This window comes from Lynx rufus, unplaced genomic scaffold, assembly GCF_022079265.1.
Source record: "Lynx rufus isolate CCGP_SWC_20201006 ecotype Redwood Valley unplaced genomic scaffold, mLynRuf1.p SCAF_30, whole genome shotgun sequence".
Taxonomy (NCBI): Eukaryota; Metazoa; Chordata; class Mammalia; order Carnivora; family Felidae; genus Lynx; species Lynx rufus.
In genome coordinates this window covers 1,032,623-1,104,431 of record NW_025814846.1, presented here as the reverse complement: position 1 = coordinate 1,104,431, position 71,809 = coordinate 1,032,623, and the positions used below count along the sequence as shown (strand labels likewise).

The 71,809-nt window shown below is 41.3% G+C and overlaps 1 protein-coding gene and 1 pseudogene across 2 annotated transcripts; one reads left to right on the top strand and one right to left on the bottom strand.

Moving 5' to 3' along the window:
• Positions 1-21,943: 21,943 nt before the first annotated feature.
• Positions 21,944-25,754, bottom strand: LOC124521543 (suppressor of cytokine signaling 6-like; annotated as a pseudogene).
• Positions 25,755-26,235: 481 nt separating this feature from the next.
• OGT (O-linked N-acetylglucosamine (GlcNAc) transferase) lies at positions 26,236-62,966 on the top strand. Of its 2 annotated transcripts, none has more exons than XM_047092608.1 (22): positions 26,236-26,476; positions 29,316-29,466; positions 30,311-30,554; positions 36,934-37,002; positions 40,280-40,396; positions 41,582-41,661; positions 42,440-42,635; positions 42,888-43,028; positions 43,604-43,704; positions 43,869-44,022; positions 44,109-44,210; positions 44,401-44,580; positions 45,462-45,620; positions 46,544-46,633; positions 48,560-48,685; positions 49,512-49,682; positions 49,799-49,915; positions 50,006-50,176; positions 54,535-54,687; positions 56,346-56,598; positions 57,282-57,405; positions 60,703-62,966. In XM_047092608.1, the coding sequence occupies exons 1-22, from the start codon at positions 26,440-26,442 to the stop codon at positions 60,875-60,877; spliced, it is 3,111 nt and encodes a 1,036-aa protein (XP_046948564.1). In that variant the 5' UTR covers positions 26,236-26,439; the 3' UTR covers positions 60,878-62,966. The 2 variants fall into 2 exon arrangements, with proteins under 2 accessions (XP_046948564.1, XP_046948562.1); XM_047092606.1 differs by having other exon boundaries at positions 29,286-29,466.
• Positions 62,967-71,809: the final 8,843 nt, after the last annotated feature.

Here is a 71,809-nt window from a genome sequence, read left to right as displayed (position 1 = left end):
CGATGTTGGGTTCACAGGAACTCTGTACCATCTTGTCAGTTTTTCTGCAAATATAAAACTTCTCAAAAAAATAAAGTTTATCTGTGGAGATAATAAAAAGATCAGTGGTTTCCAGAGGTTCAGGGAGAGAAAGGAAGAGAGGTTGAATAAATAGAGCACAGGGGATTTTTTGAGCAATGAAAATATACTGTACAATAGTATAATCGTGGATAAATGTCATTACACATTTGTCAGGGCCCATAGAACGTGCAATATAAAGAGTGAGCTCTAATGTAAACTGTAGTCAGTAGACTGTAACAATGAATCAGTTTTGGTTCATTAATTTTAACAAATGTACCACACTATTGCAAGATGTTCCTAATTGGGAAAGCTGTGCATGTGTGAGTGGGAATGAGTAGAGGTGGAGAGAGTAGGTTGGATACATGGAACTCTATATAATATCTGCTTGATTATTCTGTAAATGTAAAACTGCATTAAAAGAACTAAGTCTGCTAAAATAAATGGACAAAGGGCTTGAATAGACATTTCTACAAAGAAGATATACAAATGACCAACAGATACTTGAAAGATGTTCAACATCACTAGTCATTAAGGAAATGCAAATCAAGCCCACAATGAGATACAACTTTATACCCACCAGAAAGGCTATATATATATATATATATAGTAAGAAAAATAACAAGTGTTGGCGAGGCTGTGGGGAAATTGGAACCCTTGTGTGTTGCTGGTAGGAATGTAAAATGGTGCAGGCACCATAGAAAACAGTTTGATGGTTCCTCAAAAAGTTAAAAGAAAATAGATTTACTGCATGATTCAGCAATTCCACTCCTAGGTATAAACCCCAAAGAATTGAAAACAGGTATTCAAACCAAAACTTGAACACACGTGTTCATAGCAGCACTATTCACAATTGCCAAAAGTGGAAACAATTCAAATGTCCATAAATGGATGAGTGGAATAAGATATATTACATCCGGGTGCCTGGGTGGCTCATTTGGTTGAGCATCTGGCTCTTGATTTTGACTCAAGTCATGATGCCAGGGTCATGGATTCGAGCCCTGCCTCGGGCTCTGTGCTAACAGCTCAGAGCCTGGAGCCTGCTTCTGATTCTGTGTCTCCCTCTCTCTCTGCCCCTCCCCCACTCGCGCGCACTTTCTCTCAAAAATAAACATTAAAAAATTTTTTTTCAATATATGAAATTTATTGTCAAATTGGTTTCCATACAACACCCAGTGCTCATCCCAAAAGGTGTCCTCCTCAATACCCATCACCCACCCTCCCCTCCCTCCCACCCCCCATCAACCCTCAGTTTGTTCTCAGTTTTTAAGAGTCTCTTATGCTTTGGCTGTCTTCCACTCTAACCTCTTTTTTTTTTTTTTTTCTTCCCCTTCCCCATGGGTTCCTGTTAAGTTTCTCAGGATCCACATAAGAGTGAAAACTGATGAATGGATAAATAAATTGTGGTTTACAAAAATTTTTTTAAATAGAGGGTAAACGGGTGGGGGGATGGGTTAATTAGGTGATGGGGATTAAGGAGCGCACTTGTCATGTTGAGCACTGGGTATTATATTTAAGTGATGAATCACTAAATTCTCCTGAAACTGTATGTTAACTAACTAGAATTTAAACAAAAATTTGAATCTTGCTATTTGCAATGATGTGGATGGAACTAGAGTATATAACAGTAAGCAAAATAAATTAGAAAAAGACAAATGTATGATTTCACTCACACATGGAATTTAAAAAATACACCAGATGAACATAGGGGAAGGGAAGGAAAAATTAGATAAAAAGAGAGAGGGAGGCAAACCATAAGAGACTCTTAAATGCAGAGAACAACTGAAGGTTGCTGGAAGGGAGGTGGGTGAGGGATGGACTAAATGGGTGATGGGCATTAAGGAGGGCACTTGTTGGGATGAGCACTGGCTGTCATATGTAAGTGATGAATCACTGGGCTCTAGTCCTGAAACCAATATTACACTGTATGTTAACTCATTTGAATTTAAATAAATTAATTAAGTACTCAAAAAAAAAAAAAAAGACCAATCAACCCTTAAAATGCTATCCCTGAGCTAAATGGGTAAGACCCTGATTGGCTGTTTGCATAAACAAAATGCAAACTGTTTGTCAAAAAAAACAAAACAAAACAAAACCGGGGTGCCCAGGTGGCTCAGTCGGTTGAGCATCTGACTTCGCTCAGGTCATGATCTCACAGTTGGTGAGTTCGAGCCATGCGTCGGGCTCTGTGCTGACAGCTCAGAGCCTGGAGCCTGCTTCGGATTCTGTGTCTCCCTCTCTGCTCCTCCCCTGCTCACACTCTGTCTCTCTCTCTCAAAAATAAATAAAGATTAAAAAAAAACAACTTGAAACAATAAATCAAGCCAGCAATCCACAAAATGCTAAGTATTTGCAATAGAAAATTATAATGATCATCTACATCACAATAATTACTCAGCTTGTAAGTCTACACTATGTCTTAATAAATTTTACTTTTTTTATTGTTTATTTTTTGAGAGAGAGAGAGAGAGAGAGAGGTCACGAGTGGGGGAGCAGGGAGAGAGGGAGACATACAATCCCAAGCGGGCTCTGCGCTGTCAGCACAAAGCCCGATGTGGGCCTCGAACTTGCCAACTGTGAGATCATGTCCTGAGCCAAAATCAAGAGTCGACACTTAACGGAGGGAGCCATCCCAGCACCCCTATGTCTTACCAAATTTTAAACTAAATTGAATGAACAGACTGTGGAATAAATTAAATTCAAAAAGAATTTTAAAAGGCTGTTGAGGAACCCCACAATTGTTGGAAAGGCTGAAGAACAAGGTTGGAGCTAAACTTTCAGGAATAATGCCCCAAACCATTGCACAAGTGGCCAAATGAGACAGGAACTACCCGACCCAGAGCACAGGAGGGAATTGCTACCCCTGCTGCTGCATTCTAGAAGGTCAACCTTAAAAACACTGGAAATTTCCTGATAGCAAACAAAATGGAAGCTCCACCTAGAGCCGGTTTCCTTCCGTTGCTCACTTCCGGGATCGGGGTCTCTGGCAGGTGTTTCTGATGGGAGGAGCCTAAGTTCACAGACTGTCCTATCTACAAGGGAGGCTGGCAGAAGAGTTCCGACTCTCACAGGAGGGAGGCAGAGCTCATGAGGTGGAAATTCTTCCATGTATAGAAAGGCGATTCAAATAATGAGGACAGTCACAAGTATGACCCAGATGGTACTGCTATCAACTAATGTAGAGCGTACAAGAGTGTCTCAGTGGGGATGAGGAGTTTCCACTGTGAACACGTGGAATGTGAGGCGTCTGTAGAACACTCAGATATAGATGTCCGGCAGGGGGTGAGATATTTGAAGTTCTTAGCATACAGGTAGCCGCTGAAACAAAATAAAATAGGATGGTCCAGAGAGCCTGTAGAGTAAGTTAAGACTGAAGAGAGGGTCCTGGTGTGGGAAATATAACTTCCCTGGGTTTCTAAGTGCTCCTGTAAAAAGCCTTAGCCACCCGAGACACAGGGTTGTATACAATATACAGACAGAAAGTATTTGCTTTCAAGGGCACCTGGGTGGCTCACTCGGTTAAGTGTCCAACTTCGGCTCTGGTCGTGATCTCAGTTTGTGAGTTCAAGCCTCACATACAGCTCAGGGCCTGGAGCCTGCTTTGGATTCTGTGTCTCCCTCTCTCTCTGCTCCTCCCCCCTCGTGCGTGCTCTCTCTCTCTCTCTCTCTGTCTCAAAAATAAACATTTTTTAAAAAATTTAAAGAAAATATTTGCTCTCACTTCTCTTAGACACATTTCACTTTTCACACGTCATGAGGATGATATCTTTAGCCATTTGTCTAGCTAACTGCTCTGAGCCAAATGGATAATAAAACTTCTCTTATCTCCCCAAGAGATTCAAATGGCTACAACCAGGATTAAGTCCCCTGCTGAAGCTCCCAAGGTGCCAGGAAGATGGGAGCAGTTTTTCCCTAGGTATTAACACTTCAAAAGGGATGAAGCCTAGACTGTGGAGCCATCTCTAGTCTGTAAAAACTGGAGATAACAAGGCTTATCGGGCCCTTGGAAAGACATCAACATTGTAAAACGCTAGTGTAAGATCCAGGATCCTTTACTTCCCCTCTCTGAGAAGCCAAGTTTTCTCTCTCAGAAGGGAGCAGGATGGCTGTCTCTCTCCTATATAGTGTATATATGTTTTCCATTGTTTTTAAATTTTACTTTAATTCCATGGCAGTTCACATGCAGCATTATATTCGTTTCAGGTGTACAATATAGTGACTCAGCAGTTCCATAGATTACTCAGTGCTCCTCAAGAGAAGTGTACTCCTGGGGAGCCTGGGTGGCTCAGTCAGTTGAGCGTCTGACTTTGGCTAGAGTCATGATCTCACAGTCCATGGGTTCGAGCCCCACATCAGGCTCTCTGCTGTCAGCCCAGAGCCCACTTCTGATTCTCTGTCCTCCTCTCTCTCTGCCCCTCCGCTGCTTTCTCTCTCTCTCTCTCAAAAATAACTTTTTAAAAATATATATATAAGTGTACTCCTGGGGTGCCTGGGTGGCTCAGTAAGTTAAGTGTCTGACTCTTGATTTCGGCTCAGGTCAGGATCTCAGGATCATGGGATTGAGCCCCGCATTGGGCTCCATGCTGGGTGTGAGCCTGCTTAAGAATCTCTCCCTCTCCCACTCACGCTCACTCTCTCTATCTAAAAAACAAAAACCAAAAAACTCTTTTTCCTGATCCAGGCTCCTCAGGATTCTTTAGCATTCATACTACAAGTACATAGGTATGCATGTAGGGTAACATCTCAGACCTTTCACAGCTCTTAACAAAACATTGGGGAACATTAACATTTAAGTGGTGGAAGGAGGAAGAGATAAAAATAAAAGAAAAAGAATAACCAGGAATGGTTAGAGAAGTAAAGAATAACCAGTACTGTGAATGAATTCAATGTGATGGAAACATAAGAACAAGAACATTTCAGGGAGGAGGCAATTAGCAGCAATGTCAAATGCACAGAGAAATCCAATAACATGAAGACTGAAAAGTAGCTATTGCCTTTCACAGTTTGGGGGTCATTGGTGAATTTTGCAAAAAGAAATTCCTTTTTTTTATCAAATCTTTTTTTTAAAGTTTTGTTTATTTTGAGATAGAGAGAATGTGAGTGGGGGAGGGACAGAGAGAGAGGCAGAGAGAGAGAGAGAGAGAGAATCTTAAGCAGGCTCTGCACTGTCAGACAGAGCCCAATGCAGGGCTCAAGCTCATGAACCATGAGATCACGACCTGAGCTAAAGTTGGATGCTTAACCGACTGAGCCACCCAGGCGCCCTGCCAAAAGAAATTTCAATGGAAACATTTTTCAGCAGGTCGAGGCATGAATGGATTTGAGGAAGCAGAGACAGCAAATGTAGACTACTAGTATTCAGAGAAGCTTAAGCTGAGAGAGTGAGAGAAATTGGCACCCCATGAAGTTTCAGGTCAAGGGATGGTTTTGTTCTGTTTCATTTCGTTTGCTTTGGTGTTTAATGAGAGACACCCACACATGTTTACAGCCGAGGGAAAGGAAGCACAGATTGAAATCAGAGAAAGAAGGGATAATTGATGGAGGAGGATTCTGAAGGAGATTGAAAAAAGATGGCACTTAGGGCACAGGGAGATGGGTGGACCCGGAACAGGGAGGTGAGATAGAGACAAGTTGGGTGTGAATGTAGTATTGTTTGCGTGAGATTCAGCTGAGGCTGAAGACCACGGATTTACAGTCGCACTAATTTGTACGGGTTGGCGCATTTTCTCCAGCAAGGTGAAAACACGCAGGTAAAGGAGCGGGAGAAGGGTGGGTTTTTTTTTTTTTAATTTTTAAATTTTTTAAAAATTTTATTTTAATTGCAGTGTTACATTAGTTTCAGGCGAACAATAAAGTGATTCAACAGTTCCATAAATTACTCAGTGCTCATCAAGATATGTATTTTTAATCCCTATCCCATCCCCTATTTTACCCATCCCCCCACCCCACTCCCCTCTGGTAACCATCTGTTCATTCTCTGTAGTTAAGAGTCTGTTTCTTAGTTTGTTAACTTTTTTCCCTTTGTTCGTTTGTTTTGTTTCTTAAATTCCACCCAGAGTGAGATCGTATGATATTTGTCTTTTTCTGACTTATTTCACTTAGCATTATATCCTCTATATCCATCCATGTTGTTGCAAATGGCAAGATTTTATTCTTTTTTATAGCTGGGTAATATTCCTGTGTGTGTGTGTGTGTGTGTGTGTGTGTGTGTATCACCTATTTTTTATCCATTCATCTATCAAATAGACACTTGGGCTGTTTCCATAATTTGGCTACAGTAAATATTGCTCCAGTAACCATAGGTGTGCATATATCCCCTAAATTAGTGTTTTTGTTTTGTTTCTTTTGTTTTCTAGTGTTTCTGTTTTCTTTCTTTTGTTTTCTTTGTTTTCTTTGTATCCAGTAATACGATTACTGGATCATATGATAATTCTATTTTTAATTTTTTTTATTTTTAACTTGTTTTATTTTTTATTTTTTTAAATTTACATCCAAATTAGTTAGCGTATAGTGAAACAATGATTTCAGGAGTAGATTCCTTAATGCCCCTCACTTACTTAGCCCATCCCCCCTCCCACAATCCCTCCAGCAACCCTCAGTTTGTTCTCCACATTTATGAGTCTCTTCTGTTTTGTCCCCTTCCCTGTTTTTATATTATTTTTGTTTCCCTTCCCTTATGTTCATCTGTTTTATCTCTTAAAGTCCTCATATGAGTGAAGTCATATGATTTTTGTCTTTCTCTGATTGACTAATTTCACTTAGCATAATACCCTCCAGTTCCATCCATGTAGTTGCAAATGGCAAGATTTCATTCTTTTTGGTTGCCAAGTAATACTCCGTTGTGTATATATACATATATATATATGTATATATATATATATATATGTATATATATATATATATATACATATATATATATATACCACATCTTCCTTATCCATTCACCCATCGATGGACATTTGGGCTCTTTCCATACTTTGGCTATTGTTGATAGTACTGCTATAGACATGGGGTGCATGTGTCCCTTCGAAACAGCACACCTGTATCCCTTGGATAAATGCCTAGTAGTGCAATTGCTGAGTTGTAGGGTAGTTCTATTTTTAGTTTTTTGAGGAACCTCCATACTCCATACTGGTGCAGAGTGACTGCACCAGCTTGCATTCCCAGAGGGTGGTTTTTAGTACTGACCCAAGGTGAGAAATTTGTGGGGATTGTGACCAAAATGGAATAGTGTAGGGATAAATGTTAGAGGTGAATAACTATGGGCCACAATAGAATTCAAGATGTGGTGTTTGGGTAGGGGTGGCTGAAGTGGCATGGGGAAGGTAATTGAGTCTAGGGACCAAGAAAGAAGCTGTTGGTCGTGTCATCTCCAGGGACAATGAGATCCCCTAGTATGAGCACCAGGAATTAGGGTGCAGAGGGAGATCATGGGTCAGGGGCCAATATCTTTACTTAAGGAAGGGAGAGTGAAGGATATGTAAGGATTGTCTAGGGGTGCCTGGGTGGCTGAGTCAGTTGAGTGTCCAACTTCAGCTCAGGTCATAATCTTATGGTTGGTTCGTGAGTTCAAGCCCCGCATTGGGCTCGCTGCTGTCAAGTACGGAGCTTGCTTCAGATCCTCTGTTCCCCGCCACCCTCTCAAAAATAAACATAAAAAAAAAGAATTGCCTAGCAGACTTGAATGGAGGGGAAGGCCAATCTAGATAGAGGGAAAAGATTGGGAAAAGGTGTGGCTGGAAATGTGGAACCGCCTGATGTTTTCAGGCAACTGAAGCCGGTATGAATGTGAGTACATGGAGATGGCAACAGATGAGGCTGGATTTGCAGGCCAAGCTGACATATGATGGACAGCCCTTGAGGCATTTTAGGCAGAATGTCGACTTAATCCCAATTTATGTTTTAGATTGTCTAAGGTGAAGCATGCAGGGGCTCCTGGGTGGCTCAATCAGTTAAGCGTCTGATTTCAGCTCAGGTCATGATCTCACAGTTCCTGAGTTCGAGCCCTACATCGTGCTCGGGATTCTCTTTCTGCCTCTCTCTCTACCCCTCCCCACTTGTTCTCTCTCTCTCTCTCTCTCAAAATAAATACATAAACTTAAAACAAATTAAGGTGAAGCAGGGAAAATTAGAATCAGGTAGGGGGGGAGTTAGAGACCAGTTAGAGGGCTATTGGAACTGTCTAGGGCAGTAGGGGAGTGGCACTGGCAACGGAGATAGAAGGTAAATTCCAGAGCTATTTTGATATCACACATGTGTTCTTGCAGCCCTACATCCTTCCACCTATTTTCAGTGTGTCATATGAAGCCTGGTAGGTTTATCCTTTCCGTTTGGGCTTTTATGGCCCAGCTCTCCACCCCAGAAGCAGCTGTCAGGACCTTTGAGAATGGGGTGTTTTTTTAAATGTTTATTTATTTTTGAGAAAGGGGGAGAGAGTGTGAGCAGGATAGGGGCAGAGAGAGAGGGAGACATAGGATCCACGAGGCAATGTGGGGCTGGAATTCATGAACCACAAGATCATGACCTGAGCTGAAGTCAGACCCTCAACCGACTGAGTCACCTAGATGCCCTGAGAATGGGATTTTTCGTTAATGTCTCCACCTTGCCCATCATATAGGGCAAGGGATACAATTATCAAAGGATTTTGGTCTCAGCTACTTTATTTTTCTTTACTTGCTTTTGCTTCCCTCTACCAAATCCTTCAAGTAATCTGAGGCAAGAATCTGATATCTTGAACATTAAGGGATTAGGCTGTTTTACTCTTTTTAATTGTTCTATTGCCTTAATGTACACATGTGACAAACTGAAGGGCTACATATGAAATTTATGAAATGCTATATATGAAAACTGAACTCAATATGTCTGACAGTCCCCAGTCAGCACTCCCTCTTTTTCCAGGGTTACTCTGCCATTTGCAATGGGCAGAATTCTATCATGGCCTCCAATCCTGGCCCCCTGGTGAATGCACACTGCCTCCTAGTTATTCAGTTGAAAACTAATCTAGGTGCTGCTGTTAAGGGATTGTGCAGATGTAATTAAGATCCCAAATCAGCTAACTTCAAGAAATAGATATTATCCTAAGTAAGCTGACCTAATCAGGCAAGCTGTTAAAAAGAATTGGGTTGGGGCAGGAGGTACCTGGGTGGCTCAGTCGGTTAAGTGTCTGACTGCAGTTCAGGTCATGGTCTCACAGTTCGTGGGCTCGAGTCCTGTGTCCCGTGTCGGGCTGTGTGCTGACTGCTCAGAGCCTGGAACTTGCTTTTAATTGACAGCTCAGAGTCTGGAACCTGCTTTTAATTTAAAAAATATTAAATCTTTTTTAATAGTTAAAAAACAAAGGATTGGGCTGGGGCACCCGGCTGGCTCAATTGGTAGCTCATGTGACTCTTGATCTTGGGGTTGTGAGTTTGAGCCACACAATGGGTATAGAGATTAATTAAAAATAAAATCTTAGGGGCGCTGGGGTGGCTTAGTCAGTTAAGCATCCAATTCTTAGTTTTTGCTCAGGTCATGATCTGGCGGTTCATGAGTTCGAGCCCTGTGTTGGGCTCTGCTCATGCAGAGCCTGCTTGGGATTCTCTCTCTCTCTCTCTCTCTACCCTTCTCTCACTCACGCACGCATATGAGCATGCTTTCTCTCTGTCTCAAAATAAATATATAAAAAAATCTAAAAAAAAGGATTCCTCAGAAAATATATCATTTAGTTTGTTTGTTTTGGTGCTTTAGAAAAATAGACTTATTTTGTATGCCATCTTCTGTAAGCTGCTTTTCACTTACGTGTTTTCCATTTTGGGACGATAGCATATATTATCTATCTATTCCCTGTCAGTGAATATTTCGGATTGGGGTTCTTTACAGTTGTTTCTTTCTGTTCAACACAGTTCAGCTCTAAACATCTTATGCATATTTTGGGTATAATTTATCCACCACTTATCCACCCTTATAGTATCACACAGAGTAGTTTCACTGCTCTAAAAGGCCTCTGTGCTCCACTTATTCATCCCTCCCTTCCCCCAATCCTTGGGAACCACTGATTTTTTTATTGACTCTATGGTTTTGCCGTTTTCAGAATGTGACTCAGTTGGAATCCTGCAGTACATAGCCTTTCCATACTGGTGCCTCTCACTTGGTAATATGCATTTCAGTTTCCTTCATGTCTTTTTCATATCCGCTGCCATGTAAGGAGCCTTCTGAAAACTGAGTGGTGAGTGGAAGTGCTCCAGGTCACTGGTTCCCGGTGACACTCGTGAGCCCCAGGGATGAAGAGTTCCTACAGTTTTCCTTGGAGACAAACAGGTTACCATGCAAGGAGTGAGAATGGAATTGGTATTGGGCTTTTTACTTTTTTATTTTTTAGTGGGCAACATGGCATTCTTGAAGGAGATCTATCTTCAGAGTTCTAAGAGAAAATGATGTTTTATCCAGAATCCCATCCTTGGTTAAACTATTTCTTTAAAAAAATTTTTTTTTACGTTTATTTATTTTTGAGACAGAGAGAGAGCATGAACAGGGGAGGGTCAGAGAGAGAGGGAGACACAGAATCTGAAACAGGCTCCAGGCTCTGAGCTGTCAGCACAGAGCCCGATGTGGGGCTCGAACTCACAAACCGCGAGATCATGACCTGAGCCAAAGTCAGACGCCCAACTGACTGAGCCACCCAGGCGCCCCTTGGTTAAACTATTTCTTGAAAGCAATCAGAAAATAAAGGCATTAATCAGAAATGCAAAAAAAAAAGGGGGGGGGAGGATTGGGCTCTTTGGTCACACAAAGACAAATATGGTGTAATTCCCATGGTGTGAGGTATCTAAAGCAGTCAAATTTCTAGAAACAGAAAGTAGAATGGTGGTTGCCAGGGGCTGAGGAAGTGGGGAAAGGAACATAGGGTTTCAGTATTGCAAGGTGAAAAAATTCTGGAGACCCATTGCACAACAATGTGAATATGTTTACCACTACTGAGCTGTACACTTGAAGTAGTTAAGATGGAGGCGCCTGGGTGGCTCAGTTGGTTGAGCGTCTGACTTCAGCTCAGGTCGTGATCTTGTGGTTCATGAGTTTGAGCCCCGCATCGGGCTCTGTGCTGACAGCTCAGAGCCTGGATCCTCCTTTGGATTCTGTGTCTCCCTCTCTCTCTGCCCCTCCCCCATTCACACTCTGTCTCTATCAAAAATGAATAAACTTTTAAAAAATTTTAAAAAAAGAGAGCAAGATGGTTGCCGGTTTCCTTAAATACTATTTGGAGTTCTATAATCATTTCCTGTGATACTCTGACCTTCTAAATTCTCAGATTATGCACCAGGTAAAAAGAGAACAGTGTTTCTTAGACAGACTGAGAGACAGAGACAGATAAATTTTCTAAATTCTTTCTGTAGCCTTCCTATTGTTTGTAAAAATGCACAATAGTTTCCAAATAAGCCTGACAATAGCTTGGGCCTTCATCATATTTTCTGATGAAACATTAGACAAAAACCAATTTGATCCATTTATTATGGTGAAGGGACACATTTTTTGTTTCCTTTCCTTTTTTTTTTGGCCTTGATCTCAGGTTTTTAGAAGCACATATTTAACAGTCAGGTACGGGTTTTTACATATGTCATTTAAGTTACCATTCAATAGAATCCAAAAATATATTCCAAATGTACTTAGGGTGAAATTTTATCTCTCTTTTTTTCTCTTCCATTTTTAACTAGACTGTTTCAGTACCATGTAAAGTTAACCTTTTGCATTATGTTGTGCTAGCTACATCAAATGACTCTTTATATACGAAAGCAGAAAATATCACAATGCCCCTTTCTGTTTATACACTTAATGAATTTCTTGGCAAATACTTTCATTTGTATCAACACACTCTCACAACCTAACAATTTCTTTTTTTAATTAATTTCATTTTTTTAAATTTATATCCAAATTAGCATATAGTGCAACAATGATTTCAGGAATAGATTCCTTAATACCCCTTACCCATTTAGCCCATCTCCCCTCCCACAACCCCTCCAGTAACCTCTGTTCTCCATATTTAAAAGTCTCTTATGGGGGCACCTGGGTGGCTCAGTCGGTTAAGCGGCCAACTTTGGCTCAGGTCATGATCTCGCAGTCCGTGAGTTTGAGCCCCGAGTCAGGCTCTGTGCTGACAGCTCAGAGCCTGGAGCCTGTTTCAGATTCTGTGTCTCCCTCTCTCTGACCCTCCCCCGTTCATGCTCTGTCTCTCTCTGTCTCAAAAATAAATAAACGTTAAAAATAAATAAAAAAATAAATAAAAGTCTCTTATGTTTTGTCCCCCTCCCTGTTTTTATATGATTTTTGTTTCCCTTCCCTTATGTTCATCTGTTTTTTCTCTTAAAGGCCTTATGTTCAACTGTTTTGTTTCTTAAAGTCCTCATATGAGTGAAGTCATATGATTTTTGTCTTACTCTAATTTTGTTTAGCATAATACCTTCTGGTTCCATCCACATAGTTGCAAATGGCAAGATTTCATTCTTTTTGATTGCTAAGTATTACTCCATTGTATATGTATATATATATACCACATCTTCTTTATCCATTCATCCATGGATGGACATTTGGGCTCTTTCTATATTTTGGCTATTGTTGATAGTGCTGCTATAAACATGGGGGTGCATATGTCCCTTCAAAACAGTACACCTGTACCCTTGGATAAATACCTAGTAGTGCAATTGCTGGGTCATAGGGTAGTTCTATTTTTGATTTTTTGAGGAACCTCCATACTGTTTTCAAGAGTGGCTGCACCAGCTTGCATTCCCACCAATAATGCAAAAGAGATCCTCTTTCCCCACATCCTTGCCAACATCTGTTGTTGCCCGAGTTGTTAATGTTAGCCATTCTGACAGGTGTAAGGTGGTATCTCATTGTGGTTGTTTTTTTTTTAATTTTTTTTTTAATTTTTTTTAACGTTTATTTTTGGGACAGAGAGAGAGCATGAATGGGGGAGGGGCAGAGAGAGAGGGAGACACAGAATCGGAAACAGGCTCCAGGCTCTGAGCCATCAGCCCAGAGCCTGACGCGGGGCTCGAACTCACGGACCGCGAGATCGTGACCTGGCTGAAGTCGGACGCTTAACCGACTGCGCCACCCAGGCGCCCCTCTCATTGTGGTTTTGATTTGTATTTCCCTGATGATGAGTGATGTTGAGCATTTTTTCATGTGTCGACAACCTAACAATTTCAGCTAGCATTATAACAGCATCTTTCTTAACAGTATTTTATATTTTACATATACAAAGGCACATAAAAAAATTGGTTTCCTCCCACAACTATATGGTCAACCAATCTTCGACAAAGCAGGAAAGAATATCCAATGGAGATCATCTCTTCAACAAATGGTACTGGGAAAACTGGACGGCGACATGCAGAAGAATGAACTTGAACCACTTTCTTACACGATGCACAAAAATAAATTCAAAATGGATGAAAGACCTAAAGGTGAGATAGGAAACCAAAATCCTAGAGGAGAAAACAGGCAGCAACCTCTTTGACCTCGGCTAGAGCAGTTTCTTATTAGACACCTCACCAAAGGCAAGGGAAGCAAAAGCAAACTTGAACTATTGGGACCTCATCAAGATAAAAAGCTTCTGCACAACAAAGAAAACAATCAGCAAAACTAAAAGGCAACGGACCAAATGAGAGAAGATATTTGCAAATGACATATCAGATAAAGGGCTTTAGTAACCAAAATCTATAAAGAACTTATCAAACTCAACACCCTCAAAAGACACAATCCAGTTAAGAAATGGGCGGAAGAGGGCCCCTGGGTGGCTCAGTCAGTTGAGCGTCTGACTTCGGCTTAGGTCATGATCTTGTGGTTCGTGAGTTCGAGCCCCGCATCGGGCTCTGTGCTGACAGCTCAGAGCCTGGAGTCTGCTTCAGATTCTGTGTCTTCCTATCTCTCTGCCCCACCCCTGCTTGTGCTCTGTCTCTCTCTGTCTTTCAAAAATGAATAAACATTAAAAAAAAAGAAACAAGCAGAAGACATGAACAGTTTTCCAAAGAAGACACCCAGATAACTAACAGACACATGAAGAGATGCTCAACATCGCGCATCATCAGGGAAATACAAATCAAATCTACAAGGAGATATCACTGCACACCTGTCCGAATGGCTAAAATTAACAACACAAGAAATAACAGGTGTTAGTGAGGATGCAGAGAAAGGGGAACCTTCTTACACTGTTAGTGGAAATGCAAACTGGTGCAGCCACTCTGGACAACAGTATGGAGGTTCCTCAAAAAACTAAAAATAGAACTACCCTATGATCCAGCAAATGCACTATTAGTTATTTACCCAAAATACAAAAATACAGATTTGAAAGGGTACATCCACCCCAATGTTTATAGCAGTATTATCAACAATAGCCAAACTATGGAGAGAGCCCAAATGTCCATCGACTGATGAATGTATAAAGAAGATATGGTATATAGGGGTGCCTGGGTGGCTCAGTCGGTTGAGTGTCTGACTCTTGATTTTGGCTCAGGTCATGATCCTAGGGTCATGGGATTGAGCCCTACATCAAGCTGTGCTCTGAGCATGGAGCCAGCTTGACATTCTCTCTCTCTCCCCCCCTCTGCCCCTCTCCCCCACTCATGCGCACACACTATCTCTCTCTAAAATAAAAATAAAAAAGATGTGGTATATATACACAATAGAATATTACTCATCCATCAAAAAGAATGAAATCTTGTCATTTGCAGTGATGTGGATGGAGCTAGAGTGTACTATGCTAAGCAAAATATGTCAATCGAGGAAAGACAAATACCATATGATTTCACTCATATGTGGAATTTAAGAAAAAACATGAACATATGGGAAGGGGTAGAAAGAGAAGATAGGGAAACACACCACAAGAGACTCTTAATGATAGAGAACAAAGTGAGGATTAATGGAGGAAGGGGGTGGGAAATGGGCTAGATGGGTCATGGCTATTAAGGAGGGCACTTGTGATGTGCACTGAGTGATGTATGTAAGTGATGAATCACTGAATTCTACTCCTGAAACCAATATTGTACTGTATGTTAACTTACTAAAATTAAAAAAAAAAATGGCTTCCTGAATAGAACAGTATTAACATTTGCCCTCCAAAACAACACAAAATAAAAAATTTTGAAAAATTTAGATAAAAAATAAAACATTCAGGTGAAAATCAGAAGAATAATTGTAATCTGATACTAAATAGCTAGATTTTGTGTACATGGTTATCACATGAGGAAAACCTGAGGAACAGGCTATGTACACATGATAAAATGGGGTTCAGGACAAGTCCCAAAAGTTTATGTATTATGATTTCACAAGTAATGCATGTATTTGCCTCTAGAAACATGGAGAAGTTATTTCAATAGTCATTATTAATATACAGTGGCTCTCTGACCATACCTGCCATCTATTATAGATGCACATGGACTTTTACCTCATCCTAGATGTATTTTAAGTTGTTTAAGGACCTGAATAAGTTCTTTTCTAAAGAAGGCATACAGATGGCTAACAGACAAATGAAAAGATGCTCAACATCACTCATCATCAGGGAAATACAAATCAAAACCACAATGAGATATCAGCTTATACCTGTCAGAATAGCTAATATTAACAACTCGGGCAACAACAGATGTTGGTGAGGATGCGGAGAAAGAGGATCTCTTTTCCATTGTTGGTGGGAATGTAAATTGGTGCAGCCATTCTGGAAAACAGTGTGGAGGTTCCTCAAAAGTTAAAATTGAAACACCATATGATCCAGTAATTCCACTACTCGGTATTTACTCAAAGAAAACAAAAACACTAATTTGAAAAGATGTATGCACCCCTATGTAACTTATTGCAACATTATTTACAATAGCCAAGATATGGAAGCAACCCACAGGTCCATTTTTTTTTAGGTCCATTTTTTTAAAATTAAAAAAATTAATTCCAGTATGGTTAATATACTGTTAACATACAGTGTTATGTTAATTTCAGGTGTACAGTATAATGATTCATCAATTTCACACATTAGCTAGTGCTCATCAAAACTGCCCTTCTTAATCCCCATCACCTATTTCACCCATTTCCCCCATTTCCCCTCTGGTAACCATCAGTTTGTTCTCTATACCAAGTGTCCATTGATAGATGAATGCATGAAGACGATATGATATATATATATATATATATATAATATATAAATGTTACTCAGCCATAAAAAAGGAGGTCTTGCCATTTGCTACAACATGGATGGATCTAGAGGGATTATGCTAAATGAAGTAAGTCAGAGAAAAATACTACATGATTTCACTTATATGTGGAATTTAAAAAGAAACAACGAACAAACCATGGGATGCCTGGGTGGATCAGTCAGTTAAACATCTGACTCTTGATTTTGGCTCAGGTCATGATCTCACAGTTGTGAGATTAAGCCCTATGTTGGGCTCTACTCTGGGCATGGAACCTGCTTAAGATTCTCTCTCCCTCTCCTTCTGCCCCTCCCCTACTTGTGCGTGCACTCTCTCTTTCTCTCTCTCTAAAATAATAAGTAAATAAATAAATAAATAAAAACAAAATAAATAAACAAACAAAAAAAGCAGAAACAGGGGCGCCTGGGTGACTCAGTTGGTTAAGCGTCCGACTTCAGCTCAGGTCATGATCTCACGGTCTGTGAGTTCAAGCCCCATGTCGGGCTCTGTGCTGACAGCTCGGAGCCTGGAGCCTGTTTCAGATTCTGTGTCTCCGTCTCTCTCTGACCTTCCCCCCCCCACCCCCCCGTTCATGCTCTGTCTCTCTCTGTCTCAAAAATAAATAAACGTTAAAAAATTTAAAAAAAAAAGCAGAAACAGACCCATAAATACAGAGAACAAACTGGTGGTTGCCAGAAGGGAGAGGGGATGGGAGAAGGAGTAAAAAGGGTGAAGGGGAGTGGGAGATACAGGTTTCCAGCTAAGGAATGAATAAATCATAAGGATGAGAAGTACAGCACAGGGTATATAGTCAGTGGTATTGTAATAGCATTGTATAGTGACAAGTGGTAGCTACACCTGTGGTGAGCATAGCATCATGTATAGTGTTGAATCCCTGTGTTGTACATCTGAAATTAATGTAACATTGTCAACTACACTTCAAAAATTGTTTAAAAATAAATAGTTTTGCAAAAGAGTAGTTTAAATGTCTTACATTAATTTTATAGCAACTTCACAGCTTCGTAATAATTCTTTTTTTTATTTTTTAAATATTTTTTTTGAGAGAGAGAGAAAGAGACAGCATGAGTGGGGAAGGGGCAGAGAGAAAGGGTGACACAGAATTTGAAGCAGGCTCCAGGCTCTGAGCTGTCAGCATAGAGCCCCATGAGGGGCTCGAACTCACAAACGTGAGATCATGACCTGAGCCGAAGTCAGATGCTTAACTGACTGAGCCATCCAGGTGCCCCATAATAATTCTTATTCCAAGCAGTTTTTACTGAAACCTTAAATTATATTACTACAATATTCAATATTCCATTTTACTACATGAAAATATATCAGAAAGTGAAAGAGAAGCCTCCATAACAAGGTACAATCAATGCTCTACCAAAGTTAATTAATTGCCTTTTCCCCTTTAAGTCAAAATACATAGTACCATGGCTTTGTGCCTTTCCTTGGTAATATCTCGATTCCGGCCTTAGAACACAAATGGAGAAAAAAGTGGGGATACAGATATGTTTGAATGACAAAGTCATGAGTTTGACTTAAGACTTTTACCCTTGTGTTCAAATGAGGATAGAGAAAATGAAGTGACAAAGAAAGAAACATCTTGAATTGTATCTTTCGTCTTAGAAACATTTCCCTTTAAGGCTGTGTAACTGGAAACATTTTCTGCACAAGGTAATCTCAAAACACTATATTATATCATTGCACAACGAATAAACAGTCCGCATTTCAAAATAACTAATAAATATTAGGAATAACCACCCCATGACTACTGAATCAGAGGTAGAATGATTAATAATTCCAAATTAATCAAGACTTAGCTAAATTAAAATTTTTTTTTTCAACATTTATTTATTTTTGGGACAGACAGAGACAGAGCATGAACGGGGGAGGGGCAGAGAGAGAGGGAGACACAGAATCGGAAACAGGCTCCAGGCTCTGAGCCATCAGCCCAGAGCCCGACGCGGGGCTCGAACTCCCGCACCGCGAGATCGTGACCTGGCTGAAGTCGGACGCTTAACCGACTGCGCCACCCAGGCGCCCCAAGACTTAGCTAAATTAAAAAGAAACTAACAAAAAACTTTTACTTTTTTAAATGTTTAAATTTATTTTTGAGAGAGAGAGACAGAGACAGAGGGCAAGCAGAGGAGATGCAGAGAGAGAGGGAGACACAGAATCCAAAGCAGGCTCCAGACTCTACACTGTCAGAATGCAACCCGACACAGGGCCCGAACCCACGAACTGTGAGATCATGACTTGAGCCAAAGTCGGACGCTTAACCTGTTGAGCCACCCAGGCACCCCAGAAAAAACTTTTGAAAAATGGCATGTATATGGTAGGCAATAAGACTTCCACATATCTGATATGGTCTTAACATTTTTTTTACATAATGCTTCACATTTTTCACACTTTTTGAACTAGAGTATTTGGTGGGGGCAGGGGTCAAATCTAGCACATATTCCTAGTGACTACATTAATGAAACCTATGAATCCATTTGCAAAACAATGTTTTCTTTGTATCTAAATCCATTAAAAACTTGATAAAAAGTTTAATGTTGTAAGAGAATCCAATCTATTTATGAAATTTAGTTGTGCAATCAAGTTCTACCCAAGAAAATGTTGACTAAGCTGAAGAAATTAGGAGAAAATGTTTGCCAAAGGAAAGTAACACAAAAATTGCTATGATTGGAATCAAACATCATGTAATATTTCTTTAATAACAGTTCTAGGGGTGCCTGTGTGGCTCAGTTGGTTAAGCATGTGACTTTGGCTCAGGCCATGATCCTGGTTCTTGGGTTCAAGCCCTGCGTTGGGCTCCATGCTGACAGGTCAGAGCCTGGAGCCTGCTTCGGATTCTGTGTCTCCCTCTCTCTCTGTCCCTCCCCCGCTTACAAACTCTCTCTCAAAAATAAATAAACATAAAAAATTAAAAAAAAACACACAACAGTTCTAGTTCCGTGGATCTGTATATGTTATGCCCATTTGTATCAGAGTTTAATGACTGAAAAGGCAACAATTTCTAAATTGGTGGCATACATTTCTTAAAGATTTTTAGAAACTTTTAAAAAAATGTTTATTTATTTTTTGAGAATGCAAGCTGGTGCAGCCACTCTGGAAAACAGTATGGAGATTCCTCAAAAAACTAAAAATAGAAGTACCCTATGACCCAGCAATTGCACTACTAGGCATTTATCCAAGGGATACAGGTGTGCTGTTTCGAAGGGACATATGCACCCCCATCTTTATAGCAGTACTATCAACAATAGCCAAAGTATGGAAAGAGCCCAAATGTCCATCGATGGGTGAATGGATAAGGAAGATGTAGTATATATATACAATGGAGTATTACTTGGCAATCAAAAAGAATGAAATCTTGCCATTTGCAACTACGTGGATGGAACTGGAGGGTATTACGCTAAGTGAAATTAGTCAGAGAAAGACAAAAATCATATGACTTCACTCATATGAGGACTTTAAGAGACAAAACAGATGAACATAAGGGAAGGGAAACAAAAATAATATAGAAACAGGGAGGGGGACAAAACAGAAGAGCCTCATAAATATGGAGAACAAACTGAGGGTTACTGGAGGGGTTGTGGGAGGGGGGATGGGCTAAATGGGTAAGGGGCACTAAGGAATCTACTCCTGAAATCATTGTTTCACTATATGCTAACTAATTGGGATGTAAATTAAAAAAAAAAATAAAAAAAATAAAACAAGTTAAAAAATAAATGTTTATTTATTTTTGAGAGAGAGAGAGAGAAGAGATATAATGAGTGGGGGAAGGGCAGAGAGAGGTGGAGACACAGAATCTGAAGCAGGCTCCAGGCTCTGAATTGTCAGCACAGAGCTGGACGTGGGGCTCAAACTCATAAAATGTGAGATCATGACCTGAGCCAAAGTCGGACACTTAACTGACTGAGCCTCCCAGGCGCCCCGCATTTCTTTAAGAGTTTTTAATGTAAGGTTATTTAAAAATATAAACCACTAGATGAAAATAAAGGCAACAGAAAAATTCAACTTTTCACAACTAAAAAATTAGCACAATCTTTTAAAAAAATTTTTAATGTTTATTTATTTTTGAGACAGAGAGAGACAGAGCATGAGTGGGGGAGGGGTGGAGAGAGAGGGAGACACAGAATCTGAAGCAGGCTCCAGGCTCCAAGCTGTCAGCACAGTGCCCAATGTGGGGCTTGAACTCAGGAACTGTGAGATCATGACCTGAGCTGAAGTCGGACGCTCAACCGACTGAGCCACCCAGGCGCCCCCCAAATTAGCACAATCTTAAAACTAATTGAGAGTAGGGGCACTTGGGTGGCTCAGTTGGTTGAGTGTCTGGCTTTGGCTCAGGTCATGATCTCATGGTTCCTGAGTTAGAGCCACACGTCAGGCTCTGTGCTGACACATGGAGCCTGTTTTGGATTCTGTCTCCCCCTCTCTCTGTTCCTCCCCTATTTGAGCTCTGTCTCTCTCAAAAATAAATAAATGTTAAAAAAATTTAATTTAAAAAATAATTGAGAAGAGAGTGTTGTCAATTCATAATTCTAAATCTTTCTAAAGTATGAGACTAAAAATCACTTTCAGGGGTGCCTGGGTGGCTCAGTCGGTTGGGTCAGGTCATGATCTCACGGTTTGTGAGTTCGAGCCCCCATTGGGCTCTGGGCTGATGGCGCAGAGCCTGGAGCCAGTTTCAGATTCTGTGTCTCTCTTTCTCTCTGCTCTCCCTCCCTTGCTCGTGTGCTCTCTCTCTCTCAGAAATAAATAAACATTAAAAAATTAAAAATATCATTTTCAGTGTATATGTAAATTCTACATTTTATCACATGGATACGTTTCTTTAACACTATCTTTTGAAAATAAGCCGTTAAAGGAGACAACGATTTTTATTCTAGAAGTTTTATTCAACTCTACTTTGGGTTGAATACACATGCAGTGTGCTGTCAATGCATAGAAATCACAGCAGATAGCAGCAAAGGATGGTGGGGGGTGGTGGATTAAGGAGAATCTGATAATTCACATTGTGATTTTTTTTCCTCATGGTGGAAGAGAATTCACTCTTTTTTCATTTTAGAGAGAGATAGCAAGTGCATGTGAGTGGGGGAGAGGAGTGGGGGGAGAGGGACAGAGAGCGGGGGACAGAGGGAGAGAGTCTTAAGCAGTCTCCACACCCAGCACGGAGCCTGATGCAGGACTCCATCCAAGATCTTCGGATCATGACCTGAGCCTAAATCAAGAGTCAGATGCTCAACAGAGTGAGCCACTCAGGCGCCCTCATACTTCACACTTTTAAAACTTCAAGACTTTTCTTTTTCTTTTTTTTAAATTTTTTTTAATGTTTATTTATTTCTGAGACAGAGAGAGACATAGCACGAGTTGGGGAGGGGCAGAGAGAGGGGGAGACACAGAATCAGAAGCAGGCTCCAGGCTCTGAGCTGTCAGCACAGAGCCGGACGCAAACTCACAAGCTGTGAGATCATGACCTGAGCCGAAGTCGCCCAACCGACTGAGCCACCCAGGCGTCCCCAAGACTTTTCTTTTTAAAGAATCCAAAATAAACACATGATAACTTGCTGACACTTCCCCGCCCCTAAACAAATTGATTACTCTTTGCACTGAAAACTGTAACAGTTGTAGCAGCAAAAGTTTTTAATAGCAATGAAAGTTTGCAAACTATATTTCAATCTTTTTCTTGAACTCAAAAAGTGCAAGATGTAGGGTTCTGCTAATGTTCATTAATGCTGTTCCTGTCCATAATCCTTCATTTTGTTGGCAAAGGCGGTTTTTGAATTAAGTCTATTTTGGTATACAGAAACATAACAAAATGAGGCAGGTATTGCAAAGAACGCACCTGCATGAATCACAACACCCAACTGGTCAGTTTGAAAAGGGTAAATGGCAGATTCAGGCAACGGAGGCCCTGAATAACGAAAAGCTCTATTTTCAGAGTCCCTGGTTGAATATTTATTTAGATCAGGAATTGTCCATCCACATCTGGTTGTTCACAAAAGCGAAACCGACTGTTTGAGTGCTCAATTCTAGCGTGATATGTTTCACCATGGGAGTGAAAGCTTGAGCTTAAAAGATAACAGTCATCAGAACTATCCAGAACAAGAAAAGCACCATCTGGCACATTTACTAGATTCCCTTCTGCCTCCCAGCATGTGACCAGTTCCCAGGACCCTCTTTAGTTCACAAGTTTTTTCAGCACCTCTGTCATTCTTGTCACAACCATAAGACCACTACTTTTCATTGACTCATAAACTCTTGCAACCCCAGGAGCAGAGTCAGGACATGAAATGATAGCACATACTGTTAGACACAAGGACATCTGTGCCAGTGAGTCCACTAAAGTTGCTTTGGATTTGATTATTCCACATTGGAGGTAGTAATGGTGAGCGTGGAGGGACATCGTCATGACTTACTCTTGGGCTCTGCAATGTGATGCCTATAGTGTCAGCAAGCCATTCACAGACTGATCCACAAAGATCTCTGGGGCAATGACTGTAGGCCCTGGTCTACCTGACTTCCATTTTCAGAGAAAGAGTTCCCTCCCACTTGAGAAGGAACTGCAGAAACTTCCATGGGAGAACTGATCAGACAACAGCTGGATGATCCTTCCAAAGGACACATCCCTTCACCTACAGGCACAGAACACCGAATGCAGTACTGAGGTGTAGGTCCATTAAGTACAGACACGTGTTCATTGAGGTGACGATGCAAATCTCCCTTCTGAGATTCTGAACTCTTTGGTGAATTCTTTTGTTCTTGGCACGCAGTTCCTTAGGTTGTGAAAATCTTTTCAAAGATCATTCATTCCATGCTGGATGAACCAAAGCTTTGACTCTTGCCTCCTGCATTTTGAAACACCTCTCTTCAGAGTTTGTGGGTCAAGAGGCCACCGGTGAGACTGTAGTGATGGTTGCCATCAAGAGAAGCAGACTTTATTGGTCTTTGAATCTTGTTTTTTTTTTATGTTTATTTTGAGAGAGAGTGTGTCTGAGTGAGAAAGGGAGAAGTATAGAGAAGGATAGAGACAGAGGATCCAAAGCGGGCTCTGTGCTGACAGCAGAGAGCCGGGTGCAGGGCTTGAACCCACGAGCGGTGAGATCATGACCTGAGCCGAAGCCGGACACTTAACGACTGAGCCACCCTGGCGCCCCTGAGCGCGCGCACATCTTTAAAGAGTATCAGTGCTGAGGAGAGGAAAAGGTATCCTCAATTGGCAGAGCTCCTAGAGTGTGTGCTCCCCTAGCCTTCCTGCTTTTGTTCTGCAGAAAGCAGCCTTTTAAATGTACCCATTAAGGTTTCACTCTTTGATCTATTTTTTTCCCCAACTTTTTCATCTGGACCGTTGATAATCACAGCTGTTCACATCTCCATCTTAGCGGCTACCAAATAAGGCATCGTGTTTTCCAAACTCCCTGGCTACTGATGGTTCTTGTACTACCGTGAAGTCCGTTTTCTCGTGGACTTTTATTCAGGTTCAAATATTTCTGGAAGGGTTTAAGACGGATTTTCTTCGTGGTGGCTAGTTTGCGGACCCCGAGGGATCAATCTCTCTCTCTGGAATGTTATCCCCGAACATCTGGAGAGCCCGCGGGTCGACATCCGTGTGTTTCTGCAGCTTCGTTGAACCTCTGGAGCCATTTTTCCGGCGGCAGCGGCGCGGCGGGAGGCGGCGGCCGCGGACAGAGCGTGACTCCCGCTCCCTCGCCCCGAGCTGGCGCGAGCGCGGAGAAACGGGTGCTCTTTGGAGCCGCTACATTTGTGGTCGTTTGCTACACGGTAACAAAAACCTAATGCGCCACTCGCGATGTTAGTGGGAAAACAAAGTTTTGCATTGGGGTGGAAGAAGCTGCTGGTTTATTTCAGATGATTCTGAATTTAGAATTGCGGCACATAAAAGGGAGAAAAAAAATCCACAGAAATCTGTGTGAAAGAGAATACACAAAAGCACCCTCTTCACTGCCCACGTCAGGCCTTCTTGGTCACCCTCCTCCAGCCTGAAGTGTCTATTCCCTCCCCCAGATATTTATAGACCTGAATGTAATTTATCACCTAAATAATACTCTTCTGTTTTATGCTCTAGTGGCTTTTTAGTGTCTACCTAACTGGGCTTCAAGTTCCTTGGGGGCAAGATCTGGTCTTGTTGATTTTTTGTGTTCCCCGCGGTGCCTGGCACAGAGACTCTAGTAAATTTACTGGACTGGCCAAAGACGGCATGTTTATCTATTGAGTAAATCCTTCAAACTAAACCTTCCAGGTGCTATGCCTGGAAGGTACCTGGAGGGGGTTCTTGAGAGTTCAGCTGGGTTTTTTCCCTATGGAACTACTGTGAGCCCCACCATCCAGCTTTCCACAGCAAGGAAATGTATCATAACATTCTCTGACTCTTCTCTCAGGGTAAGGAAACTCAGATCACAAGTATGGATAGGCCAAATAACCTACCTGACAGGGAACAGGACCTGGCATTGAACGACAAAAAGAATTTTACTTAATCAGCTAGCACCCACTGATCAGTAAGGCCTAAACATCTGCCAGTGGCATCTGAGAAGTCTGTTCTAAAAGTTGAAAAGCTGAGTTTATTCACCACAGGTGGGGCACTTGTAATGAGAGGGGGAGAAAAGGCTTTCCAGGTTAAATCAATTTGAGAGAAGAAAGTGGTACCCAATTTTCAGCAAGAGTTTGTGGAGTGAACTTTGTCTTTTTCATTGCATGTGACTCTTAATTATTGGATGTGATGGAAGAAATTCTCATATGAATTTTCTCTGTGCTCATATGCATAATTAACAGTTTGTGAGCTGTCTTGAAGAAACTGAAGCAGAACTGGAGGGCGTAGTTTTTTTTTTTATTTTAATGTAGTCAAATGACTAGGTAGTAGAAAGGTTTAAAAGAAATTTACTGACCTGTTTTCTTAGATCAAGAGTAACTTTGAAATAAAAGGCTCTGAGAGATCCACCTTGTTGCCTCCACGAGCTTATAATAATTTCTTGCTGATATGGCAAGGTACCTTAAATCCTTTGTGCAAGGAGATACAGATTAATACCTATGTTACAAAATATCTGAACAATGGACTTGAAACTACGGGGGGATCATAAGAGGTGATTTGTCCAAGGAAGTGGAGGCAGTTCAGACTCAATGTAGATGTGTGGTTTTAGGTAGATGGCAAGTGAATTCATCTGTCATTGTCGAGCTGCCTTGAGCTAAATGGAATCATCGATTGTTAGGATTTGCAAAGCTGTATGATGGAAATGAAGTCACAAGTCCGAAGGGAGTGAAGGATTTTGACGAATATGAATCATCTTTAACATTTTTATGGTTGCCTTTGGAATGCCAAGGCATTTGAAGCATTTGCCTCAATACCGTGGGCAGAACTACGCTGAACACCAAAACGATTTTGAAATTTCCGGCTATATGGCTAACATCTGAGATGTTTGGGTTCATTTGGCCCTATGAAAGTTATCAGTGTTTTTCATCGAAGTGCTTAAATCAGTGGCTGGAGTCAGAATTAAGACTTGTTCAAATCATAACCTTCTCCGCCATCGTTTCGAACAACAGTTCAGTCTGTGAAATATAAACATTTAAATTCACTTGCTCAGGTTGATCCATCAACCTTGTAACTATCGATTTTTACACGAATAAAGTTGACGAGATTTTTTTAGACGCCTCTGGCATTTACCTTAAAATCTACTCTCTTGGGTAGGTAATAGACTGTATAACTCCGGCAAAAATATTTTCGTTTTATAGACGGGTTTCTTTTTAAGCCTCCGCTTCGCTATTGAAAAACTTGGCCGCTTCTGCCCCAGACGGTGCCCTAACCACGAGTAAGGTTGACAGGGTTGCTCGCATGCGCTCTCGCCACAATCGTGTTTGTCGCAATGGGCCCGGGCGGAAGGTTACACAAGAGCTAGCGACATTGATTATAGTCATTTTGTCGGTTGCGCTGGTTACCGCGCTACCTCCGCGCTGGTACTTGATTGTAACAGAAAGTAGTTCCGGCCCGTGTTGTTTCAGCCGAGGAGCCGTCGCCGCCATTTCAAGACCGTGAGAGGTAGATGGCCAACCAGAGTTCTAAGGTTCGAAGCCTGTAACTGCTGCCGCCGCTTAAGCCTGCCAAAATACTGGTGTGTCTGCTGCCCTCTTACTTACTACCTCCAGAAACATTCTTGCCAGTAGTGGCGGCAGTAGGTCAACTACCCCCTTCTCGTTCTCCTTCAAGAAGCTCCAGATGGCGTCTTCCGTGGGCAACGTGGCCGACAGCACAGGTACCGGTGTCCGTTCTACCTTGGCAGAAGCCCCTTTGGGGTCTCGCGCCGTCGTCTACCTCTCGTCACTCCCTTCCTTTCCCCTAGCCATCCCCATCACATCGGCGGCATTGCTGAGCTTTTCGTCGTCTACCGGCATCTGTTCGGGTTTTCCGCTGTTCGCTCCTCAAACATTTCCTCTTTCTTGTTCGCTTTTTGCTTCCATTTTTTGCTTTTTTAATCCCATCAATTTTTTAGCTTCCTACTCTCTCGGGACGCTTCTACCACACGTGCGCGCTTAGAATGTCTCGGAATGGACAGCGTTGGAATCCCTGCCCTTTCCCTCTCCTTCGCAGCCCGTTTCCCCCCAAGTTCGGCCTATCGCCCCCCCTCCAGAACCGCCCCCCCACCCCAGCCCTTTCCCCCTAGCCGGATTTGGTTCTTTTCTGTCAGTCTAGGGCGGGGGTGCCATTCCGATGTAGTCATAGCCTCACTTTGCATCACCCGAGGACGAGCAAAAGCTCCTTGAGTGTGCTGTAAGTAACCTCGGAAGAGGGGATACTGAGCGGCGCCCCGCTGGGCAGCGCCTTTTTGGTGTTCCTTCGGTCGAGCGGCCCCGGCCTCGATTGGAAATTTCCAGGGGTTCCTTTGGCCACCGCCCGATTCCACCCGCTGCCCCCAGCCTGGATCTCCCACCCCGTCTTCCCTCCCCTCCCGCGGGGAACCACACCCTTTCCTTCGCGAGGTTGCCAGCCCTGCGGGCCACTTCCTATCCTTGGGGATAAACCGGCCCGGCGCTGGTGCTTTGGCGTTGACTACCCTGCCCGCCGAATTCCTGCTTTGTGTTACTTTCTCCCTGTATTCTTCCGCCGCCTCCTCTGGGTCTTCCATCCCCATTCTTTAGCTTGGTATCTCTATTCATAGGGTATGTTATTTTTTTTTAAGTTTTCATCCCTGCTTGAAGAGTTTGTAAAGCAACTGGAGTGTAGCTGCACAAGTGCAAGGCGGTTGCCCTTTTAGACCATTCAGTCGAGAGCATTCGGTACTAAAAATAAGAGAACCAAATTATAGGAGTGTCCTTCAGCTGCCTTTCCTTGTTGAGGCTATTTGGGGCGGAAGGGGGGGAACTGGGCTGTGGTTCTAAGGTTTCCCACGAAGTTATTTTGTTTTTTTCTCAGTTGAGATATGTCAAGGGTTTTATTATTTTTGGACATTCTGCAGCAAGTAGTAGGCGAATCTTCAGTTGTATCTTATCCATGAGATTGTAGGTAGTGGGGTTAATAATTAGTGGGTGTTCCCCTTCCAGGAATTCTGGAAGATTTAAGATTCTGTAGTAGCTTGGCCTTTTCTGTGTGTTATTTTATTTGAGGAAGTTGTCATTTCAGGTGTTAATATTAGCAGATAAGGGGCTTTGAAAAGTTGATAAAGTGATGTGTTAAGGAGCTAGGAAGTTCTAGAGACTGGTCTAAAGTGTAATTGATTCTCTAGCTTCTGTTTGGGGTAGAACCTCACCCAGGTTTGGATGCAAGTCGCTGCTCTGGTGTAGTGGTCACCTTTACATTCTGTCAGGAAATTTACTTTGCTTTCCTGAGTATACAGATAACTTGCCAGCTCTGATGGTTGGGGAGCTAGGCTGAAGTTTGAGCTTGTCCCTATGACCTTGGTAGAATTTAAGTAATTTGTACATCGTTTCCCATTCCAACCTCCTAATGAAAGTGCTATGGTCAAATTCCTAGTAATGTGTCATTGTTTAAGTGTTTACAATCGAGACTTAGGCAGTTTCTTGTTTTTCTCCCCTCTCTGGGCTTTAGCTGCACCCTTAGTCTTTATGTATCTGATTTAAGTCAGATGCAGCAAAATGCTTTTCATTTGTTATTCATTCTGTCGCATTTTATCCAGTGGTTATATACTTTAGCATTTCCCCATTCTTTTAAAAAACTGTTGCAGTTGTAGGCGACTGCTTGGTTTATGTAGGGTTGTTTGCAATGTCTTGATCCTTTAGTTGGTGTCAGAGCTCTTTGGAAAATACTAGTCTTAAACCAGTGTGGGTGGGATTTAGCTAATTTGGTTTCCATTGTGAATTTGGGGTAATAGAGGAGCGATATAATCGTGGGTCTTTATTTAAAATGTCTGATGACCCTTTTAAATATTTGGGCTCTTGAGAGACTAATTCATCTTGTTTATCAGCTGTTTTAAAAATAGCACCTTTACTTTCAGGGTTTTTCCCCCTCTTCTGGTTTCTAGTGTATCCCTTAATTGAATCAAGCAGTTAAGTTGTGAAATCTACAAAAACATCAATGTAATTTTAAGAGTTAAAAACACATCTGGTGTTGCTACTCAGGTTGAGAGTTACCAGTACTCCACCCCCCACCTCCCGCAAATCCAACCTAAAGCATGGGACAGAGTATTCTGTTTCCAGTAGGTTATTCTGACATCATTAAATCTTTGTGACTTTGCAAATCACGTTTTGTGTTTTGTTTCTGTATGTTAACTAAGGTGTAAGGAATAATGTGTAGTGAATCTTTAGATGCTACCTCTGATTTATAATTTAAAAGTACAAAGTATATTTGTTCATAAAATGTAATCTTATTTGGAAGTAAATGTTTCTAGTCTGGGAAAGAAAAGTTAATGCTGAATTCTAAAAATACCACTTCTGCACCTGATGTTAACTTGGGGGTATAAATAAAGTGCAGAACACTCTAGTGCTTTACATAGTTTCAAGCGTTTTCATCTTTGAGTTTAATATACCATATTTTTACATTTTTTTGTTTGCATTTCTAACTTTTTGTTTTCCCCCCTCCTTCCCTCAAATGTTTTGATGATTCTCCAGAACCAACGAAACGTATGCTTTCCTTCCAAGGGTTAGCTGAGTTGGCACATCGAGAATATCAGGCAGGAGATTTTGAGGCAGCTGAGAGACACTGCATGCAGCTCTGGAGACAAGAGCCAGACAATACTGGTGTGCTTTTATTACTTTCATCTATACACTTCCAGTGTCGAAGGCTGGACAGGTAGGAGATGGGGGGGGGGGTACCTGCTGGTGATTGCTGCCTCTGGGTGTTGAGCCTAAAAAATGATACTTAAATATTTGAACTGGAAATTTTTCCAGTACTGGGTTTCAACTGAGCCACCAACGCACATCCGCTCTTTTGCCCACTTGTGACATGCCCAGCTGCCAGTTTTTCTCCCTTTTGTGTGCTGGTTATATTGTCAGTATGGCTAGGGACCTTTTCTGGCTTTTTCCCCCCACCTACACCTGCTTTCTTTGTTCAGAAAATAAATTATTCTTAGTGTGCATCTGAGCATCCAGTCTCACCTTTGTAAGATGTGTCAGCTTGAGGAATGGAAATGCTCAGAAATGAGGGTGTATATTGCTGTGTTAGGAGATGCATATGTGGTTGAAGTTGCAAATGCACAAGTCATTATGATATGCTACTTTTAGCTAATCAGCTGAATTAATCAAAAGGGAGGAATCTGTGTTCTTATCCTTTTAATAGATTGCCATTCTGGCTTATTTAGACATTTAAAGATGTGTGTCATTATATGTTAAGAAATGGAAGATGAGATGAAAGTCCTGCACATAGCATTTTCATTCTTAGTGTTCATGGCTTCCTATGTGGCAGTTCGGTAATAAGACTTTAGTAGGAATTTTATCTCCTAAGAAAAAAGGATTCTGATTTGAAATTTGGAACTTTGATTTCCAAAAGTTTTCTTACTATACACTAGTTAAAAGACGATGTATTGTTACATAATTAGCAATAATAGCACAGGATCTTCAGAAACTGAGTTGCTTATGGGCCGTACCCTCTTGTGTAACATGCATACCCATGTGCCAACACTTTTCGCTTTTTCCAGATCTGCTCACTTTAGCACTCTGGCGATTAAACAGAACCCCCTTCTGGCAGAAGCCTATTCGAATTTGGGGAACGTGTACAAGGAAAGAGGGCAGTTGCAGGAAGCGATTGAGCATTACCGGCATGCATTGCGTCTCAAACCAGATTTCATCGATGGTTATATTAACCTGGCAGCTGCATTGGTAGCAGCAGGTGACATGGAAGGGGCAGTGCAAGCTTATGTCTCTGCTCTTCAGTACAATCCTGTGAGTAAAATTTTAATGGTTATTATTTTCCCTTTACAGAAGCCCAGAAAGAAACATAGCCTGCTACTTCAGACATTAAGTAGGCCTTTTCTTTTGCATGGAATAAAGAGTTTAGAAATGTTAGTTTACTTAAAATGGTGAAATTGCTTTGACCCAGTCTGCATTATGTTTTAAAAAATTCATTTTATCTAGCAAGTTACATTGAAATGTAAAAATTATCCTTCTTGAAAGGAACTCTACATCTATTTTTATGCCTGTAAAAGTACAGAACATTTGACATTGTTTCTTTGGGTTGTTTTGAATAAATTTGGATACATTCTGATAGGTATTTGTAACAGTTAATTGATTTTCAAGGAGTAGTGGATAAAGGGCCTTAATCTTTAATATAAAATAGTTAAGATGCCACTGTGCGGATCAGTGACATGGAAACTAGGTTGCAAAATTTCTTAGTGTCTTAATTCTTTTTCTTCTTTCAACATAATTAAGAGTGGTAGAATGGAGGTGGTAGTATCCAAAGCAGGTCTTTGATTAGTTCTTAAATTGTTTTGTCTAAACTGCAGATGTTTTCTGGCGAACAGGTGAGGCCCAGCTGGCAGATGTTACGTTCACACTGTATTAGGGTCTCTGAAAGAGTCATAAAAAAAAAAGTAAGACTTACCCTCAGAACTTTTAACGTAGTTGGGGAAAGAAGATAGATGCAAACTTAAGAGGTAATGATAGAGGGAGTGTAGGAATCCAGAAAAAATCAAGAATGTGTAACCAAGCTAAGTAGTCAACATTTAGCATTGCAGCAACTCTGGAAGTACTTAATAAGTAATTATGTTACGTGCCATTTGTTGAAGGGCTACTATGTCCTCAGACACTGTGCCAGTTGTTTCAGATGTTGATCTTAATGTTTACAATGGTCCTTTGAGGTAGATGGTATTATTGCAAATTTTACGAATTAAAAAAAAATAGGGGTAATGTAACTTTCTTGGGATCACACAGCTAGTAATGGTGAAGTAAGGTATTAAAACCTGAGCCTAAATGTCATTCTTTTTCTCCTGGTAACATTTTTTAAAAAATTCAAGTATAATTAACATACAGTTATTAGTTTCAGCTGTAAAGTGTAATGATTCAACAATTCTATACTCAGTGCTCATCACAATAAGTACTTTTTTGTAATGCTTATTTATTTTGGAGAGGGAGAGAGACAGAGACAGAGAGCGAGCAGGGGAGAGGCAGAGAGAGAGAGAGAGAGAGAAGGAGATACAGAATCCAAAGTAGGCTCCAGGCTCTGAGCTGTCAGCACAGAGTCCGATGCAGGGCTTGAACTCTGGAACTGTGAGATCATGACCTAAGTCGAAGGCGGATGCTTAACCGATTGAGCCACCCAGGCAGCGCCCCTAAGTTTTTTTTTTTTGGTTTTTTTTTTTTTTAATGTTTGAGAGAGAGGGCATGCATGTGGAAGCTGGGGAAGGGGCGGAGAGAGAGAGAGTCCCAAGCAGTCCTCCCACTAACAGTAGTCCCAAGAACCATGAGATCATGCGAGACCTGAGCTGAAATCAAGAGTTGGTCACCCAACTGACTGAGCCACCCAGGTGCCCCACAATAAGTATACGCTTAATCCCTTTCACCTATTCCTCCTCCTCTCTGGCAATCATCACTTTGTTCTCTATATTTAAGAGTCTGTTTTTTTGTCTCTTTTTTGTTTCTTTTAATTGAGCTTGAATATCTTGAAAGGAAACATAGAAGAGAGAAGAAATAAAAGATTAAAAAGGGAATGATGTGCCCAACGGGCACACAGCCCTTAAATACCATTTGAAAACCATTGATCATGTCCTGCTGTCTCTTTATCCCTATTTTACAGGTTAGGAAACTGCAGCTTAATTTTGTAGCTTGTGCAAAGATCTGAAATCGCTTTTTATCAAGACATCTTTTAATGATTATTTTTCCAGTTAATTTTGAGTTTAACATTAGTTATGTATGTATGTTAATTGCTTTTTGTATGGATACAGGGAAGTCTTCCAGCTACCCTTCTTGGAGGTAGCCAATGAAATTAATTTCTTAAGTATCTTTTCAGAGATACTCAATGCACACATATGTAAATCTGAGTGGCTGTTTATAATTTTTTCTTTAAAAAGTACAAAGTACTTTTTATAAATTGCAGTACTCTTTAGCTAGTTACAAAAAATTATGGGGAAACCCCCATAATTGGCCCCTGTTCTTGCCAGGGCTCAGAGTTCACTTGTGCACCTAGATGTCACAGTCAGTTCTTTCCCTTTATTTTTTTTTTTAATTTTTAACGTTTTTTTATTTATTTTTGAGACAGAGAGAGACAGAGCATGAACGGGGGAGGGGCAGAGAGAGAGGGAGACACAGAATTGGAAGCAGGCTCCAGGCTCTGAGCCATCAGCCCAGAGCCCGACGCGGGGCTCGAACCCACGGACCGCGAGATCGTGACCTGAGCCGAAGCCAGACGCTCAACCGACTGAGCCACCCAGGCGCCCCTCTTTCCCTTTATTAATCAGGGTTGGTTCTACCCTTCTTTTGTTGATTGAGTATAAGCTCACTTGTACCCTCTTACTTACATAGCTGTGGCCCCAAACATCTTGAACTCTGATTCCCCTTGGCTCAGGTTTCAAATTGTTTACATATGTAGCAGAGCAGTCTATCGCTGCTGACTATATACCAAATTGTAGGAGTATGATGAGAAGGGAAAACTACAGTGAGAGACAGAACCATGTTTTTTAGTATCTAACCTGTCCACATAAAGCTGGTTGTTGTGCCCTACCAAAGAAAGAAAAAAGTCCTAGAAAATAGAATACATCATGGGACTACTGCTTGAAGGCTTTGAACAGCTATTCATTCCCATCTGGTTCTGTGTTTCTACTTGTGGAAGGTGCTGCTTTATTTTTATTCCTTTACCAGTAAGAATGGAAAGAGGATTGTGCAAACTGCTTCTTTTCACCTAAATAGACTATAGCAGTCATGCTTTACCTTATTTCAGGATATCTAATCTTAGCTAGATTTCAGCTTACTCTTAAATGCCTTTGTCAATTCAGTACTGACAGAGAATCTTGAGTCTGTTCCTAAGTTGTGTCCTTGTTGGCAGTGCATTGTTGTCCTGAATCATAGATGTAGTTGGCATTCTATGAAAAATAGTTAAAATCAGGTTATTTTGGTTTTGCAGCAGTGAAAAGGTAAAATGTTATGATGGTATTCTTGGGAACCTGTTTTTGGCAGCGTTTATCTTTTTCAGTTAGTGATAGAAGTTATTCTGTGACTTGATTATAGAAATTTTAAGATCTAGAGCTGTTTCATATTTTGACATTTTGAATTGTCTTCTGTGATGTCGGTTTAATAAGTTAACTGAAATTTTAGTCCATTGTATTTGAAGGTCCTCTGCAGCTGGTAATCTTCTACATGATGGCTCACCAGAGTTCCAGCAGTCTCTTTTATGAATTACGTATAAAATTGTCCTTTGTAAAATGGCTATAACCTTGAGTTGCTCTAAGGAGTGTTGTTTCTGGGTTTGTTAGTTGTTGAAATGTTGCTTTGGCTTTGATTGTGGATGCAGAACACTGAGAGCTCCTGGCATCCTGACCATCACGTTACTGTCACGTTGTTACTGTTATGAGCTTCACTTAACGCAGATAAACTGTATAAAACCATATCTTTCTATCTCACTCTGCTTTTTATTGTGTTTGCTGTGCAAATGTTACATTTAAATATTTGAGTGCTTATTGTGTGTGCAGTGCTTTATTAACAATTGGGGGTGATATGTGCTGGGGAGAAAAAGTTGAGGATTATAACATGAGATAGAACCTGACCCATAAAGGGAAAAAGGGCGTAAGTTCCTTGGATGATTACTGTTAGAGAGTATTAATCAGCAGAAGATTTTCTTGAGTGGGTGCTTATAACCTAAGCATTCTGTAGGAAGGTAAATAGCAAGAAGACTTCCTTGGCTGAAGTGGTGAGTCAAGTAGTAACAAGAAGTGAGTGTAGTAGAGGAGAGTCAATTTGAAGATTTAGAAAGAATAGAGAGGCTGAGGAGTTTAAATTTAATTTGAGAGGCGATTGAGAACTACTGTAGGTTTTTATCAACCTGATTTTACTTCGTGTGTATGTGTATATATAGATGTTGTGGGTAGGGGTGGGGGCTGTAGGAGGAAAGGCAGGAAATACTATTTTAGGAGGGCTGGTTATACAGGAAATTCTTACTCATTTTAAAGTAGTTTTAGGTTTTGAACTTTTGGGGGAATAATGGTACCCTTGAATTTCCTAGAAATCTGTTGTGTGTAAAGGTTTGGATTTCCAAATGGGAGAATTGGATTTCAGTATTATACTATATTTAATATGAAATATTTTAACCTTTTTCTAAAATTGCCTTGTTGATTATCTTATTATCTTGAAGATAGTCTATTTTTAACTGTGGGCATTGTGTTAACTTGATTTAGTATGCTGTAGTGGATCAAGATGATATCACTAAATATAAGTAGATACTGTCAGGACTTGGATGGCATCCATCCAAGAGTTTATAGAAACTAGAGGGTAGGGGTGCCTGGGTGGCTCAGTTGGTTAAGTGTCTATCTTAGGCTCAGGTCCTGATCTCATTGTTTGAGAGTTCAAGCCCCGCATTAGGCTGAGCACTGACAGCACAGAGCCTGCTTCGAATCCTCTGTTTCCCTCTCTCTCTCTGCCCTTCCCCTGCTTGCTCCCTTTCTCAAAAATAAACATTAAAAAAAACCCTAGAGGGTAAAAGTTGCCCAATATCGTTGGCTAAAATGAATTGCTCATTCCAGTCACTGTTGGAGATTTATTGCAAGATTTTTGATTCTTATGGCAGAAAAGTTATAGGAATTGGTAAATGTCCAAAGATCTAGAACTACAATAATCGGGTGTAGCAGTAGCTAGTATGAACAGATTGGATTGTTCAGTTATGGTTGGCCAAAACAGAAGGGTAGCCTTAAAGTTTAGGAAAAAAATTATACAAGTAGATAACGTTATAGAATTCATTACTTCTGAGAGTATAAATAGGGTTAAAAATGCTTAGACTCATTAGAGGAGGATAAATTTGTAATAAGATTGATGATACCTGTGATTTTTTTTCTTTTTTGAAGATTAGTATTAGCCTTTTGTACTTGAGGTCGTGGGAGACTGTCACTCTCTCCCAAAACGCCAGTCATTGCTTGATGGACTGGACACATCAGGTAGATCATGGAACTGACCCAGTATGGTCAACCATAAAGGTGTTCCCTGGCAGCCTGTTCTTTGCTGGCTGACTTTTGGTTCACTTGATGGATGATAACATACATTCACAAAGGCTGTTTAACAGTAAAATTGATCACCGGATTCTGGAAACCATATACAGTTGTTCATAGAGTAATATATATGATGATACTTTGGCACAATTGGCAAAAATTCACTTACTGGGACTTAATTTAAGGCTCTTTTACCCATGCAACAGTTTGGAATGATAAGCTTACTCCCTATTGCCATTGTCTGTGCTTGTTGACTGATAGATTTGAATAACAAAGGCAAACAAGGACAAAAATTTAAGCTCACTGTTCTGATGAGTCTTTTTACTGATGAAGGGACTGGTGAGTCAGATGACTAGCAACACAGTTGCGCTGCTAATAAAAAGCAGAGTCAACTGCTTTTCATTATTCACCCACTCAACTCTAATGGCACTTAATACTAATGAGTAATCTAGTGGCAGGTGCCAGGATTGAAGCTTTGGTTGGATGGTAATCCTTCTGTCTAATACTGAAATGAAGTCAAGGCTTCTAAATATGCCTGACAGCCTAAGGGTAGGTTTGCTGATAGCCAGTCACAGCTAAATACTTTTTTTCACCATGGAAAATTTTTGGCCCTTGATAGTGGAGTGATTCATCATAACCTTTGAACAAATATTTAATGCTTTTTTTTCCTTTCTTTTTAAGGTGACTGATATTTAGGGAGAGGAGAAGCTATAGTAAGGCCCATGGTCTTTTATCTTAAACTGGTGGGATCAAATGTATTTCCAAATTCGGGATTTTTAGGATTTTAGAAAGATGGTGATATCTGTATAAAACTCCCAGGTAGGTCTGGAGCAGCACCTTCTAGTAAGACACATTTATATTTCTGCAGCAAAAGGTGTGAATAGTCACACTAAGTGAGATCGGTAAATTTTATACATAGCTTCGCACCAGTTCTGGTTAGGTTTAATCATCAAATAAGTTTTTTGGGAACTTTTTGGAATTTGGAATTGAGAATGAGGGATTGTGGTTCTCTACTTTCATTTATCAAGCAGAGTCTTCAGTTTACAGAAGAAAATGGCAGGGAGTTAGATGCATAAAAGTAATTTCAAGGTATTTTTGATTGACAGTATAATTAATGAATATCTCTTGGTTTCTAGGATTTGTACTGTGTTCGCAGTGACCTGGGGAACCTGCTCAAAGCCCTGGGTCGCTTGGAAGAAGCCAAGGTAGGTGTTTGATAGAACACATTTAAACATCAGTGTTATGAAAACTTGTACTTTTTGCCAAGTCTTCAACTCTTCATTGAGCTATCTCCAAAAAACAGTCCTACGAAACTGAGGAAAACTGTCGGCATGAATCACCTCAGACTAGAGCAGGGCCAGGCTTTGGCGTTTCTGTTCTAAATCTGGGGGTAAAGCAAGAACCTGAACATTTTGGAGCCTTTCTGCTGAGCTAGATCATCTTTATAACAATGGGCTCCGTCATGATCTTATGTGGGAATAAGTAACATTCCTTCAAATCTGAGGCTTGCCTGCTGGTGGCAAGCAGAGCGCCTGTGATTTGGCTCAAGACTCCTATATGATGCAGGTGCCATTGAAAATGCTGCTCTTCTAAGTCCTTTGTGGCTTGTAAGTGGAGAAGAATTTCATCCAAATGTTACCCTGTAATACTGGCATTTAAAATTCTTATTTAACCTTCCTCCCTTCATCTTCCTTACCCTTTTTACAGTGGAAGAAAGGCTGTTAAAATGATTGCAAATTAATAATTGGAACGTCCTGCCCCCTCTTGTCCCCACTCCCTCCCTAAGTTCCTTTTTCCTCTTTTCCAACCCTAGTTGTCTACCTTCTTTTCTTCCTTACTTCCTTCTTTTATTCCTCCCCACCCTACCTCCTTAAAAAAAAGCAGAAGGACAAAGCTGGTTTGTTTGGGAAATGGACTGATCGAAAGAAAACTTGCCAAAGTGGAAAGGTGGCTTTTAGCATTCTGTGTTTCCAAATAATGAATTTGAACATCAGGTTGGGTTATTAAAGCTTTTGGTATAATTGTAAATTAAATTTCCAAATGAAATTGTCTTGTTACAAGCCACCTTACGCAACCGCGCTGCAGGGGTGAGGAGTGGGGAGAAACCAGAATGCTTCTGAAACTCCCACCTGTTGCTCTGAGCCCCACGCGCATGCTAATGCGTGGAGTGTATGCGCAGCGTAGCTGTCTGTTTGCTTCATCAGGGAGGGAGAAGGCTTTTCAGCACCATCTAATGTTAAAAGGCACTAGTTTTAAGTGCATAGCTCATAAATTCTGCTGACACTTTGGATTAACCTTTATGTAGGTTTCCAGCTAATGAATTGTAATGGATTTCAATCTTAGTTGATAAATCTAATTGGTAATTTATAGAACAAATATTGAATAAGCTCCTATTAATTGTCACCCCACCAAGCGGACAGCTAACATGAATTGCACTTCACTGCAGCTTTAGAGATCGGTTTAGGCTGAGACATTGCGCCTGCCTTAGGTTGCTGACTTCTTTATTTCAGAGCTCTGGAGACACCTAGTTTGAAAAATGTTTATTCTGTTTTTGTGAGAACTTAGTGAACAAGAACATACTCTTGAGTGAAATGCAATGTATTTCTTTTGTAATCAGTGCATTTGAAAATTCAAGCCAGCATATTCCTACTAGATGGAAGCAAAATTAAGTTGTCTTTGTAGAAAATGAAGAGCCTTTCTTCCAGCAAAAATCCCTGCTGTATGCAATAGCCCTGATTAACCCTCTCCCTTCTGCATGTTTCCCATATTACAGACTTGAGACTGTCCTCATTCCCATATGTAATAGACATCCAAAGAATTTCAATTGCTTTGTTGAACTTTTACTAATGATCTTGTTTTTATTTTCTCTCTTGTTTTTGGTTTTTCACCATTGATATTGTATTTAGAAGGTTTCAGGTGGGTGAAACCTCCTATTCCATGCGTAAGGTGCCTCGCTGAAGGGAGCTCGAGGCCTGGATCTAGGGCAGACACACACCTCCTCCTCTTCCAGCAAGGAACGCACCGAAAAGTCACATGATGAGAAATATGGTAACGGGTTTGTAACTGCCACAGCAAAACAATTTGCCTCCATGCCTGAATCTTCTGTCTTGTGGCTTCAGAAACAGCTTAAAATAATTTTATTTACAAGCAAGTTATGTAAGAGAATGTTTTATACTATAGCCACAATTCTGTCAAAGATAAGTAAAAGTTAATTGATATTAAAAATTATTAGAGATAATTTACTAGTAAAAGCTTCTAACTCTTCTTGTTGTTCATTTTTTTCCTTTTTTCTTCTTTGTTTGGATTGCAGCATTCTGCTCTTCTGATGATGCGCTGTGACCCTGCAGTAGCGCAAAGGCTGCGCAGCGTTAACGCGCAATGCGTGCAAATGAGCCCCTGTGAACGGTTGACTAGATGAGTAATCTGATTGACTGGCTCCCTCAGTCCTATTGTGTAGCCTTTTTGGATAAAATTGGGTTTTAATATACCTCCAGTCCAACTAATCTCATTAAACAAATATTCTCTATGGGCCTGTCTAGTAGATTAATGGATCTGGTTGGCCGTTTGCTGCGTCTAGGGGTGTTCTCTGTAGCGCAGCAGTTCGCAGCGATTGCGCAATGCGATGCTGTTAGGTCGCGCAAGCGATGTTTGCGCTCGCATTACAGGGACCTCAACCTAGGTGCAATCCTGTCATATGAGGTTTCAGCTTCAGTCCCCCTTGGGAGACAGGGGCATTGCGAGAATGTAACTTAGAGCCTGACCTTCTCATACCTGACATGGCAGAAAAACCCTTTTCTCCTCAGTAATATAGTTTTGACGTTAGCGAGGAGCGTTGTTGTTTAGAGCAGCATTTCCCAAAATGTATTTTGTGGTATTCTAAAAATGTCTAATGAAAGAGTTCCATGGTCAACTAAGTTGAGGGAATCCTGTATAAACAAACGGATTTAAGAAGTTCTGTAGCAAAGAAACTGGGTTTCTTTTCTCCTAATTTACTTGATCATGGAATCCTTTTTTTCAGTGATACCCGTTAACATTTTGTAGAACACACTTTGGGAAACTGGTGAAGGAGGTGGGGTGGGGTGGGAAAACTTGGCTTTAAGTGGCACTCTCTAGATCGTACTTGAAAACCTAGCAAAAGCCCTTAGGTGTTCAGATAAGAGGAGTCCAACATAGAGTCTTAAGGCAACTGACTTCCCAGATGAGTCCCAGTATGAGGGTCGGTCGTTGGTTGGCAGAACTGAACATGGTGGTTTGCACTTGGGTTCTGGTGGCGCAGGCGCAGGAGCAGCCAGCTGTGGCAGCGCATTAGTTTTGGCGCAAGCGAGCCTATGCTGCAGGGTCACTTTTGGCTGGTCAGAGAAGGAATAATGATATCACCTTCTTCCCCCCACCCCAATCTTTTTTTTTCCCCTTTACAAATTTTCCCTTTTCCCTTTACCTCCTTCCCCTCCCATCTTCTTTCATTAACCCCCCCCCCCCAAGGCATGTTATTTGAAAGCAATTGAGACGCAACCGAACTTTGCAGTAGCTTGGAGTAATCTTGGCTGTGTTTTCAATGCACAAGGGGAGATTTGGCTTGCAATTCATCACTTTGAAAAGGTTAGTTATTAAATTAATAATTGGTACTTAGGAAGTGCTTATGTGTGCGGGCTGTTTTTATTTAGAGCTAAATAATAGGCCTTTACATGATCAGTCACATAATATCCTTGTTTCTCTGACCGTATTTAAGGCATTTGCTGGATGGTATATGATATGGCAGTTTCCAGTTTTGCATTGAAAATGTAGTAATTAAAAATCCATTTTTTAAATGGGCAACTTTAAAAAAGCAGGGTTTCTTGGTCAAAAGGCTGATTCTAGCTGGGGGTAGGAAATGTACAGAATTCATCTGGAATGCCCTCTTGTACCAGAAAGCATGGAAGCTTTGGTATTACTTTGATTATGTCTAAAGGACTCAGGAGGCAACTGGAAGAGGCTCACACTGGATAAAGATGGGACTTGAACATTAGGAATATTATAACGGAAATATATTGAAACTTCTCATGTGTTTCAATCCATGAGTTTATAAATATACTAAAAAGAAATTCAGTGGTCACCTTTGGAAGATCAGGAGCAATTCATTTTGAAAACTGGTTAAAGAGGGAAGAATAAAGCATTTATCTTCCTCCTGTATGAACTGGACCTCAGGGTAACCCAGTAGTTGGATAGGGGGAAGTTTCTTATTTATAGAAGTGTTCCAGCTAGTAAATGAAAAAGGAATGATAGAATCAGAGTATCACCATTAATAGATTTAGACATTTATTAATGGCAAAAAAGACACAACCAGACAGTATGTACTTTTTTTTTTTTGAAGATTTTATTTCTAAGTGATTTCCACACATAATGTGGGGCTCAAACCCATGACCCCGAGATCAAAAGTCACGTGTTCTGCCGACTGAGCCAGCCAGGCGCCCCTAGAAGAGTTAGCCTTATTAATTTTGAATAAAATAGGGCCAACCGTTAGAAGTATTTAGCTCATTAAAATTGGAATGGACCCAATTAAAAATGTTTCCCTTCAGGACCCATTTTGCTGTCACATTACATGAGCAGTTACTTTGATAACCTTGAGATTTGTGAATAATGAGAGGGTACTGAAATGACTGGGTTTTATTTTCAGTGAAAGAAATAAGATTTAATTATATTAGAAAATGTAATTGGAGGCCTAAAATTATCTCAGAATAAAAACTTGTAATTGGAAAGTTTATCTGAAATCCTAACTTGATCTAATAGCTGCCTTGTAATTTTTAGGCTGTCACTCTTGACCCCAATTTTCTGGATGCTTATATCAACTTAGGAAATGTCTTGAAAGAGGCACGGATTTTTGACCGGTGAGAGAATGTTCTATCTGATAAATTTTCTTGAGTCTTTGTTGCATTGACACCTGAGACTTGGGACTAAAATTATGGCCGCGGTCCATTCAAACACATTTTCCTTTTCTAGTATATTGCTCTTCCCTCATCATGTCTGATGTATTACCTCTTATTTATAGGCATTGTTGCCTGACTTTTCATTGTTGGCTTTTCTCAAAGCCATTATCTTTCTAAGAATTTAGTTGACCTTTCTCTTATTGTAAACTGTTGAAATGGTCATTATTTATTTATTATTTTTTATTTTGGGGGGGAAGAGAGAGAGAGAGAGAGTGTATGTGCATGAGCAGAGGAGGGGCAGAGAAAGGGGGAGAGAGAAAATCCCAAGCAGGCTCCTGCGCTGTCTGTGCAGAGCTTGATCTCTTAGTTCACGTGATCATGACCTGAGCCGAAATCAAGAGTTGGATGCTTTACTGACTGAGCCACCCAGGCGCCCCAAAATGGTTAGCTTTTAGACTAAATTATTTCTTTGATTCACAAAGCTAAGTAAATCCTGACTTTTGACTTGTTTTTGTTGTCAGGAGAGAGCTTATTTCTTATGTGGAGATAGAAAATTTTTCAGTGTAAAAATGTATTTTATTAGGGTGAATTTTGAGTTGAGGTTAAGTATAGTGTGAATTATAATTGATATGCTTTGGTACAGTATTATAACATGAGTTAATTGTAGCAAAGCAGCCATTGAAAGTTAGTTGCATTATGTGTGTGTGGTTTTTTTTTATTTTTCATTTTTTATTTTCAGAGCTGTGGCAGCTTACCTTCGAGCCCTCAGCTTGAGTCCAAATCACGCAGTGGTGCACGGCAACCTGGCTTGTGTATACTATGAGCAAGGCCTGATAGATCTGGCGATAGACACCTACAGGCGAGCTATTGAACTGCAACCACATTTCCCTGACGCTTACTGCAACTTAGCCAATGCTCTCAAAGAGAAGGGCAGTGTAAGGACATTTATTCAGTCTATTTCTTTGTTACTTGATAGGATTAAAGAGTTGTTTTTGTGCGTATTGTTATTAAGTATTGAGGTGGTCAGTAGTTTCACTTTGGAGTTTTGGTTGAGAGAATAGCAAAAATGACCTATTTTCTAGAATATTATCAGCCCCTCAGCTTAACCAAGCAGTTGTTAGAATAACATCAGTGGTGGCTCTGTGATTCCTTTGTGGACGTTTTGAATAATTTGTTTTGTTTTCTAGGTTGCTGAAGCAGAAGATTGTTATAATACAGCTCTCCGGTTATGTCCTACCCATGCAGACTCTCTGAATAACCTAGCCAATATCAAACGAGAACAGGGAAACATTGAAGAGGCAGTTCGCTTATATCGTAAAGCATTGGAAGTATGTTCAGGGTGGTGTGGATGGATATTTTGTCTGATAATAGAGGAAAAGCAGTTAAAGTTAGCCACTTCGTCCATCTCTTTTGTAAAAATTGTGGTTGAACCATTCATGAAGCTAGTAATTGAGTAGCTACGGTTTGAGTGAAGTCTTGTGTAACATTCAAGAAAGACTCTACATTGAGTTCATGATTTTATGAATAGATAAGATCACAAAAAAGTTAAACAGTAAGTTACAGTTCAAGAGAGGTTGCCAATAAGTATAATTTTAGTGCCTGATAGCTGTAGTGGTGGTTGGTGGGTGTGGTAGGAGTTTAAAAGAGATTTCAGAAGAGAGAGATGCTGGAGTAATCAGCATAAACTAGGATGAGGAGAGGTCTATCTCATCGTGGTTTGAAACAAGGAGAGATCTAAAATGAAGAGGTAGAATTTGAGCTACTTGGCTTTGAAGAAAACAGATTTAGAGAAAGGTAGACAGAACTTTAGGGATATAAAGGTATTTGGGCAAAGTTCTTATTGTGGTAAGTTACTACTGCTGTTGTAGAAGTTTTTAAACCTCGGGTATCATCTTGACTATAGGTCTTCCCAGAGTTTGCTGCTGCCCATTCGAATTTAGCAAGTGTACTGCAGCAGCAGGGAAAGCTTCAGGAAGCTCTGATGCACTATAAGGAGGCTATTCGGTAAGACGCTCACCGTCATGTTGTTATCATTTCCTCTCACGTTTTAAAATGTTTGGCATTTGGCACATTTGGCTTGTGTTAAGATGACTTTTAATAACAGACTACATTCAGGGGGGTTAAAAGTTTTTGTGCTAGATCAATAAAATGTTTGTTTTCTTCTTTAGAATTAGTCCCACCTTTGCTGATGCCTACTCTAACATGGGAAACACTCTGAAGGAGATGCAGGATGTTCAGGGCGCCCTGCAGTGTTACACTCGTGCCATTCAGATTAACCCTGCATTTGCAGATGCGCACAGCAATTTGGCTTCCATTCATAAGGTACTACTGTTTGTTATGTGTGCATCTAAGCACCTAATGTTTAATATTAGGACAATTTTTAACCATCCCTCTGTATTTATTTCCAGGATTCAGGAAATATTCCAGAAGCAATAGCTTCTTACCGAACTGCTCTGAAACTTAAGCCTGATTTTCCTGATGCTTATTGTAACTTGGCTCATTGCCTGCAGGTAAAGAATAACAGGCCAGTAATTGGCTTTCATGTTGCAGTCACTTTTTAATTGTTATGTGCCATATTAGTCCAAGCCTGGCTGGAGACCCTGTTCTTTAAAGGGTTATCTGAAATTAGTCCAAAGACACATAAACTGTTAAGTCTTGAATAGGGTTTTCTGGATAATAATGTCTTTTTGCCTCCTCTAGATTGTCTGTGATTGGACAGACTATGATGAGCGAATGAAGAAGTTGGTCAGTATTGTGGCTGACCAGCTAGAGAAGAATAGGTTGCCTTCTGTGCATCCTCATCATAGTATGCTATATCCTCTTTCTCATGGCTTCAGGAAGGCTATTGCTGAGAGGCATGGAAACCTCTGCTTGGATAAGGTGCAAATGTTTTAAGTTTTTTTGTTGCAAAGTAAAATACAGATAGAGAAAATGATGTGGATCAAATGTATATGGTTTAATGAGTTACCATAAGGTGAATACCACCCAAGTTGAGAAGTGAGACTTTGGCAGCCACCGCAGAAGCCCTTTCCATTGTGTCTGTCTTGATCATAACCCCTTCCATCCCATAAGGCAGAATCCTAACAATAGATGGATAACGTCTTCTTACAGTTCGAAAATCATAATGTTTAATACAGTGTTTAGTATTTGATATTCCATTTTGAGAATTAGAGCACTAGTTTGTCAAAGGTGGGAGTTTACTCAACAGAATAGATTGGAGTGCTAGATGTAATTCTGTATTTTAAAGGTACTTCCCGGGGTGTCTGGGTGGCTCAGTCAGTTAGGCGTGCGACTTTGACTCGGGTCATGATTCCATGATTTGTGGGTTCTAGCCCTGCATCAGGCTCTGTGTGAGCAGCTCAGAGCCTGGAGCCTACTTCAGATTCTGTATCTCCCTCTCTTGTGCTTGCTCACTCTCCCTCAAGAATAAATAAAACATTAAAAATAATTTTTTAAAAAAGTGCTTCCCTACAGAATTTTCTAAAACGCAGGGTTTGTCATGCTCTGTCCACACTGCCTCCTTTCTCCAAGTTTTAGATTTTGCTCATGCTCTTTCATAGGCCTCAGGAACATGATAGAGTATGAAGCATATTACACAAACTGCTAAGATTGTATTGAACTGGCTATATGAATTAAATGAAGTATTCTGGGGAAACCATTCCCAGTAGGTGTGAAGTATAGGTTTGTTTTGCTTTTAATCAATTTTCCTAGGTTTATGTATAGATTCAACTTGACTAACAAGCATTGGTTTCCATTGGTAGATTAATGTCCTTCATAAACCACCATATGAACATCCAAAAGACTTGAAGCTCAGTGATGGTCGACTGCGTGTAGGCTATGTGAGTTCTGACTTTGGGAATCATCCTACTTCTCATCTTATGCAGTCTATTCCAGGCATGCACAATCCGGACAAATTTGAGGTAAGACTAGTGTTTGTCTAGAGACACCATTTGTTTCATTAAACAAAACCTCATTTGTGGCTTTACCATCACCATTAGGTGTTAAGCCTAGTGTCTTTTTTTTTTTTTTTTAATGTTTTATTTATTTTTGAGACAGAGACAGTGCATGAGCAGGGGAGGGCTAGAGAGAGAGGGAGACACAGAATCCTAAGCAGGTTCCAGGCTCTGAGCTGTCAGCACAGAGCCTGAGGCGGGGCTTGAACTCACCGTGAGATCATGACCTGAGCCGAAGTCCCAGGCTTAACAACTGAGCCACCCAGGCGCCCAAGCCTAGTGTCTTTTTGAAAGATTTGAGCCGAAGTTTTTACTCACTTTTAATGTTTTAATTGAAATACAGATGGCATACAACATAGTGCATAAGTTTCAGGTGTATGACATAGCAGTTTCACAATTATATGTTCTGAAATGCTCACCACAATGAGCATAGTTGCTGTCTGTTACCATGCAGAGTTATTAAATATTATTGACTGTTCCCTCTGTACTTTTCATCTCTGTGACTCATTTTATAGCTGGAAGTTGCACCTTTTAATCCCCCTCACCTATTTTACCCATCCTCTTCATCACCCTCCCTTCTGGCAACCACTAGTTCTCTGTATTTATGAATCTCTGGTTTTTGTTTGCTCACTTGTTTTTTAGATTCCATATATAAGTGAAATCATATGGTATTTGTGTTTTCCTGTCTGACTTATTTCACTCAGCATAATATTCTCTAGGTCCATTTATGTTATGAATAGCAAGATTTCATTTTTTTATGGTAATGTCCCATTGTATGTATGCATGTGTTTACACATACACTCTCCACATATTCTTCATTCATCTGTTGATGGACACTTCCATATCTCATTGAGCCAAGGTTTTTAAATATACCGTATGCTGCCTTTCAGGTATTCTGTTACGCCCTAAGCCCAGATGATGGCACAAACTTCAGAGTGAAAGTTATGGCAGAAGCCAATCATTTCATCGATCTTTCTCAGGTAGGTGAAACTCCTACACTTCAAACTTAATTTTGAACAAATAGTGAATAAAACTATTGGCATATAGCTTGTATTTTTTGTGACAGATATTTTTAACATCAGCTACTACAAATGGGCAATTGCTTTGCTCTTATTTGCTTAGTCATTTACATTTATAATCAGCATGGATTTTGCTGATGTTGCAAATGAAATAGAAATGTGGTCTATCTGTGCTTGGACATAAAACTCTTCTAGGGATTAAGCCAGGTCTTATGACAGTAGATACTTAATATTAACTGAATAAATTGACCAAAATGGTGGCTTGGAAGAGGAATACATAGGTTATTTAAGGAAAATAGATGAACTATGGTTCATCTATCTTTGTGGGCCTTTGCCTTTGGTTATCTTTATTTCCATACTTTATTGCTATTTCTAGGAGCATAAATTTTATGTTAAATTAAGAATGAGGAGTGCCTGGGTGGCTGAGTTGGTAAAATGTTTGACTCTCGATGTTGGCTCTGGTCATGTGAGTTTGTGACATTGAGCCCCATGTCCGGCTCTGTGCTGACAACCAGGAGCCCGCTTGAGATTCTCTCTTCCTCTCTCTCCCTGCCCCTCCCCTGCTTGTGCACACAGGGTCTCAAATAAATATTTAAAAAAAGATTGAAACCTGTGGAGGAATTAATTTGCTGAGTCTTGAGTTTTTTATTCAGACTCTGTTGGCCGCTTTGGTGACTAATAGAGATATGCATTGTAGAATATATCTAGTAATTCACGTATGAGTCATTGATACCCAGCAGAAGGGTTTTGAGATTCTTGTCATTTAAATAATATGTACTAACATCTTTGGCAGTGTAGCTGTTGCTATGGGACCAAGAAGCATACTGCCTTCCACTTCTGAGATGTTCAGGAGCTCACTGCTTATTGACTGAAGTCTAAACTCTTCAGCATGGCCTTCACAGTCTTTCTGAGTCTGAGCACAACCTTGTTGGCCAATACTTTTCACCCACCATTTCCCCTCATGTATACCCTGTACCAAATAGCAATAGCAAATAGCACCAAATAGCAGTGATCTACACACTATTTTTCTTAATCTACCATGCACTTGACTCTGATTAATTCATACTTTTCTCGTGTCGAGATTCTATTCTGTCCAACTGCCTCAAACTCCTTCCCATCTTTGAAGAAAGACCCATTTCAAATGCCAGCTCCTCTATGAAGCCTTGTTATTCATACGTTCAGTCTAGAAGTAAACTCTCCTTCCTGTATTCTGTATTCCTTCCTGTATTCTGTTTCTGTAATGTTTTGGGCCCATTTTAAGGGCACTTAACCACATTTTTACCCTGCATTAATGTAACTTGTGTTGTTCTGTTTTGCATCTATGACTCTGAATTTTATTTGATGCCATTAAGACGAATTGAATTAGTTTGAGGGGCTCCTGGGTGGTTCAGTTAAGCATTTGACTCTTTATTTTTTATTTTTTTAACGTTTATTTTTGAGAGAGAGAGCATGAGTGGGGGAGGGGCAGAGAGAGAGGGAGCCACAGACTCTGAAGCAGGCTCCAGGCTCTGAGCTGTCAGCACAGAGCCCGACGCAGGGCTCAAACCCACAAGCCGGTAGATCATGACCTGAGCTGAAGTCAGACGCTTAACCGACTGAGCCACCCAGGCGTCCCAAGCATTTGACTCTTGATTTCGACTCAGGTCATGATCTCACAGTTGTGAGATCTGTCTTGAGATCAAGCCCTGCATCAAGCTCTGCTAGGTGTGGAGCCTGCTTAAGGTTCATTTTCTCTCTCTCTCTCTCTCTCTCTCTCTCTCTCTCCTCCCTCCCCCCCCCCCCACTCCTGCTTTCCCGCTCATGCTCCTGTGCTTGCTCTCAAAGAAAAATAAAACTAATTGAATTAGTTTGAGATTATACATAGTGAGTTCTTTTTTTATTCCGTAGATTCCCTGCAATGGAAAAGCTGCTGATCGCATCCATCAGGATGGTATACACATCCTCGTAAATATGAATGGTTATACCAAGGGTGCTCGAAATGAACTCTTTGCTCTCAGGCCTGCTCCTATTCAGGTAAAGAAGTTCATGATAATTGCTCACAATGTTTATTGAACTAAAAAGACAGTGATGTGGGTCGTCCTCCGCCCCTGTTTTTCTGGCATTTGAAACATTTGAAATGTTGAATTTGAAAAGCAAACATTCTTATGCTTGACATAAGAATAAAAGTGTAGGGGCTTGAGTGTCCGACTCTTAATTTTGGCTCAGGTTGTGATCCTAGGGTCATGGGATCAAGCCATGTGTCAGGCTCCATGCTGAGCATGGAGCCTGCTTGAGATTTTCATGTATTCTCATTCTCTCTCTCTCTCTCTCTCTCTCTCCCCCCCCCTCCCCCCCCTCTCCCTCTCTCCCTCTCTCTCCCCCTCCCTCTCTCTCCCCCTCCCTCCCTCCCTCTCTCTCCCCCTCCCCCTCCCTTCCCCCTCCTCCTCCTCCCTCCCCCTCCCTTCTCCCCTCTCCTCCTCCCTCCCCCTCCCTTCTCCCCTCTCCTCCTCTTCTCCCCCTATTTCCCCTCTTCCTGTGCCCCTTTACCCTGCTTGCACTTTCTCTAAAATAAAATGAACAAAGAATAGTTCTTGAAATGCACAGGGACAAAGAATTCTGAGTGTAGAATACAATGCCCACAGGTACATGTGTATGGAAACCTGCAATTCATACTTGGGTACAAACGGTTCTGTCTTGTAAATCGGAAAAAACATTTTAGCACTTACAAGGTTAGACTAAAATATTACTTGATTCCTCTTGGCTAAAGAAGTCATCCCTCCTTGTTTGTTTCTTTACCTATTTAATTTAGGACTCCTATGGAAGGTTTTTAGTTTTTGGCCTAATTTTTTCTTTCTTTTAGGCAATGTGGCTGGGATACCCTGGGACTAGTGGTGCGCTTTTCATGGATTATATCATCACTGATCAGGAAACTTCTCCAGCTGAAGTTGCTGAGCAGTATTCCGAGAAACTGGCTTATATGCCACATACATTCTTTATTGGTGATCATGCCAATATGTTCCCTCACTTGAAGGTAGGTAGAAAAACAGTGCTATGTGGGAATTGCAAAGAACTGTAGTCATTTATTTCCTTGCTATTGTCTCTATGCATCCTAAAAGATATGTGTCTCAAACTTTTTTTTTTGATTAGAAAAAAGCAGTCATCGATTTTAAGTCCAATGGGCACATTTATGACAATCGGATTGTTCTGAATGGCATCGACCTCAAAGCATTTCTTGATAGTCTGCCAGATGTGAAAATTGTCAAGGTCAGAACCTGGTCAATATTGTCATTGAAACAAAGTTATCTGCATTTGGGATCTTTTCCCTAATGATACGTTTTGTTGTTTTTCTTAAAGATGAAATGTCCTGATGGAGGAGACAATGGGGACAGCAGTAATACAGCTCTTAATATGCCTGTTATTCCTATGAATACTATTGCAGAAGCAGTTATTGAAATGATTAACAGAGGGCAAATCCAGATAACAATTAATGGATTCAGTATTAGCAATGGACTAGCAACTACCCAGGTGAGAAGAGACAAATAGAATGTAACGTGTACCACCAACTATTCATTTGTCTCCTTTAAATCTCATAACTCCAGGAGGTATAAGCATCATTATCCCTGTTTTATAGGAGAGGAAATAAAAGTTCAGTGGAAATTGGTATCTTCTATAGCTTTGTCTTATTTTAAATGTCTGTTGGATTCAGCCAGCTGGTCACTTAATGAGGGTCTACTGTATTAACAGTATCTTACTGTTTCCTATCTGTGGCTTTCCTCTTAAAAATGGTGAACTATCTGTAGACTTCATACAATTTCTTCTGTAACTCAATCTTTCCCTAGTTAAATCTCTCTACTTTTTAAGACTTTCAGTTCAGGCAGCTTCTCCAGGAATCTATTCCTGTCCTTATCATTAATCTCACCTTTCCCGTTCCATTGGTACCTGTCTGTTCTGTTTCTTTAATGTTTGGGTTATATTTTTACATGCAGCACAACATGTTATTATTCCCTGTGTTTGTATTTATTCTCCACTGAGTTTAATTACTTTAGGGCCCATGTCTTAGCCACAGTAATGTAGTATTTGTTCAATAAATATATATTGCATGTTTGAATAAGTGAATAGGTAGCGCTGTCAAGATATTAGAAGGCAAGGAGTTAACAGTTTTACTGGTGTAACATTTCATACCAAGGGTGCTCAAAATGAGCTCTTTACTCTCAGGCCAGCTCCTGTTAAGATAAAGGAATTAATATTGGGCTAAACCGACAGGGGTGTGTTTTTTCTTACTCTCTGGTTACCTGTCCTTTGGAGCAATAGGACAGACCTGTTTGACTCAAGAAAAACGTGTGTATGTATGTATGTGTGTATATACATATATACATATATATACATATACGTATATATGCATACATACATACGTATGTGTATATATACATATGTATATACATATGTATGTATGTATATATGTATATACATACACATATATGTATGTGTATATATGTATGTGTGTATATATATACATATAGTTCTTGACATTCACAGGGACAAAGAATTTTGAGTGTAGAGCACAATGCCCAAATGTATGAAATGTCCATACACACCTGGAATAGTTACATAATGGAAGATAGTACCCAGATGTGTGGGAATTAGAAGATTATAAATGTGTACATACTTAGAAATAGTGGCGATCAATGTGAGGAGACACAGTAGAGATCATTTGGAGGAATGATTTAAATTTAGCCTTCAAGGGTGGGTGTGATTTAGAAAAGGACATTTCATTTATTTTTTTTATTTATTTTTTTTTAATTTTTTTTTTTTCAACGTTTATTTATTTTTGGGACAGAGAGAGACAGAGCATGAACGGGGGAGGGGCAGAGAGAGAGAGGGAGACACAGAGGGAAACAGGCTCCAGGCTCTGAGCCATCAGCCCAGAGCCTGACGCGGGGCTCGAACTCCCGGACCGCGAGATCGTGACCTGGCTGAAGTCGGACGCTTAACCGACTGCGCCACCCAGGCGCCCCGGACATTTCATTTATTAAAGTGAGCAAAAACTTGCTTGTGAATTAATAGGGTTTTGAAAAGAACTTTTTGGCTTGAGTGGTAAGTTTCAAGGTGTAGTCCTCACTGCTCCCAATTAAGATAATGCTGTAACGTTTTTCTTTCTTTTTTTAACTTAATATGTCATGGATATTTTCTCATACTTGAAATGACATGACTTTCAAGGATTATACTTTTTGGCATCTTAAGGAATCTTTATTAATTAAAAAATGCCAGACTATGCTGACTTTCTAAAAATTTTTATTTTTTAATTTAAACCCAAGTTAACATATAATGTAATAATGGTTTCAGGAGTAGAATTTAGTGTTTCATCACTTACATATAACACCCAGTGCTCATTCCCCCTCCCACACACACAGCACCCCTCCAGCAACCCTGTTCTCTGTATGTAAGACTTTCTTGGGGTACCTGGGTGGCTCAGTCATTTACGCATCTGACTCTTGATGTCAGCTCAGGTCATGATCTCATGGTTCGTGGGATTGAGCCCCATATCGAGCTCTGCTGATGGCACAGAGCCTGCTTGGGATTTTTTCTTCACCTCTCTCTCAAAATAAATAAACTTAAAACAAAAAAAGAGTCTCTTGGGGCGCCTGGGTGGCGCAGTCGGTTAAGCGTCCGACTTCAGCCAGGTCACGATCTCGTGGTCCGTGAGTTCGAGCCCCGCGTCAGGCTCTGGGCGGATGGCTCGGAGCCTGGAGCCTGTTTCCGATTCTGTGTCTCCCTCTCTCTCTGCCCCTCCCCCGTTCATGCTCTTGTCTCTCTCTCTCCCAAAAAAAAAAAAAAAAAAAAAAAGTCTCTTATGGTTTGCCTCCCTCTCTGTTTTTATCTTATTTTCCTTCCTTTCCCCTATGTTCATCTGTTTGGTTTCTTAAATTCCATGTATGAGTGAAATCATAATGATATTTACCTTCTGACTTCATTTAGCATAATAAATGCATCCTAGTTCTATCCATGTTGTGGCAAATGGCAAGATTTCATTCCTTTTGATCGCTGAATAATATTCCTTGGTATGTATACATATGCCATATCGTCTTTATCCATTCATCAGTTGATGGACATTTGGGCTCTTTTCATAATTTGGATATTGTTGATAGCGCTGCTATAAACATTGGGGTGCATGTGGCCCTTCAATTCAGCATTTTTGTATCCTTTGGATAAATACCTAGTAGTACTATTATTGAGTCATAGGGTGGCTCTATTTTTAGTTTTTTTGAGGAACCTCCATACTGTTTTCCAAGTGGCTCTACCAGTTTGTATTCCCACCAGAAGTGCAAAAGTGTTTTCTCCAGATCCTTGCCAACATCTTTTGTTTCTTGAGTCGTTAATGTTAGTCACTCTGACAGGTGTGAGGTGGTATTTTCTTGTGGATTTGATTTGTATTTCCCTGATGATGAGTGAGGTTGAGCATCTTTTCATGTGTCTGTTAGCCACCTGGATGTCTTTGGAGAAGTGTTCATGTCTTGTGCCCATTTCTTCACAGGATTATTTGTTTTTTGGGTGTTGAGGTTGGCAAGTTCTTTATAGCTTTTTGGACACTAACCCTTTATCAGATATGTTATTTGCAAATATCTTCTCCCATTCAGTCAGTTGCCTTTTAGTTTTGCTGATTGTTTCCTTCACTGTGCAGAAGCTTTTTATCTTGAGGTCCCAGTAGTTCATGTTTGCTTTCGTTTCCCTTGCCTCCAGAGACATGTCAAATGAGAAGTTGCTGCAGCCATGGTCAAAGAGGTTTTTTGCCTGTTTTCTCCATAGGATTTTGATGGTTTCCTGTCTCACATTTAGGTCTTTCATCCATTTTGAGTTTATTTTTTGTGTATGGTGTATGAAAGTGGTTTAGGTTCATTCTTCTGCATGTTGCCATCCAGTTTTCCCAGCACCATTTGCTGAAGAGACTGTCTTTATTCCATTGGGTACTCTTTCCTGCTTTGTTGAAGATTAGCTGACCACACTTTTGTGGGTCCATTTCTGGGTTCCCTATTCTGTTCCATTGATCTATGTGTCTGTTTTTGTGCCAGCACCATACTGTCTTGATGATTACAGCTTTGTAATACAGCTTGAAGTCCAGAATTGTGATGCCTCCAACTTTGGTTTTCTTTTTCAACATTGCTTTGGCCATTCAGGGTCTTTTCTGGTTCCATACACATTTTAGAATTGTTTGTTCTACCTCTGTGAAGAATGCTGGTATTATTTTGGCAAGGATTGCATTGAATGTGTAGATTGCTTTGGGTAGTATTGACATTTTAAGAATATTCTTCCAATCCGTAAACATGGCATGTTTTTCTATTTTTTGTGTCATCTTCATAAGTCTCTTTCATAAGCTTTTTATAGTTTTCAACATACAGATTTTTTTTTAACGTTCATTCATTTTTAATAGTGCATGAGTGGGAGAGGGGCAGAGAGGGAGACACACAGAATCTGAAGCAGACTCCAATCTTTGAGCTGTCAGCACAGAGCCCGATACCGGGCTAGAAACCAAGAACCATGAAATCATGACCTGAGCCGAAGTCGGATGCTCAACCAACAGAGCCACCCAGGCGCCCCCAGCATACAGATCTTTTACCTCTTTGCTTAGGTTTATTCTTAGGTATTTTATGGTTTTTACTATTATTGTAAATGGGATTGATTCCTTGATTTCTCTTGTGCTTCATTATTGGTGTATAGAAATGCCACAGATTTCTGTACGTTGATTTTTTTATCCTGCGACTTTGCTGAATACATGTATCAGTTCTAACAGTTTTTTGTTGGAGTCTTTCAGGTTTTCCACGTAGAGTATTATGTCATTTGAGACTGTGCTGACTGTAAATGTAATCATGTTGTTTTTCTTGTTCTAGATCAACAATAAAGCTGCCACTGGAGAGGAGGTTCCTCGTACCATTATTGTAACCACCCGTTCCCAGTATGGGTTACCAGAAGATGCCATCGTGTACTGTAATTTTAATCAGTTATACAAAATTGACCCTTCTACTCTGCAGATGTGGGCAAACGTGAGTATGCGTAGATTCATTATTCATGTCTAGAGACTACTAAAGATTATTATGTAGGCCGTTTCGCTGAGGCTGCCCTCTGTCCCTATTCAGGAGCTGTTGTGCTCATTTCTAAAATGTTGAAAAGAGTAGGTTTTTCAGACGTTTTTGATTTCTCTTTCCAGCGTCTAAATATTACAGCATGAGCCTTTTTAATTTATGTATTCAACACCAGGGATCACACTTTTTCTTAAAGAGCCATCTTGTATATATTTTTGGTTTTGCAGTCCATACCCTGTTAACATTTGCTGAACTCTGCCATTGGAGCAGGAAAACACCATTAAACATTGTGTAAATGTATGAGTGAGTGTAGGTGTGTTCCAATAAAGTTTTATTTACCAAAACTGGCAACATGCCAGATTTGGCTTCCAGGTTCTAGTTTGCCAGCCCATTGTCTAAACTGATAGCAAAGGTGTACATCTGCCCATACTTAACATACTTGCGATACTGTAGAGGTATAACCAGGAAGGAATTGATTTATGCCATTACCTGTCCATTCATCAGACCAGTTTGCACAAACAGGACCCCTGAAAGTTTTAAACTTTAATATAACTGGCTCTTATATAGAGCTAAAATATGAGATAATGTGTGTGTGTGTGTGTGTGTGTGTGTGTGTGTGTGTGTGTTTAAAAGGAAAGGTGTGGGTGGAAGAGGAAGCCGATGAGTACAGGCTTACTATCCCTTAATCTTTAGTTGCAAGTGTTCAAAAAAATCCAAAAACTAACAGCTTTCTCAAAAGTTTATGGCAAATTTATTTGACAGCACACCTGCCCTAAACTGATGTTAGGCTGCTTTTTGGTCTTTTATATATTCCAATTAATATGAGTATTCCTACATCTCAGTGCAGAGGTAATAGTGTGTTTGTTTATAGGGAGTTGCTGCTGAAGGTATTATATATATGTACTATACTGCTTTTTTGAAATCTGAAATCCATCTGTTCTCTTATCTTTTAGGGAAGGGATGGTAAACTTGTGTGGTAACATTGAATAGGTGTAGATCTAAATCAGGGGTTGGCAAGACTATGGCCTGTGGACCAAATCCAGCACACTGCCTGTTTTTGTAAATAAAATTTTATTGACACACAAGCTTGTTTGCATATTGTCTATGGCTGTTTTCCAGTGACAAGGGCAGAATCAAGCAGTTATAACAGAGTCCATGTGGCTGCAAAGCCAAAAGTATTTGCTCTCCGGTCCTTTACAGAAAGTCTGCTGCCACCTAATCTTGATTAAGCACATAAAGTTGGGCAAGTGTGAGCTGACTTTACTTGTTGTGTAATGGTGGGGGATTTAAAATTTGAGATGGAAAATTTCTATCTCATCGACAAAAATCACTGCCAGTAACAATTCCCACAGGACGCAGCTGCCTCAGATTTTGCCAATTAGTAACTTGTTTTGTGTCTTACATCAGTCTTCTCTTTCTTTGAACTCTGGGGACAGCTAAGCAGAACAGGAATGTATGATTCAGTTGATCTCATTCATCTATGAAGGAAAGACAAAGTTCACAGTAGGCTGCTCTGTGGGTGACAAGAGTAGACTGCTAGAATTATTAGAGCTCTATGGGAGCCTTTCTTGAGAAGGGTGGAGCTGCTACTAAAAATTATTCTTATTTCCCCCTTTCAGATTCTGAAGCGGGTTCCCAATAGTGTGCTGTGGCTGTTGCGTTTTCCAGCAGTAGGAGAACCTAATATCCAACAATATGCGCAAAACATGGGCCTTCCCCAGAACCGTATCATTTTTTCACCTGTTGCTCCTAAAGAGGAGCATGTCAGGAGAGGCCAGCTGGCTGATGTCTGCCTGGACACTCCGCTCTGTAATGGGCACACCACGGGGATGGATGTCCTCTGGGCAGGAACACCCATGGTAACTATGCCAGGTGAGTTGCTGATAAATCATAGGAATCTTCTTTGTCCTTTTTATTTTATTTTTTTAAAGTTTATTTTGAGAGAGAGAGGATGAGGGAGAGAGAATCCCAAGCAGGCTCCATGCTGTCAACATGAGCCTGATGCAAGGCTCGAACTCATGGACTGTGGGATCATGACCTGAGCTGAAATCAAGAGTCAGACACTTAACCAACTGAGCCACCCAGGCGCGCCCCTTCCTTGTTCTTTTTATTTATTTTTTATTTCCTTTTAACATATCTTTAGAAGTTTATTTCTTTTGAGAGAGAGCGCGAGTGGGGGCCAGTGGGCAGAGAGAGAGGGAGATGGAGAATCCCAAGCAGGTTTGTGCTGTCAGTGTAGAGCCTGATGCAGGGCTCGATCTCACAAAACTGTGAGATCATGACCTGAGCCGAAACTAAGAGCCAGACACTTAACTGACTGAGCCACCCAGGTGCCCCTTTTCCTTGTTGTTTTTAAAATCTCCCTGGGGAGACATTTTTAGGTGAAAATTTGTGTACTAGAAACAGCGTTTAGGGCAAGATGATAAATGAGCTTTGTTCACGTCTAAGCACTTTGCTTCATTCTCCTCCTCTGTATTGTGTGGGTACTTAACATAAATAACAATAACTGCCGTTTACATTCTCAGACATGCAGTTTGTTCCCTTTTTTATTACAGGAGAGACACTTGCTTCTCGAGTTGCAGCTTCCCAGCTCACTTGTTTAGGTTGTCTTGAGCTTATTGCTAAAAATAGACAAGAATATGAAGACATAGCTGTGAAACTAGGAACGGATCTAGAATAGTAAGTAAACTTCTATGAACAAATTGCATGGTAAAGGAGATAGATGCAGAAAATTTAGAGGGAATATAGGCGTTAGGAAATGAAATCACTAAAGAAGGCTAATATGAAATAGGTGGATTAGTTGTACGATCTCTAGATGAGAGAACTTTCTAAACTTTCGTAAACACAGTGGCCAATAGGTTTTACTATGTAAAGGGTAAATGGCTGAATAAAAGTGAGTCAAGAAAATTAAAAGGCAGGCAACAGGGGGAAAAAATCTTTCGTTTCTGATGTCAAGTAATAGTAGCCTGGCTATAGAAAGACTGAAGAACATTTATATCTTAAATTCTTTAATAGGAAAGTAAATAAGGAAATGAGCAGACAAGTCACTGAAGTGGAAATACAAATGGTTAACAGGAAAAACGTTTCAGCCTCTGTAGAAGTATAGATATAACACTGTGTTATACCCAGTATTTGCCTACAAAATAAAATATTTTTATTATGATACCATTGAGGGAGCACTGAGGTGCTGGCTTTTTCATACATTTCATACAGTGAGTAAGTTGGTATAACCCTTCCTCGAAGATTTTAAGAGCGTTTTAAAAAAACAAAACAAAAACCAGACCTTTGACGCTAATAGGGCCAAATCTTCACTGTAGCATAAAGGGGGTGGGGGGGAAGCATAACTTCAGTGCCCCAAGTGGGTGGGAATTAGAGGGGTGGTGCTTAGATAAGTGATGCTTTAGCCATACAATGAAGTAGTGTTTCTCTCTTAAATGAGGCTTTTCTTTGGGTGTTATGGGTAATTTTTTTCTTTGTGTTTTTCCGAGAAGTAGCATATTCTAGAGAAGTTTAAAAAAAGCACCGTCTTTGAATTAGACTGCCTGGGTTTGAATCCATGCTCTCCCACTTACGAGCTTTGTGACTTTGGGCAATTTAGTCTCTGTGCCTTGGTTTTTCCATCTGCAAAATGGGGATGAAGGATAGTACCTACCTTGCAGAGACTTGAGGATTAAAAAAAGGCGTTCCATGTAACGCACTTACAAAAGTTCTTGGTAAGCATTCAAAAGATATGAAGCATTTATTTTCAAAAATTTTCTCTATTGAACATCATATACATCTAAGAAAAATGGTTGAAAATTTTGAATCCAGCCATTAAAAAAAGTAAGATAGGTGTTCTTCAGTCCAGAGATAACTATAGTAAATCTTTTAGTGTATTTAAAAAAAAAAAAATTTAGAGCTTAGTTGATTTCATACAATACTTTTTCCCAACATTCTGTTATAAAATTTTTCAATTTTATAGTAAACACTTCTCTACCTACTGCCTAGATTTTACCACTAACATCTTTGTATACTTAATCATGTATCTTCCCATCTATTTATTCCTCTATCCATCTAGCAGTCCATATTATTTGATTGATTTTGAAGTGAATTGCAGACATCCGTACTTCAGAATGGATATCGTTAACTAGAGTTTAGTTTTTTTTGAGGCAGAATTTATATACAGTGGAATATACAAATTTTAAATTTGAGTTTTGAGACATTCCTTTATAACCCAAACCCATGACAGTATATAGAACATTATCCTCACTGCAGAAAGTTCCCTCGTGTTCCTTGTTAGTTCATCCTCCACACCAACCCTCAGAGACTATTCCTGTTCTGATTTTTTCCCCCATCAAAACTTTGTTTTGCCTTATATAAATGAAACCGTACAGTTTGTACTCTGAATGTTTTCACTTACGGATAACAATTGTGAGGTTTATCCATGATGCTGGCTTATATCAGTACTTCATTCTTTTTTATTGCCGAATAGTATTTCATTGTATGGATGTACCATATCATTCTCCTGGTGACATACAGAACTTAGAAACATAAGATAGAGCACTGACGTACTTTTATCTGGAAGGTAGCATTAATATGATTATGGTTGGGTTGAGGCCAACAGATAATGTGTAGGCATTGTACTAGTTCTGTCACAACAGACATTGAAATTTTTTTATTGCTTTTAAAAACGTATAGGAGTGGTCCAGCTTCTTGCTCTAGTAGTAATTGTCTCCACAGAAGAAGAATCTTGTGACAAATTACATTTTTAGAAGAGGAGTAGAGAATTCTTTTCCCTTTTTCCCAGAAGAATTAATTGCTTTTTTTTTTCCCCGTCTCTGAGCAGAACCATGGTCTTGGTGATATTCGTAACACTTTTTTAAATGTTTTTATTTATTTATGCATTTTATTTATTTATTTATTTATTTAGAGACAGAATGTGCAAGTGGGGAAGGGACAGAGAGAGAGAGAGGGAGAGAGAATCCTAAGCAGATTCCACACTATCGGTGCAGAGCCTAGTGTGCGGCTCAGACTCATGAACCGTGAGATCATGACCTGAGCTGAAGTCAAGAGTTGGGTGCTTAACCGACTGAGCCACTCAGAAGCCCTGGAACACTTTTTTTTTTTTAAATATCGAAATAAGCAGTTCATATACAAGGGGGAAATGATGGCAGTAAATGTAGTACATTTCTTATCCCTTAGGGTATTTTTCTTATTAAGATATTCATAAATTGAATACTTCATATGTTTGTGCATTGGCTATTGTAAATGATGCTTCAGTGAACATCTTTGCATGGCCAGGTTTGCCTGTATCTCTGATTATTTCTTGTGAATAGATTTAAAAGTGTTCATGATATGTCAGAGGGTTATGGCCATTTAAGTTTCTTAACACACACATTGGTAAATCGCTTATCAAAAGGGTAAGCAGTGTACATTCTAACCAGTAATACATAGGAGTAGGCACGTGTCCTTGCCAATTCTTTATTTTATTTTATTTTTTGACGTTTATTTATTTTTGAGACAGAGACAGAGCATGAACGGGGGAGGGTCAGAGAGAGGGAGACACAGAATCTGAAACAGGCTCCAGGCTCTGAGCTGTCAGCACAGAGCCCGACACGGGGCTTGAACTCACGGACCGCGAGATCATGACCTGAGCCGAAGTCGGCCACTTAACCGACTGAGCTACCCCGGCGCCCCTATTTTAAAGATAGAAATGAGATGACGGGGGAAAGCATGGTGTCTCTTGCATATACTTCTTTAGGAATGAGCTGAGTATTTTCAGAGGACATGGAGGTAAACTTGATTGTAAGTGTTAGCATTATGTTAGTTGTGACCCTTTAATTTTTCAACCTTGAGGTCAGGGTGGCCAATCAGGAGAGAAAATTGTGTGAAGTTCAGTCATGTATTTTACCACAGAGGTAACTAGGTATTTATGAGGGCTAGTTCTGAGTTTCTGCTCTGATTTTAAAAGTTGGTTCTTTTTGTTTTCTTACCTAGCCTGAAGAAAATCCGTGGCAAAGTCTGGAAGCAGAGAATATCTAGCCCTCTGTTCAACACCAAACAATACACAATGGAACTAGAGCGGCTCTATCTACAGATGTGGGAGCATTATGCAGCTGGCAACAAACCTGATCACATGATTAAGCCTGTTGAAGTCACTGAGTCGGCCTAAATAAAGACTGTGTGAACAGGAGATTACCCCTGTACCTGAGCCTCAACTTTCCAGGGAAAGGGAACTAGAGAACGTACTTTTTACTTACTGTACAGTATCATGTTGCAGATGGGTGACAAATGATCATAGAATAGCACAGCCAGACTTGCTTCCTGCATGATAGGGAGAGACACGAGATGGGAAACTGCTGTCCCACAAGGAATCTCCACAGAATTTTGCAGCAATCAGGTGGTGCGTAGGTCTGGAAGGTCTGCTCTCCTTTGGTCTTCCATGGGATGGTTAGTGTGGAGGGGAGATGGAGATTGTCCAGCCGTTTTGTGATTCCATGGATTGATCAAGTCTTCTGAATTAATTTTTTCTTTATATTTTGGGTATTGGAGCTTTTAAAAATGTTTGGTTTCAGGTATTTTTATTCACGTGAAGTGTATATGATTCTCTTGAGATAAGGTTTTAAGCTAAAATGTTGCCCCTTGTTTTAGTTTCTGAACTCTACAGATTAATGGGGACTTTGCTGGTGTAGTCTTTTTATAGGTTTTATAAACCACTTGAGCCTATATCAGTCATTTTAGTGTCTGACCTAATGTTTGGAACTATCAGTGCTTTGTTGGTTTAGATGATAACTTAAACATTTTGTTTTTCTGGTCCGTTTCCCATTTCCTTCTCTTCCCTTCCCCCACTTTAAAATTTCTCCTGTAACTCAGCTGACGAAACGAAGTCTGATTTTAAACATCCCAGAGTGTTTCTCTTAAACACGTCATCTGGTGCCAAATGAAAATTCTTAGGAGTGATAATTATGCAGGGCGTAGTTGTGGTACTGCCATTGATGATGATATAGATTTTTTGGGCCTAGTTTTGACCTATTTCACCAGTGTTTTACCTTTGACTGCCCCTCTATGCTGCTTCCAAAAGTGATAGTGTGTGATAAGATTTTTACCTTCCTTTCTCAAGTTTGTTTTTTTAAGTGAGTCCTGTTCTTCCTATTTCTTTCAGCAGAAATGAAATCCCAGGTAAGTATAAGTATTCGCATATTTGATCAGTAAGTCACAGTTATCTTCAGTACATTGAATAATGTTCATCAGAAAACATAGGTAAAAAGCTGAAGGACCAGCTGTGTAAATGAGTAATTATTTTTCAGACCTTCTAGGGTATTATATAATAACTGTCTTCTGGACTTGAAGTCTGTACGGATCAGCCTCAGTGGTAGCAAACTGCACTGCTACTTGGTTTGGAGTACAAATTAGACTTTAGCCCTCCTGGAGCTTGAGTTCTTGGTATTAAAAACCATAGGAATAAAATTATTGAATTTCAGCAAAGGATCGAGGGCTTGAGGCTTAAATAAGCCAACATATGAATATATGTTTTGTGTTGCTGTACTGTACTTATGCTATCCAGTAACAGATAATTTTTGTCTGCTAGTAGTGTTCTAGATTATAATGTCTTTCCAAAGCGCTGAGGCAGTGCACCTATTCTGTAGTTGCAGCTGATGCCTGAATGTATCCTAGTTGACAAATTATTGATTAATAAGAACTTGAATTTCTGAAAGATTCTTACTGTTAACCAAAATCTGAGCAAGGAGTCTCCGATGTAATTCTTGCCAGAATTACATGGTAATGAACTGTGTGTACCTTCTAACAATGTAAATCAAGAAACATCAGTTTAGGGATTTAATTTATTTTTTACCCGATTGAACTGTCAGTTAAAGGTTGCCAGCATGGTTGCAGGATAAACTGATGTTTGAAATTCACCAAACTACTTCATGTGGAATAGGATAATATACTTCCAGTGCCCTCAAGGCTGTGGCCTTACAGCCATTTTACATAGCACATCATTCCTCCTATAGGGATGAACTTTTTCCTGGCACGAAAAGTAGCCGCTCTGGTTGAAGCTTTGCTTATTGTAATAGGCTTTTGTTTCCAGGTAACATGTCTGTGGAAGACCTAATTCTGAATAGAGATATAGATATTATTGGAAACTAATTGTTTTTTCTATTATACTCCGCTTTATCAAAAAAGTAAACATTTAAATTGTGCTACAGAAATCCAGATGTTGTCTTGCGATCCTTAAACAATAAATGAATGATTTGCCCTTACTGTGGCTGATGTATTTTGTGTTCTGTTAAATTGAGCATTGGACAGAATAATTGGGTCATCCAGTGATGAAGCTTACATGTGAACAGCTGCAAACAACAAAAGGACCAGATTTCCCTAGTGTAGCTGCAATATTAAGAGTTAGTTTTCTCAGGTATGGTAGAGGGGGTGGGGTTGGTTTATGACCCGTTACAATGAGGACAGTGCCTGTAACTCCCAGCACACCCATTCATGTTTTTTTTTGTTGTTGTTTTGCTTACGACTGCTCTGGCTTCTGTAGTCTTACTCTTTGTGTGGGCCATTCATTCATGCTCGGTATTTGAACTTAGCCACAGGTATGAGGGAGGATATCGGTGCATCAGGGACCAAAGCAGGCTGTTTAGCTGCCCATTTTCTCAGAGATAATAAATGGGGAAATTTTTTTCAATAAAATTTCAGGGGCACCTGGCTGGCTCAGTTGGTAGAGCATGTGACTCTTGATCTTGGGGTCGTGCATTCAAGCCTCAGGTTGGGCATAGTGTTTACATTAAAAATGAATAAATTTCAGCTGATTTATGCCACCCCCCCCCCTTTTCTGTGGGTTGTGACTCTCAAAGCCCTAAATGGTCTGGTGTGTGTTTCCTAAGAGGTGGTGGGGGCAGAAAGGTGTCCAGTAGCCTACTCATAAACATTCTTACCCCTACCTTCTGTGTGTTTTGAATCTGCCTGGGTTATTTTCAGTCTACTTTAGTTTCTCCTGCCTTCAGTCTAAAGGAGTTGTGTGTCCTGAATGAGCTTGTGTAACATGATTTGATTCCAGTCCTAACCCACTTTTTACTTGAAGCACATGCCTCTTCATAGTAACTACAGCTAACATTCTGGTTCTTTGCCCAAACTTCTAAGGGACACATTTATGTAACCCCCATTTTTTTTTTTTTTATAGACGAGGCTTGTAGAGGTAAACTTGCAAGTTTGTTGTAGAGTTAGGGTTCTAATGATAAACCCCTTGTCACTTGTTCCCCATCCATTCAGAATACCTTTATACATGTAGGCAGTTTAGTGCTTAAGAGTTTGGATTTTGGAACCAGGGCTGCTGGAGTTTGAATCCCAGGTCTGCCACTCTCTAGCCAGGGGATCCCTGTAAAAGGAGTGCTGACACTGCCTATTTTTAAGGTGTCTTAAGCATTAAACCCATATAGAACACTTGGAACAGTGCCCAGCATGAAATCAATATTAATATATCTTTAAACGCAAGGAGGTTTTATTTGTATTCTGTTGGTTAAATGCTTAAATTCTGAAATGTATGGGTGTCCGCCAGAGAAATGGGCACCATCCAGAAAGCGTTTACTTGCCCAGTTTATGTTTTTCTCGGTGTGTTTGGAGCAAGTGCCAAAAAGCCTGAAGTAACCAATCCCTCTATCTTCAGGGTTTGGAGGGTTCTGGAAACAAACGTCACCGTTCGGTGTTGCCAGGCACTGTTGGATTAATGCCTTGCTCTTATCTAGGGGTCTAGGTGGCCTTCCCCCGTTTTCCTCCTAGCTCAGAGTAGTTTGGAGGGTGGGCAAACAGGCTTAGAGGTTTGGGCGATGCAAGCAAGGAGCTGGGGCTTGCTTATCCAAGTTCTCACAGATGAAACTTCTGTGGGAATATTCAGCCCAGTTCTCCCGGGTCACCCAAAAAGCTCATTTTAGGGATCGGCAAACTACAGAAACGGGCTCCGGGACCTGAACTCTGCACGAAATGGCACTTTCACGACAAAACAAGTGGCACCCGTGGAAGTGATAGACCTGACTCCGGAAGCACTGCCTCTGGGCGCCAAATTTGAGTTCATAGCCACGAAGTTCAAATTTGCCGCGTGACCGCACTGTGATAGGTGGGTACAGGGAGGAGCTCAACACGTCAGTTTCCCACTTCCCGCGGAGCGTGCCTGAGCCTATAAAAAGTCTTGCGCCTGGCTTCTCAGTTGCTCCGGAGTTCCCACGCCATCCACTACTAGTTGGAGGTGAGCAACAGTCAGCTTCACCAGAGGCGGCTGTAGCAGGTAGGTGGCTTGGTGGGGCTGAGGTGGGTACTGAAGCGGGAACGATCTTGAAGCTCATCCTAGCTGAGGAGAGCTTAATTAAAACCAGGACCGCCATATGCCCTGGATACTGTCCATGAACCTTGGGACTGAGATTAGGGCAAAATATGTTGTCTGTTTCCACTTTTAAAAAAGGCTTTTGGAAGAAGCGATTTTAAGCCTTGTTATACTGTGCTAAAGCGAAGATGAGGAACGGGGGGCCTGAGGGATCCCAGTGGGGGCCCGAGGGAGAAGTGGCTTGGGGGAGGTGGCCTGCGATTGTACAGGGGAACAATTGTTGCGGAGGAGCGCCTAGGCCTGAGAATGGTTGGCTGGGTGAGACTGGGGTGTGGAGGTGGGGGAGGTGGCGTGCTGGCTAGGGCATCGGGGCATTCGATGCCTCATCAGGGAAGGCAGGCTGAGGTCAGAGCAGGGGGTAGAAATGGGGGCAAATGGAGGGTGGGTAGGAGTGTGTGTGTGGGGAGGGTCAATGCCTGATCTGCTAGCGGCGGCGAGTGGGGTGTAAGGGAGATTTTGAGGCCCAGTTGGTGTAAGACCTGGGGACAGGAGGGGCTGGAGGCGCGGGTGAGTGGAGGTTTTGAGGCTTGAATGGTGCAAGCCTGGCTGGGTGTGGAAGGGGGAAGGGGTCTGAGCCTGTAAGACCTGGGAGTAAGGTGTCGAGGACTGGTTGGTGCAAGACTGGCAGTAGCGGGGAGGGGTCCGGGCTTTTTGCTGCAAGACCTGGGGCTGGGGGGAGGGCGGATGAGTGGAGGCCTTGATGCCTAATTGGTGCAAGATTGGCGGGGGGGGGGGCAGGGGGGGGTGGTGGTGGCAGAGTCTGGGCCTGTTGCTGCAAAACCTCCTGGGGCTGAGGGGGGAGGCTGGGCGGGTGAGTGGAGGCGTCCATGCCTCATTGGTGCAAGATTGCCGAGGAGGGGGGAGGGGTATGGGTTTGATGCTGCAAGACCTCCTGGGATTGAGTGGGGGGGGGGTGAGTGGGTGAGTGGAGGCCTTGATGCCTGATTGGTGCAAGATTGGCGGGAGCAGGGAGGGGTCTTGGCGGGTTGCAAGACCTCTTGGGGTTGAGGGGGCTGGGCGGGTGAGTGGAGGCGTCCATGCCTCATTGGTGCAAGATTGGCGAGGAGTGGGGAGGGGTATGGGCTTGATGCTGCAAGACCTCCTGGGATTGGGGGGGGGGTGAGTGGAGGCCTTGATGCCTGATTGGTGCAAAATTGGCGGGAGGGGGGAGGAGTCTGGGCCTGTTGCTGCAAGACCTCTTGGGGCTGAGGGGGCAGGCTGGGCGGGTGAGTGGAGGCCTTGATGCCTCATTGCTGCAAGATTGGCGGGAGGGGGGAGGAGTCTGGGCCTGTTGCAAGACCTCCTGGGATTGAGGAGTGGGTGAGTGGAGGTCTTGATGCCTGATTGGTGCAAGATTGGCGGGAGCGGGGAGGGGTCTTGGCGGGTTGCAAAACCTCTTGGGGTTGAGGGGGGGTGAGTGGGTGAGTGGAGGCCTTGATGCCTGATTGGTGCAAGATTGGCGGGAGGGGGAAGGAGTCTGGGCCTGTTGCAAGACCTCCTGGGATTGAGGGGGGGGGTGAGTGGGGGAGTGGAGGCCTTGATGCCTGATTGGTGCAAGATTGGCGGGAGGGGGGAGGAGTCTGGGCCTGTTGCAAGACCTCCTGGGATTGAGTGTGGGGGGGGTGAGTGGGGGAGTGGAGGCCTTGATGCCTGATTGGTGCAAGATTGGCGGGAGGGGGGAGGAGTCTGGGCCTGTTGCAAGACCTCCTGGGATTGAGTGTGGGGGGGGTGAGTGGGGGAGTGGAGGCCTTGATGCCTGATTGGTGCAAGATTGGCGGGAGGGGGGAGGAGTCTGGGCCTGTTGCAAGACCTCCTGGGATTGAGTGTGGGGGGGGGTGAGTGGGGGAGTGGAGGCCTTGATGCCTGATTGGTGCAAGATTGGCGGGAGGGGGGAGGAGTCTGGGCCTGTTGCTGCAAGACCTCCTGGGGCTGAGGGGGGAGGCTGGACGAGTGAGTGGAGGCATTGATGCATTATTGCTGCAAGATTGGCGGGAGGGGGGAGGGGTCTTGGCGGGTTGCTGCAAGACCTCTTGGGGTTGAGGGGGCTGGGCGGGTGAGTGGAGGCGTCCATGCCTCATTGGTGCAAGATTGGCGAGGAGGTGGGTGGGGTATGGGCTTGATGCTGCAAGACGTCCTGGGATTGAGAGCGGGTAAGGCGTGGTGGAGTGGGGGGAACGAGTGGAGGTGTCAAGGTCTGATTGGTGCAAGACCGGCTGGGGGCAGAAGTGTTGGGGGAGGGGTCTGGGCTTGGTGTAAGAGCTGGGGGTGGGGAGGTGGAGGCGGGTTGGGGGCTGGTGGAGATGTTGATCTGATTGGTATAAGACTGGCGGGGAGGTGGAAGTGTTGGAGGAGTCTGGGCTTGTTGGTGTAAGACTTGAGGTTGGGCGGAATGTGGGGGTGGGGGCTAGTGGAGGTGTCCGGATCTGATTGGTGTAAGACTGGTGGGGGGGGCGGAAGTGTTGCGGGAGGGGTCTGGGCCTGTTGGTGTAAGACCTCTTGGGGTTGAGAGGGGGAGTGGGGATGGAAGACGGGAGTGGAGATACCGAACTCTGGTGTGAGGCTGGCTGGGGGTGGGAGGGGGGAGGAGCCTAGACCACCTAGGGATGAGAAGGGGGGAGTAGGAGGTGGAGGTAGTGGTGAGTGGAGGTTTTGGGAGGTTTGAGGGCCATATTGGCGCAAGACAGGTTGAGGCAGAAAGCGAGAATAGGGGGATAAGGGCATTGGGGGAAGGTGTAGAGCATTTGAGGGTGAGGGTGACCTGACCCGTGTAAGACCAGTGGAAGGTGGGGTACAGTAAGGGGGTAGAGAGGGTAGAGGTTGGATAGAGGTTTGTGTGGGGTGTGATGGCCTGGTCTGTGTACGACTGGCTGGGAATAGGAGTAGAGAGGCGGAGGGATGGAAGAGCGTGGAGGGGTTGAAGCCTGATAGGTTCTTCTTGGGGCATGAGGCAGGAGTAGGGAGAGTGCAGGTATGGGGAGAGTGGCTGGCCAGTTGGGATGTGGGGAGTGGGAATCCCTTTGAGGGAAGATCTCACTGGGACAGGGACTGAATAGGAGTTAGTGCATGAGGGAGAAAATGTATCCTGGGGCTAATGAATGAATGATTGTCCTTTATAATGTGGGGGTTGAGGTAACTTAACATCAGAGGCTGGCATGTGCTTTGGGCTTTCTGAGTGATCTGCAAAAGAACCTTGGTGGGACAGGGTTCTTCTCTGATGGGAGGTGGGGTGGTATACCTTGTCTCTAGTTTTCTCCATCCAGGAAAAGTCTGCAACAAATTTAAATACATCTCATTTCACAGAGCAAAGTTTTGGCTTTAAAGTAGGGTGAATAAGCTGCTCGAAGATAAATGCAGAATGTAGAAATGTTTGTTCTGGGTTTTCGTTTTCTTTAAAAAGTATGTTTTTGTCTTGACTGTAGACATGGACATGTTGGAAGAAGTACCTGGCCAATCTAAGATTGAAGAAGATGATTGGTGAGACTGGAAAAATTTTCTTTTTAGTCCTGCTGTGTTGGCAAAATGATTTTCTCAAAAAGTATATGTTTCTTTCATTTAGAGTCTGCAGGGTGTATAATTTGGTTAGTCATAAAAGGAGAATTGTGAAAAGGGGCCTTCGAATCATATGAGTCCAGCCTCTTACTCGATGTATGAGTCCTCTATATAACACCTCTATTAGTGGCTAGGAGCATACTCCTCCATGAAGCAACACAGCGCATTGTTGAATATGCATAATTCCTAGAAAGTTCTTCATTCTAATGATTTTCAAATAAACATTTGAACGTAGATGTTAAAATTTATTCCACTTTTCATTATATTGCTTATATTTAAAGAAATGAAAATTTTAATGAGATACCATTTTTCATATACCAGATTGGCAGAGATTTAAAAAAAGTGATAATAACTGGAGTTGGCAAATTTGTCGGTGAACAGGCAATTTCATATAGCCATTGTGAGAATATAAATTGGTGCAACTTTTAACTGCCCATGTTCTTTGACCTAGTAATTCCACTACTAGGACATTTTCTTTCCACGTTAGTACAATTTTATCTTATTTAATATATTAAATTATATATTAACTAATTTAACATATTAAATAAAATTGTACACATACACACACCCATATACTTAAGTGCATAAACGTGGTTATATCCTACATTCTTTTTGTGTAGTTCACTCTTACTGTTTCTTGACTCCTTTTCCCCTTCTCCCATGTCCCTTCTCCCTATAACTCACGTTTATTTAATTGTACACAGACATACACAGGCTGGTTTGGTCTTTGTTGAGTTCTGTGGAAGAAGGATGTATGACTTAATCTTAGCATGCAGAGAAGTACAAGGATGTTCGCAGCACTGTTTGTATTAACACAAATTGGAAAGAGTTTAAATGACCTAAGGGTGTAGTTGAATAAATTATGGTTCCTCCAAAAAATGTGCAAAAGAACTACATGTACTCCTAATGGAGAGATTTCTAAGATACATAATGTGAAAAACTGTAAGCCATAGAACAATCCATATAGAATAATATTTATTTTATTTTTTGTAATTTTTTTAATTTTTTTTTTCAATGTTTATTTATTTTTGGGACAGAGAGAGACAGAGCATGAACGGGGGAGGGGCAGAGAGAGAGGGAGACACAGAATCGGAAACAGGCTCCAGGCTCTGAGCCATCAGCCCAGAGCCCGACGCGGGGCTGGAACTCACGGACCGCGAGATTGTGACCTGAGCTGAAGTCGGACGCTTAACCGACTGCGCCACCCAGGCGCCCCAAGAATAATATTTATTTTAAAAGATGTGTGCACTTGCCTTGTGCTGGTGTTTATGTTTAAGAACTTTCCAGAAGAATAAATAAGACACACTGTTTGTTCCTGGGGAGTGGGACTCTTGGAGGAATCTGGGACAAAGTGTTCCTCTTCCTCACTCCTGTTTCAGTGTTCTTTATCACTCACAAAAGTATTTGGTAAGCATTATAACGTGATTGTCATTAAAATGGAAGGGGGGATTAGAAAACAATGCAGCAAATACACATTGGAAAATACACATCTTAAGAAGTAATGAAAAGAACTGTGAATTCAATGTTATTTTCCTATTAAGTAGCAAATGAGAAATATTTAATCCTGTTACTGTAATGTTGCTGAACTATGTGCTGATCTAAACCTTTGGAAAGGATTATAAAACTATAAAATTGGTTGTACTTTTGATTAATTTGACTTTGGGAAATCAACTTTAGGAAGATGCAATTTATAAAAGGAATTAAATACACAAAGATCCTTGTAGAAGCATTCAATTAAAGAAAAGATGTGTGTTATCAAGAATACACCAGGTAATGGGGCGCCTGGGTGGCGCAGTCGGTTAAGCGTCCGACTTCAGCCAGGTCACGATCTCGCGGTGCGGGAGTTCGAGCCCCGCGTCGGGCTCTGGGCTGATGGCTCAGAGCCTGGAGCCTGTTTCCGATTCTGTGTCTCCCTCTCTCTCTGCCCCTCGCCCGTTCATGCTCTCTCTCTGTCCCAAAAATAAATGAACGTTGAAAAAAAAAAATTAAAAAAAAAAAAAAAAAGAATACACCAGGTAAAATTCTAGCTCTTTCTAGGACCCTCAGTCACTTGACCCAAATAGTGCCCAAGGGCAGATGGTTGGCATTAGTTCTCCTGAGAAATAAACAGGCAGTCTGGTTTATTAGTCAGCCCCTTGCAAATTCGGTTAACAGGGTCATTGCTTTAGCTTTTGATGAAGAATTGACAGACCTGAGTTCTTGAACCTACAGATGTGAAGGCTGGATCCTGGACTTCTGGTTGGAGATTGCTTTTGAGGCTGGACAATGACTGACCAGTCTCTCCACCCACCCTCGCTGTGTGTCGAGACTATTACATTTCACTATCTGGGCACTGTATTTTCTTTAATGCAGACAACATTGTTAGTTTTTTGTGTGTTTGCTCCTACTTTGGGCTGACTCTGTACCTTGCATAACCTTCAACATAAGGTTCACATAAATGGGTGTGTGTACATAGTTTTTTAAATAGAGAAGATTATTCCTTCGTGAGATCTCCTAGGCAAAGTCTTTTAAAAACGAGGTTCCATAGGGGTGTGGGTGGGGGGATGTACAACAGTGAAAGGGATCCTTGCAACCACTTTTTGAGATTCATTCATTCTTTTATTCAGTCAAATAGTTGAGTCCTGACTATACTGAACAGTGTGTAACAGGTATGTGTCCAAATCCTTGCAATGGTTTACTGTCTGGAATGGGAGATAGAAACATGTAAACAGGCAATTCCAGTATAGCGTGATAAATGCTGTGATGGGGGACAAGTTCATGATCCTGCAGGAGGGCAGACATTATCTTGTTGAATTTTCGCAGTAGCCCTATGAGGCAAGGGGTTGTTTGACAGCTGAGGCCCAAGAGCTTTATTTACAGAAGTCTGGGTAAGAAGTGATGGTGGCTCAGGGTGGGGTGGTAATAGTAGAGTTGGAGAGATTGGAATGAACATAGGGTATGTGGTAGTTTATCAATTCTGAGAGTTTTTTCTACAGTTTTGAAATTGGGATGCATCCAAAGTACAAGGGAGGGTTTGGCCAGAGATAGTGACAGTGGTAGGAACATTGAGTTCATCGTTAACAATAGAGAATCGGGTGTAATTACAGATAGGACGATAGACTCATTGGTGGGAGGACAAGGCAATTCCTGTCTGATTGCTTCTATTTTCCCAGTGACTTATGAGAGAAGGTCATTAATAGA

What these genes read in the sequence shown, in the direction of transcription:
- OGT (XM_047092606.1), top strand. Translation starts at nt 26,440, where the DNA reads ATGGCGTCTTCCGTGGGCAACGTGGCCGACAGCACAG. An exon ending in CAGTGTCGAAGGCTGGACAG is followed by an intron (nt 29,467 to 30,310) that starts GTAGGAGATGGG and finishes CGCTTTTTCCAG; the next exon opens with ATCTGCTCACTTTAGCACTC. An exon ending in ACAATCCGGACAAATTTGAG is followed by an intron (nt 45,621 to 46,543) that starts GTAAGACTAGTG and finishes GCTGCCTTTCAG; the next exon opens with GTATTCTGTTACGCCCTAAG.